Source organism: Rhinatrema bivittatum, chromosome 18 (genome assembly GCF_901001135.1).
Source record: "Rhinatrema bivittatum chromosome 18, aRhiBiv1.1, whole genome shotgun sequence".
Lineage (NCBI taxonomy): Eukaryota > Metazoa > Chordata > Amphibia > Gymnophiona > Rhinatrematidae > Rhinatrema > Rhinatrema bivittatum.
The window spans coordinates 56,416,085-56,478,509 of record NC_042632.1 but is presented as its reverse complement, the minus strand read 5'-3'; the positions used below and the strand labels follow the sequence as shown (position 1 = coordinate 56,478,509).

At 46.7% G+C, this 62,425-nt stretch overlaps 1 long non-coding RNA gene across 1 annotated transcript; it reads right to left on the bottom strand.

Annotated features, from left to right (window-relative positions):
• Nucleotides 1-19,079: 19,079 nt before the first annotated feature.
• LOC115080055 lies at nt 19,080-41,137 on the bottom strand. Its single transcript, XR_003853499.1, has 4 exons — nt 41,006-41,137; nt 38,451-38,618; nt 21,767-21,837; nt 19,080-19,130 (listed from the first exon to the last, which is right to left on the bottom strand). It is a non-coding gene; the product is annotated as an uncharacterized LOC115080055 (long non-coding RNA).
• Between the last annotated feature and the right edge of the window lie 21,288 nt (nt 41,138-62,425).

The following is a 62,425-nucleotide window of genomic DNA, read 5'->3' as shown; positions in this document are numbered from 1 at the left end:
CAAGAACCACATATCCGACAAAAGCCTGCAGACATACGGATACAAAGAAATTATACTGCATTCACTTCTGCCTAAGAAATACTGGAAGTACCAATGCGTAGGCTCATTATTTCTTATGCCAGGGTATGCATTCACAAGCACCAATACCCCATGTTGATCAGAGTCCTGCTGCAAGCGGAGCTCTATAAAGGCAGACATCACCGATTAAAACAGAGCGATTATAAAGCACTTTCTGCACTGTACAAACACACGCTGCCCTTCTCCTGTCAGGGTATTGTCAGGTTACAGGTTGTACACGACACATTTGAAATGCATATTTTATATTCATTCAGAATTCCAAAATTAATTACCAGGAATCCCAGTGTGAAATATTGGCATATATTCAAGAGGTCAGGACATGGAAATTTACCACCGCCTCCATTTGTAAATTTGACCTTAGAATGGATCTGAATGAGGGAAATTCTGACCTCCACTGCTCCACATTCAGTCAGCCCAAGCCAACCTGACTGAGGGAGGCAGGCTCGCTGATGTTTTACATTTTCTCCTTTTACTGCGCGTGACTCCTACGTTTCACAACTATTTTTCAGGTGATTAAAATATTTATGTGTAAATGTAATGGCTCTAAAATTGAAGGGACATTTTTATTTCCTGGCTAAAACCTTTAATACTATTAAAATTAGCTTCTTTTTAGTACATTAGACTTGGAGCAAAGCTATCCTAGACATTTAAAATATCAGCGAGGATGCCACTCAGTGAATTTTGAATTTATTTGTAATTCAAGCCTCTTCAGATCCATTCTCGTTCATTAGAACCATCTAGCATAATAAAGAGAGTTTCTCTATTATCTTAAATAAATTATAAAAATGTGTGACATAGGAAACCCAGCAACCGGAACAACCCGTACGAATGGAGAATAGGGTACGAAGCCCCAAAGATGTCTCATTGAAACAGATATTTCAGCTCTGACGAGTAGCAAGAACCACATCTCCGACAAAAGCCTGCAGACATACGGATACAAAGAAATTATACTGCATTCACTTCTGCCTAAGAAATACTGGAAGTACCAATGCGTAGGCTCATTATTTCTTATGCCACGGTATTCATTCACAAGCACCAATACCCCATGTTGATCAGAGTCCTGCTGCAAGCGGAGCTCTATAAAGGCAGACATCACCGATTAAAACAGAGCAATTATAAAGCACTTTCTGCTCTGTACAAACACACGCTGCCCTTCTCCTGTCAGGGTATTGTTCAGGTTACAGGTTGTACACGACACATTTGAAATGCATATTTATATTCATTCAGAATTCCCAAAATTAATTACCAGGAATCCCAGTGTGAAATATTGGCATATATTCAAGAGGTCAGACATGGAAATTTACCACCACCTCCATTTGTAAATTTGACCTTAGAATGGATCTGAATGAGGGGAAATTCTGACCTCCACTTCTCCCCATTCAGTCAGCGCAAGCCACCTGACTGAGGGAGGCAGGCTCGCTGATGTTTTTACATTATCTCCTTTTTACGTGCGTGACTCCTATGTTTCACAACTAATTTTCAGGTGATTAAAATATTTATGTGAAAATTTAATGGCTCTAAATTTGAAGAGACATTTTTATTTCCTTGCTAAAACCTTTAATACTATTAAAATTAGTTTCTTTTTAGTATATTAGACTTCGAGCAAAGCTATCCTAGACATTTAAAATGTCAGCGAGGATGCCTCTCCTCAGTGAATTTTGAATTCACTTGTAATTCAACCGTATTCAGATCCATTCTGGTTCATTATAACCAACTAGCATAATAAAGAGATTTTTCTCTATTATCTTAATAAATATATAAATGTGTACATAGGAAACCCGGCAACTGGACAACCCGTACTAATGGAGAATAGGGTACGAAGCCGCAAAGATGTCTCATTGACAGAGATGTTTCAGCTCTGATGAGTAGCAAGAACCACATATCTGACAAAAGCCTGCAGACATATGGATACAAACAAATTATACTGCATTCACTTCTGCCTAAGAAATACTGGAAGTACCAATGCGTAGGCTCATTATTTCTTATGCCAGGTATGCATTCACAAAACACCAATACCCCATGTTGATCAGAGTCCTGCTGCAAGCGGAGCTCTATAAAGGCAGACATCCACCGATTAAAAAACAAGCGATTATAAAGCACTTTCTGCACTGTACAACACACACGCTGCCCTTCTCCTGTCAGGGTATTGTCAGGTTACAGGTTGTACACGACACATTGAAATGCATATTTTATATTTCATTCAGAATTCCAAAATTAATTACCAGGAATCCCAGTTGGTGAATATTGCATATATTCAAGAGGTCAGACATGGAAATTACCACCGCCTCCATTTGTAAATTTGACCTTAGAATGGATCTGAATGAGGGAAATTCTGACCCTCCACTGCTCCACATTCAGTCAGCCCAAGCCACCTGACTGAGGAAGGCAGGCTCGCTGAGGTTTTACATTTTCTCCTTTTTTACGCGCGTGACTCCTACGTTTCACAACTCTTTTCAGGTGATTAAAAATATTTATGTGAAAATGTAATGGCTCTAAAATTGAAGGGACATTTTTATTTCCTGGCCTAAAACCTTTAATACTATTAAAATTAGCTTCTTTTAGTACATTAGACTTGGAGCAAAGCTATCCTAGACATTTAAAATATCAGCGAGGATGCCACTCAGTGAATTTTGAATTTATTTGTAATTCAAGCCTCTTCAGATCCATTCTCGTTCATTATAACCATCTAGCATAATAAGAGAGTTTTCTCTATTATCTTAAATAAATATAAAAATGTGTGCATAGGAAACCCAGCAACCGGACAACCCGTACGAATGGAGAATAGGGTACGAAGCCCAAAGATGTCTCATTGAAACAGATATTTCAGCTCTGACGAGTAGCAAGAACCCACATCTCCGACAAAAAGCCTGCAGACATACGGATACAAAGAAAATTATACTGCATTCACCTTCTGCCTAAGAAATACTGGAAGTACCAATGCGTAGGCTCATTATTTCTTTTACCAGGGTATTCATTCACAAGCCCAATACCCCATGTTGATCAGAGTCCTGCTGCAAGCGGAAGCTCTATAAAGGAAAGCAATCACCCATTAAAACAGAGCAATTATAAAGCACTTTCTGCACGTACAAAACACACGCTGCCCTTCTCCTGTCATGGTATTGTCAGGTTACAGGTTGTACACGACACATTTGAAATGCTTATTTTATAATGATTAGGAAATCCCATCATACCAGTTATTACCAGTAATCTCAGTGTGAAAAACTAGTAATCAACTTCATTGGCATATATTCCAGAGGTCAGACATGGAAATTTACCACCGCCTCCATTTGTAAATTTGACCTTAGAATGGATCTGAATGAGGGAAATTCTGACCTCCACTGCTCCCCATTCAGTCAGCCCAAGCCACCTGACTGAGGGAGGCAGGCTCGCTGATGTTTTACATTTTCTCCTTTTTACGTGCGTGACTCCTATGTTTCACAACTAATTTTCAGGTGATTAAAATATTTATGTGAAAATTTAATGGCTCTAAATTTGAAGAGACATTTTTATTTCCTTGCTAAAACCTTTAATACTATTAAAATAAGTTTCTTTTTATTATATTAGAGCTTGGAGCAAAGCTAACTAGATCCATAGACATTTAAAATATCAGCGAGGATGCCACTCCCCAGTGCACTTTGAATTCACTTGTATTCAACCCTATTCAGATCCATTCTGGTTTCATTATAATGAGATTTTTCTCTATCATCTTAAATAAATATAAAAATGTGTGCATAGGAAACCCAGCAAACCGGACACCCGTACGAATGGGGGAATAGGGTACGAAGCCCCAAAGACGTCTCAGTGAACCAGATGTTTCAGCTCTGATGAGCAGCAAGAACCACATATCCAGTAAAACCCTGCAGACATACGGATACAAGAAATTATACTGCATTCAGATCCACCTAAGAAATACTGGAAGTACAATGCGTAGGCTCATTATTTCTTTTGCCAGGGTATTCATTCACAAGCCCCAATACCCCATGTTGATCACAGTCCTGCTGCAAGCGGAGCTCTATAAAGGCAGACATCACCGATTAAAACAGAGCAATTATAAAGCACTTTCTGCACTGTACAAACACACGCTGCCCTTCTCCTGTCAGGGTATTGTCAGGTTACAGGTTGTACACGACACATTTGAAATGCATATTTTATATTCATTCAGAATTCCAAAATTAATTACCAGGAGTCCCAGTGTGAAATATTGGCATATATTCAACAGGTCAGACATGGAAATTTACCACCGCCTCCATTTGTAAATTTGACCTTAGAATGGATCTGAATGAGGGAAATTCTGACCTCCACTTCTCCCCATTCAGTCAGCCCAAGCCACCTGATTGAGGGAGGCAGGCTCGCTGATGTTTTACATTTTCTCCTTTTTACGTGCGAGTCTCCTACATTTCTCAACTAATTTTCAGGTGATTAAAATATTTATGAGAAAATGTAATGGCTCTAAAATTGAAGGGACATTTTTATTTCCTGGCTAAAACCTTTAATACTATTAAAATACGTTTTCTTTTTATTATATTAGACTTGGAGCAAAGCTAACTAGATATCATAGACATTTAAAATATCAGCGAGGATGCCACTCCTCAGTGCACTTTGAATTCACTTGTAATTCAACCCTATTCAGATCCATTCTGCTTCATTACAATGAGATTTTTCTCTATCATCTTAAATAAATATAGAAATGTGTGTATAGGAAACCCAGCAACCGGACAACCCGTACGAATGGAGAATAGGATACCAAGCCTCAAAGACATCTCAGTGACCCAGATGTTTTAGATCTGACGAGTAGCAAGAACCACATATCTGGTAAAATCCTGCAGACGTACAGATACAAAGAAAGTATACTGCATTCAGTTCTCCCTAAGAAATAGTGGACATACCAATGCATAGGCTCATTATTTCTCATGCCAGCATATGCATTCACAAATTCCATGACCCCAAGTGGAGCTCTATAAAATCAGACATCAACTATTAAAAGAGAACAATTATAAAACAGTTTCTGCACTGTACAAACACACGCTACCCTTCTCCTGTCAGGGTATTGTCAGGATACACACAACACATTTGAAATGCATATTTTATAATCATTCGAATTTCACATCAAACCAGTTATTACCAGAATCCCAGTGTGAAATATTGGCATATATTCAAGATGTCAGACATGGAAATTTACCACCCCCTCCATTTGTAAATTTGACCTTAGAATGGATCTGAATGAGGGAAATTCTGACTTCCACTACTCCCCATTCAGTCAGCTCAAGCCACCTGACTGAGGGAGGCAGGCTCGCTGATGTTTTACATTTTCTCCTTTTTACGTGCGAGTCTCCTATGTTTCACAACTATTTTTCAGGTGATTAAAATATTTATGTGAAAATTTAATGGCTCTAAAATTGAAGGGACATTTTTCATTAATACTATTAAAATAAGTTTTCTTTTTATTATATTTGACTTGGAGCAAAGCTAACTAGATATCCTAGACATTTAAAATATCAGCGAGGATGCCACTCCTCAGAGAATTTTGAATTCACTTGTAAGTCAACCCTATTCAGATCCATTCTGGTTCATTATAATTAGATTTTTCTCTATTATCTGAAATAAATATAAAAATGTGTGCATAGGAAACCCAGGAACCGGACAACCCGTACGAATGGAGAATAGGGTACGAAGCCCCAAAGATGTCTCATTGACAGAGATGTTTCAGCTCTGATGAGTAGCAAGAACCACATAACCGGCAAAAGCCTGCAGACATACGGATACAAAGAAATTCTACTGCATTCAGTTCCACCTAAGAAATAGTGGAAATACCAATGCGTACTATCATTTTTTCTCATGCCGGCGTATGCATTCACAAATGCCATGACCCCAAGCGGAGCTCTATAAAATCAGACATCAACTATTAAAAGAGAACGATTATAAAGCTGTTTCACACCATACAAAAGCACAAGCTACCCTTCTCCTGTCAGGGTATTGTCCGGTTATAGGTTGCACATGAAACATTTGAAATGCTTGTTTCATACTTATTCGGAATTCCCATCAAACCAGTTATTACCAGGAATCCCAGTGTGAAATATTGGCATATATTCAAGAGGTCAGACATGGAAATTTACCACCGCCTCCACTTGTAAATTTCACCTTAGAATGGATCTGAATGAGGGAAATTCTGACCTCCACTGCTCTCCATTCAGTCAGCCCAAGCCACCTGATTCTAGGAGGCAGTCTCACTGATATTTTACATTTTCGCAGTTTTACAGTCGTGTCTCCTATGTTTCAAAACTAATTTTCAGGTAATGATTATATTTATGTGAAAATCTAATAGCTCTAAATTTGAAAGAATATTTTTCCTTTCTGGCTAAAACCTTTAAGACTATTAAAATAACTTTTCTTCTCATTACATTAGAATCAGAGCAAAGCTAACTAGATATCCTAGACATTTAATATATCAGCGAGGATGCCACTCCCCAGTAATTTTTGAATTCACTTATAATTCAACCCTATTCAGATCCATTCTGATTCATCTTTAACATATAACATAATTAAGAGTTTTTTCTCTAATATCAAGTACATATAAAAATATATGCATAGGAAACTCAGCGACTAGACAACCCGTACCCAATGGAGAATAGGGTGCAAATCCACAAAGACGTCTCAGCTATGACGAGTGCCAAAAACCACATATCCGGTAAAATCCTACAGACATACAGATACAAATAATTATACTGCATTCAGTTCCGCCTAAGAAATAGTTAAAGTACCAATGCGTAGGCTCATTATTTCTCATGCCTGGGTATGCATTCACAAACAGACTGATCCTATGTTGGTCAGAGTTCCACTGCAAACGGAGCTCAATAAAGGCAGACTTCACCTATTAAAACAGAGTAATTATGAAGCTATTTCAACACTGCACAAAGGTAACCTTCTCCTGTCATGGTATTGTCAGGTTACAGGTTACACACCACACTTTTGAAATGTATATTTTATAGGGATGTGAATCGGGTACCTGATCTTTTTCATGACCGGGTTCGTCTGGCAGCCAGAAGATATCATGTTCCCGCGGATCAGCTTTTTTTTTTGTAAAAAAATCATTTTTCCGAATAGTGTGCACTAACAGGAGTTAGTGCACACTATCTGTGAGTTAGTGCGCACTATCAAAAATGTTACTTAACGGTTTAAAAGTAACATTTGAGGAAATGTTTTGTTAGCTAGAGGTATTGTTCTGCATCACCATTGGCTGTCTCTCCACCGTGGAGACAGCCAATGGGAAAGTAGAACCATATATTTAACAGATGTATTTCAGTACGCACTAAATCGCGGGTAGTGCACTATCCACGATTTAGTGCACACTAAGCCGCACATGCTTGGTGCTGTTCACCGTGGCCATTTTGCTATCAGATAGCACACAGCCATGCACGGACAAGACTCAGACGTGCAGTGCAAGCAAGCATTACCAAATTAACATTGCATGCTCTTTAAATTTAACCACTGTAAGTATAATAAATAAGTACTAATATTAGAAACTTTTTTGTTTAGTTTTTCTATAGTATTTTAATGTTTTGAAGCTCATGTCGCAAGTTTCTTTATTAAATGTTTTGTTTCATTAAAGCAGCATATTAAATGAAAATAAGTACTTAATTTAATTTTATGTAAAGTTTCTTTAGTTTAATACACAAAGTACTTCAGTATATTTTATGCTACTCTAGTGAAAAAAAAAAAAGTTTAACACAGGAACTGCAAACTTGAGCAAAGTTTTCTCACAAATTTTATCTGCAAGGCCCATCTGAACAGACAGCTATCCTTCAGGGACTGCCTGGTCCTTCACCTCCCCCTCCCCTCTCCCATATACCAGCCAGTGAATGGTGTGGGGGGGGGGAGGGATGTGAACGGGGAGACAGCCCCTGTATTCAGGTCTGATTTTCTGAAGAGAGCTGTCCTTCAAAGACAGGGACTGCCTGGCCCTTCACCCCCTCTCCCATATACCAGCAGTGAATGGTGTGGGAGGGGGGTGAAGGGGGGGACAGCCCCTTCATTAAGGTCTGATTTTCTGAAGAGAGCTGTCCTTCAGAGACAGGGACCACCCTTCCCCTCTCCCATATACCAGCAGTGAATGGTGTGTGTGAGTGTGTGTGGGGGGGGGGGGGGGGGGGGAGAGATGTGAACGGGGAGACAGCCCCTGCATTCAGGTCTGATTTTCCAAAGAGAGCTGTCCTTCAGAGACAGGGACTGCCCCCCTCCCATATACCAGCAGTGAATGGTGTGGGTGGGATGTGGAGGGGGAGACAGCCCCTGCATTCAGGTCTGATTTTCCAAAGAGAGCTGTCCTTCAGAGACAGGGACTGCCCCCCTCCCATATACCAGCAGTGAATGGTGTGGGTGGGATGTGGAGGGGGAGACAGCCCCTGCATTCAGGTCTGATTTTCTGGAGAGAGCTGTCCTTCAATGACAGGGACTGCCCCCCCTCCCATACACCAGCAGTGAATGGTGTGGTGGGGGGGGGGATGTGAAGGGGGAGACAGCCCCTGCATTCAGGACTGATTTTCCAAAGAGAGCTGTCCTTCAGAGACAGGGACTGCCCCCCTCCCATATACCAGCAGTGAATGGTGTGGGAGGGATGTGAAGGGGGAGACAGCCCCTGCATTCAGGTCTGATTTTCTGAAAAGAGCTGTCCTTCAGAGACAGGGACTGCCCCCCTCCCATACACCAGCAGTGAATGGTGTGGGGTGGGGGAGAGATGTGGAGGGGGAGACAGCCCCTGCATTCAGGTCTGATTTTCTGAAGAGAGTTTTCCTTCAGAGACAGGGACTGCCCCCCTCCCATATACCAGCAGTGAATTGTGTGGGGGGGATGTGAAGGGGGAGACAGACCCTGCAGTCAGGTCTGATTTTCTAAAGAGAGCTGTCCTTCAGAGACAGGGACTGCCCCCCTCCCATATACCAGCAGTGAATGGTGTGGTGGGGGGGGAGAGATGTGGAGGGGGAATCAGCCCCTGCATTCAGGACTGATTTTCTGAAGAGAGCTGTCCTTCAGAGACAGGGACTGCTTGCCCTTTCACCACCCCTCCCCTCTCCCATACACCAGCAGTGGTGTGGGTGTGGGGGGGAGGGATGTGGAGTGGGAGACAGCACCTGCATTCAGGTCTGATTTTCTGAAGAGAGCTGTCCTTCAGAGACAGGGACTGTCCACCCTCCCATATACCAGCAGTGAATGGTGTGGTGGGGGGGGGGGGATGTGAAGGGGGAGACAATCCCTGCATTCTGGACTGATTTTCTGAAGAGAGCTGTCCTTCAGAGACAGGGACTGCTTGCCCTTTCACCACCCCTCCCCTCTCCCATACACCAGCAGTAAATGGTGTGTGTGGGGGGGGGGGGGGGGGAGAGATGTGGAGGGGGAGACAGCACCTGCATTCAGGTCTGATTTTCTGAAGAGAGCTGTCCTTCAGAGACAGGGACTGCCTGGCCCTTCACCTCTCTCATATACCAGCAATAAATGTGAGGGGAGGGGGGGAGGGATGTGAAGGGTGGGTTACTTCATCCCTTTGCATTCTGAGATTCTGAACATACTTTTTTTTCATATTCTTTTTTTTTTTCACATTGTAGATGGATCATGATAGGAAGTCAGATTCCACCCAACCGTCCTCTTCCAAGATGGCAGCTGATAGGTCCAGGAATCCCCGCTTTAGTCAGGATAATGTGGACCTCCTAGCCCGGCTAATCTGCCAGGATCAGGACAATCTCTATACCCCCCCCCCCCCAGGCTGTAGACCTAATCTGCAAAGGGTCTGCAGCCTGGGTGTCCCTCCAGGAGGAATTTAGCGATCGAGCCTCTTACCCTCGTGAGATCCAAGATCTCAAGAAGAAAGGTGAGAGATAATAATGTTGGTCAATTATTATGTATATTTTCATTTGTATTTGAAAATTGAATAGAGTATGTATTTATAGTAATAGCATAGAGTGAGTTATATAAATTATAAGTAGTAAGTAAAGTACAGTACTACTAATTTAAAATACATATATTTTAGATGAACTGAAATAGTAGTAGTGTACCACCCTTACACTGCAGTAACTACTAGACTATGAAAGAAAGAAAGTTATCTGTGGTATTATTATTAATATTAATTGGTTTGAAATTGTTTTGAAATTGCCTTTGATACCGTCAACCATAATCTCCTTATCAGTTGCCTCTCAGATATCGGTATTGCAGACTCAGCCCTGAACTGGTTGTCGTCCTTCTTAGACAACCGCTTCTACAAAGTCAAAATAGTCAATCATGAATCTAACCCGGTCAAGTTATCTCATGGTGTTCCCCAAGGCTCTTCCCTCTCCCCTACACCAATTGCTTGCAGATCTTGGACTCACACACTATGTATATGCAGATGATGTCCAGATACTTCTTCCTATCACCGATTCTGTAACAAACGCCCTTAAATTATGGGATAAATGCCTATCCTCAATCAATAGCCTTCTCACCAACCTTAACCTCGCCCTTAATTCATCAAAAACTGAACTACTCTACATTTCTCCTGCCCGCCACCCTCACACTCCCCCGCTCCCAACTCACCCCTTCTCACAACATGTCAGAGACCTGGGCGTCACCTTGGATGACCACCTCAATCTCCAAAATCACATAACCAACATTACAAGAGACTGCTTTTACAAATTACACATCCTGAAAAAATTAAGACCCCTTTTACACCATAACGACTTCCGTACTGTCCTCCAAACTCCTTTATTTTCAAAAATCGACTACTGCAATACCCTACTTCTAGGATTGCCTGCGTCCACCACCAGACCTTTGCAGATGCTGCAAAATGCGGCAGCTAGAATTCTTACCAACTCCCGCAGATCAGACCATATCACACCTATCCTCAGAGACCTTCACTGGCTTCCTATCCCAGCAAGAATCCTTCATAAAAGCCTATCCATCATCCACAAAACCCTACACAATAATGAGATACACTGGCTTAATGACTCTCTCCAGTTTCATATCCCCAACAGGCCTACCAGATCAGCCTACCTAGGGGACTCTAACTGCCCCCTCACACAAATCTGCCCAGCTCACTTCCACCCGAGAACGTGCCCTCTCCATCGCAGGTCCTACACTATGGAACTCGATGCCGCCAGACCTTCGCCTGGAACACTGCCCAGACACCTTTAAAAAAGAGTTAAAAACCTGGTTATTCAACCAAGCATTCTGCACCCCTACCAGTTTCCATTACTCTATCCATTGAACCTTTATCCTCCTAACATTCCTATAGCTTTCTCTGGTAAACCCAAACATTATACATTGTCATAGCAATTTGCCGCAACCACTAGGGCTTTTGACTGTCATACACTTTTGTAAATAGATTATGTAATATAGTTGCTATCTCAACAAAGTTGTAAGTTTGCTGTATCCTTCCTGCTATTACTCTCACTTGGTCCCTTAGACCGTTCCGCATTCTCTCCCCGTTCCTTATGACCCCCTGTTAATTGTAACTTTATCCTTCCTTTCTCAGTACTGGTTTTTTGGTTTCCCAGTTGTATGTGATATTCATTTGAATGTCGGTATATAAAAGTTATAAATAAATAAATGGTGGTATTTGGGATTTTGAATGCCACATTGAAATATTATCTAAGTAATGGTTTATTACTGACATTTCTATGTTGCATAAAAAAATAAATTAGTAGTTCAAGGCAAAACTTGGACATGTTGTTTGTAATTAAATTAATCAATGTTATTCTTTTTCCTTTCTCTCTCTCTAATTCTCTGGTCGTCACCTACGACTTCACGAGGGTGAGTGGCTCAGGGAGATCCGCAGAACCCTGTCCCGTCCCTTGCCTGGTAGGTTGTTTTCAGAATACTACACAAATATTATTCAATTCATTGTAATGGAATTTGTGTTTAATGTTTGTTTATTATAAATTATTATTATAACAGTGAATGAATGCTTGTGTCTGATCCCATTCCTGTTTTTTAAATTGTAACTGTTCTCTGAAATCTGAACTGTATTCTACAGAACCACACAGAAGCAGGGACGAGGTGGGGCTTCCTGAGCCCAGCAGCAGCTGTCATCAGCAGAGGAGGACGGAGCCAACAGCCCAGCCAGTGGGCCAGGTAATATTAGATAATTGAGACCTGACCAACGTGCTGCAAATGTGAATGGGGGGAGGTTAGAGTGAGGGAAGGGGGTATCAGTCAGTGAGAGGGGAGGGAGGCAGTAGGAGAAAGAGGCTGAGTGAGGAAGAAGAAGTGTAGAAGAGTGCCGTGTCCAAAAACGAACTGAAAAAAATATATATTTTTTTAATGTAGCCCATTTTCACAGGCTTAATGGCTTGTATTATGGGCCACAGGGCCAGTAAGTAAGTAGTAGTGTATCTGTCTGAGGCTGAAAAACAAAATTATTGTTTGTGATTAGTCAGTTATAGAGAGTGGGATAGCTGTATGTTATGTTATATATTTATATAATATTATCGAATTATCTAGAATGATATCCCTCCACTCTCCATCACTGATGTTGTAGAATATAGACTCATTTTTCATTTTGCAATTTAGTAAACTACGGGGTCGATTTTATTTTAATATTATAAACTTGATGGTGCACGTACATTTGCTTATTTATTTCACATATATGTATTGTTCTATATCTTATGTTGCATTTTTTCACATTTCTTTACAGGGCAAGAAGAGGCAGCCACAGCCACCAGTGCCACAGCCGGAGGAAGAATGGAGGCAGCCACAGCCAGGCCCAGCACCGGCACCACTGCTGCTTTACTCCCTGCAGGATCTCCTCCAAGCTGTGTATGCACTGCACATGCACAGTTTGGCATGCTGAAGGAGATCTTGCAGGGAATAAGCCTCAGGGCTAATTTTGATGCTCATTGCAAGGATGTGGAGAGGAGGCTGTCAGCCATGGAGGAGGCCATTCAGGAGCCGAGGATACAGGTATCTCCTCCTCACGAGATGCCTCGTGAGGAGGAGATGCCAGTGCCCTCTGCTCCAGAGCAGGATCCTCCTCCCGGGTTGCCATCCTCCACTCCACATCCTTGCAATGAGCATCAAAATTAGGCCTGAGGGGGGTGTTAAACCCCATGTTTTTTTTTTATTTTAATGTTTTGTCATTTTTAAAAGTTATTTTTATAAACATTACAATGTGGAGATTACTCACCTGATAATCTCGTTTTCCTTAGTGTAGACAGATGGACTCAGAACAAGTGGGTATAGTTTGCTCGTGCTAGCAGTTGGAGACGGATCTGACGTCAGCACGGGTACATATACCCCCACAGGAAGTGAAGCTCTTCAGTAATCTTCCTTGCAAAAGCTGTTATGGATATATGTGTACTGACGATCAAAGAAAAATAGTGAAAACAGGATTCCCCTGACCGATTGATAGTAGCTGGAGACCGCCAGCATTCCCAACCGGAAGGCGTCGACACCTGGCAGAGTGGACGCACTCATGTAAGAAGTGATAAGGCTTACCTTGAATCGGTGAAACCAATGACTACAGGCAGCTGGGCGGGATGCTGAGTCCATCTGTCTACACTAAGGAAAACGAGATTATCAGGTAAGTAATCTCCACATTTCCTGTCGTGTAGCCAGATGGCCTCAGAACAAGTGGGATGTACAAAAGCTTTACTCCCAGACTGGGCGGGAGGCTGCCTGAGGACCGCGTAGGACTGCCCTCGCAAATGCTGTGTCCTCCCTGGCCTGGACATCCAGACGGTAGAACCTGGAGAAGGTATGGAGGGAGGACCATGTCGCCGCTTTACATATTTCTGCAGGCGACAGCATCCTTGATTCCGCCCAATGCTGCTTGGGCTCTGGTAGAATGAGCCTTAACTTGTAGAGGCGGTGACTTCCCGGCCTCTACGTAGGCCGCTCTGATGACTTCTTTAATCCAGCGGGCGATGGTGGGCCGAGAGGCCGCTTCTCCTTGTTTCTTCCCACTGTGAAGGACGAACAGATGGTCAGTCTTTCGTACTGCTTCTGTCATTTCCAGGTATCTGGGCAGCAATCTGCCGATGTCGAGATGGCGTAGCAAACGCCCTTCTTCTGTTTTCTTCAGACCTGCTGTAGTTGGCAAGGATATGGTCTGGTTGAGGTGAAATTGTGAGACTACCTTAGGCAAGAAGGATGGAACTGTACGAAGATGGATAGCCTCAGGAGTGATTCTGAGAAAAGGATCACGGCAAGACAATGCTTGTAGTCCTGAAAATAGAAAGTAGATTGGAAACACGCTCAGCGAGCATGCAAGCTCTCCAAACTGCTTTGGAGACGGAAATGACTGAAGAGCTTCACTTCCTGTGGGGGTATATGTACCCGTGCTGACGTCAGATCCGTCTCCAACTGCTAGCACGAGCACACTATACCCACTTGTTCTGAGTCCATCTGGCTACACGACAGGAAATACTATTTATTTTAGCTATATTTTTTAGTCAATAAAATATTTTTCATTGGAGAAATATTAGTGGACTCAATTATTCTAATGTGACAACTGTCCTGTGCTTGATTACGTTCATAGATGTCTTTCTGAATTTATATTATTTTATTACTGTACTATATATTATTTAAAGAATTTATTCTTCATTATTATTATTACTAAATGAAGTAGTATGGTACTAAATTTATAGAAAACAGATTTGTATGTAATCGTATTATATATAATCAAAAAAATTTCAGTGTTTTTTAATTTAGTATGGCACTCAGTCATACACATTCAGAAATAAAAATTCTGTCTGGTTGAATTAGTACAAGTTGTATACTTGTGAGCAGTAGCGCCAACGTCAAGGCTTCAACCATGGCTACTGACCATTCACACATCTTTCAAACAGACCAATGCAATATTCATTGTACAGTGCACTGTGTGCAGCACTGCAGTGCACTCAATCTATTGGAACAAGTGCAAAGCATGACCAAGGCAGTCATTTTAGGCAGCAAATGTAATGTTTGTGTGATACTAAAGTAGGATAAGAGAAAGCAGAATCTAAAAAAAAAACCCCAACCTTCAGAAATACACAACTGCTGGAGGCTCAGTTTTTCTTTTTCTTCTAATATTACTTTTGCATTATTTCTGAAAGTCTTTGCACTTACTTTTATCGCATTGGCCTTGAAAATATTTCATAATTCATTCACACAATTATTTTGTTTTGAAAAATACTATGAGACTCTGGTGGAAAGGAGGTGGACGCTGGGGGAGGCAGAGGAAAGAACCCGGCTGGGTCCGGCCTCGGAGGTGGACACTGGGGGAAAGGAGGCAGAGGAAGGAACCCGGCTGGGTCCGGCATCGGAGGTGGACTCTGGGGGACGCAGAGGAAGGAACCTGGCTGGGTCTGGCCTCAGAGGCTGGGGGAGGCAGAGGAAGGAACCCGGCTGGGTTCGGCCTTCGAGGGGAAGGTAAAGGAAGGAACCCGGCTGGGTCCGGCATCGGAGGTGGACTCTGGGGGACGCAGAGGAAGGAACCCGGCTGGGTCTGGCCTCAGAGGCTGGGGGAGGCAGAGGAAGGAACCCGGCTGGGTTCGGCCTTCGAGGGGAAGGTAAAGGAAGGAACCCGGCTGGGTCTGGCATCGGAGGTGGATGCTGGTGGAAAGGAGGCAGAGGAAGGAACCCAGCTGGGTCCGGCCTCGGAGGTGGGCAAGAGAAGCGTGTCCATGCGTGTCCTGTCTGTCTGTGGGTGAGAGAGAAAGTGTGGGAGTGAGAAGCCTGTGTGCACAGACTAGAGCAAGGCCTCACTTCCATCCCTCGACCTTGCATCTGGGGGCCTGGACAGGAGGCAGGAGCAGGGCTGACTGGCTGGCAGCCTGTGGTGCGGGGACGCAGCAGGACAGGCTTTTTCTCACCCCATGGCTTGCTTGTGGCTCCCGCACTGGCTTCTGCTGAGGGCCACAAGAGGCAGTGGCAGCACCGTGGTGTGTCACCTGGACAGGAGGCAGGAGCAGGGCTGACTGGCTGACTTGTGCAAAAAAGCCAGTACGAGACACATGATGCTGAACGCTCCATCATGCTGCATCCCCAAACTACCTTGCATCCCCGTCCTAGACAAGAGGCTCACTCCTCCTCCCAGTCACAGGGAACGTTCAGATTCTCAAGCAGCGGAAGGATCATTTTGATGAAAACCAATTCCTCTACTAAGTCTGGACTCAAACATGCACGGTGTGGACTCACAATGTTCCCTGTCTATGAAAATACTCTTTCACTTTGCACACTGGTTGGTGGGCAGGAAAGAAAGTGTTGTGCTACTATGGTAAGATCAGGCCACATTGAAGCTTTTTCTGCCCAATATCTCAGGGGTTCTGACTCCATGCTCTGAACTGGCTCAGAGAGAAAGACAGACAAGATGGCCTCTGTTCCTGCACTGAGCTGGAACATATCTGGGCAAGGCTGCCATGCCTGACTGAACCTACCAGGCTCATCCTCAGACCACCCTCCCTCCCGGGGAGGCAACCAGAGCACAGACCATTCACAGGAAATTCATGCGTGCGTCTCCACACATGCAGCAGACTGCACCACATAGCATCAACGGCTGGCAAACTACCAAAGAACCGGTGAGGCTTTGGTGAGAAAAAAAGCCACAGATGACAGCAACACAGCATTGGAGGGAACAGAGAACAGGCCCGGACAGCTAGCAAAAATAAGTCTTTTACTTTTTTCCAAACCTGGTTCCATCCAAGCACTGGGGTCCTGTTCCCCTAAGGGTGAGTTAACTGGGCTCCTCGGTATCACCCCAAACGCTGTCAGCAGGGTAGGTCAGCAGGGTCCCTGACACCAGCTCCACACATCCTCAAATACCAGGGGGAAGGTCCCACATGGACCTGTAAACCCCCTGGGAGGCTCAGGGATCTCTTCTGCCTTGCGTCTGTATAACTAAAGGTTTCATTCTTTTAAAATGTATTCCTTTTTTTTTTTTTTTTTTTACTATCAGACTGTAGGATTTTGCACCTCCACCATCTGCTGGAGACAGAGAAATACTGATAACCTGTAGGTAGCACCTGAAAGTATAGGGCAGGGTCAGTCAAAAACTTCTGTCTCCATCTGCTGGAAAGGAGGCAAAGCCTAGGAGTCTGGACTGATCCAGGTTTGTACAGGGAACTTATAATTTAAAAATGTTGCCATGCTATATTCAGATAACTTCATGACTGCCAGCCATCACCATGAACCTGCTAGACGTGAAGTGACATAGGAGGCCTGTTTTAACTACAGCACACTGACACTTTATGTGGCTTTATCTTGCATCTGAATTTTGCTATTTATAGCTATATTGTATCGTTTGGTAGTAAGTTTGTATTACTATCTATATTATGTAAAGCTTACGCTATGCTTATAGCCAGGGACACAAGAACACTTAGACTCAGTAAAAGTATAATGTATTTTTATTAATCAATATAAGTGTTCTCAGGAGATGCTGGGTACTGAGTGCCCTTAGTCTTACAAACTGACCAGCATCTCCTTGGATACAGGAAGTGACCCTTGTTTTATAGATAACATTCAAATACAGGAAAAGGATAGAAGATTCTAGAGACTTGCATGACTACCCAAAGGATCATTTTCATAAGTTGTAATGTCAACTGCATGATTAAATCATTGCTAACTACCCTGATTGGCTTCCCAGGATGTGTAGCCCATTTCCCATGGCTCTCTTTGTTCTGTTAAACTCTTACTGGTAAAGGCAATCAACACATCGGTAACTGGGTGGAACTCCTGAGAATGGTGCCTGAAGCTCCCCTGTGGGTTCTTCTTTTGTGACTCTATGAATAGACATCACCTGTCTGGTGCCAGCTTGCCTGCCTCCACAGATATCCAGGGACATTCTGTAAGTCATGCTCAGAAAGTCACTCCAGAGTCCATTCAGCCCAGGCAGGCCAAAGACACGCAGAAGCTTCTGGGGATTTCCTTCTCCATGTTGGTTTTCTGTTCAGGCATACTTCTCAATTACAATGTTTATTGCTAAGCCTGAGAAATGCAAGCAAGCTCAACTATGGACCAAATTCAAAACGTTTAAAGCTTCACAATGATAATTAACTAATTTACAATGCATAACCAAAAAAGTCTGACATGGAATCTGCCCAGTTGTAAGCATTAAAGGTAAGTGTATATGATGTGGAATGTGCTAACCTGTAAGCATTCAAGGAAGTTAATGAAAAGGCCTGAAATCAAGAAGACATTTTGGAAAGAAATACATCATAATGCATTGAGAAGCAGAGAGATGAGAGAAAATGTCTCCATGGAGCTCCATGGAGCAGGGATGTCGCTTGCATGTGTCTGTACTAGGGATGTGAATCGTTTTTCTAACGATACAAAATATCAGAAGATATTTTCAAACTCATCAGAATTTGGGGGGCCTGGCCGACCATTACTCCTACCATGTGACAGGGGCTGGCCAATGGCACGGATACCCTGTCACATGCTAAGGGCCATCGGCGCCATTTTGTTTACTGGCAGCCGACGGCCCAAGAGCGGGAGATCGCTCCCGTCACTCCCGCTGGACCACCAGGTACTTTAAAAAAGTTTTTTTTTTTGGGGGGGGGGGGGGGGTCGGGAGGGTGGGAAATTAGAAAGAATTAAATTTAAACGGTCAAGGTGGTTTTTTTTGTCAGCACAACACATCCGATTTAAACAAGTAAAAGCCACAGGAACGAAGATTTCACGCAGTTTTTACCCAAACCGCACTCTCTCAGAATTAGTGCACAGTACGACGAATGAGTGTGCACTAGCTATGTGAATGTGCATTAAGTTCCGTTAGTGTGCACGAACTAAAACTAATCAGAGAAAGTTCTTTTTTACTCGACGCACAATTAAACTCTGGAATTTGTTGCCAGAGGATGTGGTTAGTGCAGTTAGTGTAGCTGTGTTTAAAAAAGGATTGGATAAGTTCTTGGAGGAGAAGTCCATTACCTGCTATTAAGTTCACTTAGAGAATAGTCACTGCCATTAGCAATGGTTACATGGAATAGACTTAGTTTTTGGGTACTTGCCAGGTTCTTGTGGCCTGGATTGGCCACTGTTGGAAACAGGATGCTGGGCTTGATGGACCCTTGGTCTGACCCAGTATGGCTTTTTCTTATGTTCTTACAGTATGTAGCCTAAAATTAGAATACAGGAGAATAAAGAAATATAGTTACAAAGGTTAATAGATTTATTATAGAAATAGAAGAGCAACATCAGTGAGCCCTTGCTGACAGACATGAGCTGGTGCTGGGGAGGAAGAATGGTGGTCGTGGGTTGGTGAGAGGCTCACTAGTCTTTCTTGCTTTCTCACCAGCCCTTCCTCATCAGTCTGCCCTCTTAGACAGTCTCTCTCTCGTTCTCTCCATCCTACTACCATTATGCCTCACTCCCAAGCCCATCCCCACCACCCTTTCTCCCCCATCACCAGACTCTTGCTGGCTCATATGATTGCTATTGCTGCTGCCCCTGCTTTTCTCTCTCTCTGGGTAGTGATGGTGCAGATTCCCTCAGAGTGGGACCTGACCAGCCCTGCTTTCACTCAGACTCCTTGGCAGTGCAGTGCAAGCTCCCAGAGCTGCGATCAGCCTGGCTTTTGATTAGGGCTTCAGATACTAAGAATCTGGGCAGTGTGATCAGCAGCTCGCTCGTGGACATGCTGTACCAGGGCTTCCCAAATGTTTAGCCAATGTGACCCCCATTTTAGATCTTGAAAATTCACATGACCCCAGAGGTTCACTAAAATAAAATTAGCTTCACTTCACTCTGACTCTAACCTTGCCACTCAATCTTTTCTATCAAACTATCCCCTGCAGAGGGTCTCCTCTCAACCTCTGCCCCTCTAATTGAGTAGTAGTGCACTGTAACTAATGTTAGTGCGCACTAACAAAAAGTGCTACTTAAAAATTAAAACGCATCAATTCATGAGGAGTTAGTTAGCTAGAGGTACGGTTCTGGGTTCCCATTGGTTCTCTCCACCTTGAAGACAGCCAATGGGAATGTAGAGCCATCACTACCTCCATCCAGAGTTAGTGCGCACTAATCCGAGCATGCTTGGTGGTGTCCCCAGGGGCCATTTTGCTTCTTCAATGTGCGGTGCGCAGTAACTTTTACAGAACTTAGCACAGAGAGACAGCATCATCAGCACCTCACCAGGACAGCAAAAGATACTCTCCAGAGCACTAGCTCAAGTTGTACCACTGTAAGTATATAAGGTTTTGTCTTTGTTTTTCTATAGTATGTAGTTAGTTACTAGTTAGTTATATAATTAATGCACTATTTTCCCCTAAAGTAGCATAAAATATAAAAATAATATTAAATGAAGTACATTTTAAGTTAAGTTACATTACAGGAAATAAAAAAAGTTTAAGAAAGTACTTTTTTATTTTATGCTGGTCTAGTAAAAGAACAAAAACAACAGAGACTGACAACCTGTCCACAGTTTTCTCACCAATTTTGTCAGCTGTCCTTCAGAGATGGGGTGGGGTGGGAAATTGCCTGGCCCATCACATCCTCCCCGCCCCCATGTCCCAGCCAGTGAATGGTGTGTGGGTGAGGGGGGGGGGAGGATGTGATGGGTGAGAGCTCCCTCCCTGCATTAAGGTGTGAGCTTCTGAACAGAGGGCTGTCCTTCAGAGATGGGGAACTGCCTGGCCCATCACATCCTCCCCTCCCCCATGTCCCAGCCAGTGAATGGTGTGTGGGTGAGGGGGGGGGGGGAGGATGTGATGGGTGAGAGCTCCCTCCCTGCATTAAGGTGTGAGCTTCTGAACAGAGGGCTGTCCTTCAGAGACAGGGAACTGCCTGGCCCATCACATCCTCCCCTCCCCCATGTCCCAGCCAGTGAATGGTGCGTGAGTGAGGGGGGGGGAGGATTGTGATGGGTGAGAGCTCCCTCCCTGCATTAAGGTGTGAGCTTCTGAACAGAGGGCTGTCCTTCAGAGACAGGGAACTGCCTGGCCCATCACATCCTCCCCGCCCCCATGTCCCAGCCAGTGAATGGTGCGTGAGTGAGGGGGGGGGAGGATTGTGATGGGTGAGAGCTCCCTCCCTGCATTAAGGTGTGAGCTTCTGAACAGATATCTGTCCTAAAGCACTTTTTTTTTTTCATCTTTTTTATTTTCCTATGGTAGAAGAGAACGTGACAGGGAGTCCGACAGGGACAGGGAGTCCAACTCCTCCCCCACCATCTTCCTCCAAGGTGACATCTGCTAAAGTCAGGAAGGCAACTGCAAGGTCCAGGAAGCCCCTGCTTTACACAGGCCGATGTGGACCTCCTGGCCCAGCTCATCCTCCTGGATGAGAGGAACCTCTACACCTCCCCAGGCTGCAGGCAGAACCTGGAAAGGGAGTCTGCAGCCTGGGCCTCTCTCCAGGAGGAGTTCTGCTGGTGAGCCTCTTACCCTCCTGAGATTGAAGATCTCAAAAAGATAAAGTGAGAGATAATAACGCTGTGCATATTATTAATTATTTATATTTTGTATTTAGAAACTGAAGAGAGTACGAGTAGTAGTAGTAGCAGCATACAGTGAGTTCTATAAAGTTATAAGTACAGTAATTTAAAATATATTTTAGAAGAACAGAAGTAGTAGTAGTGTGTCACCTTGACCCTATACTATTATACTATACTACCAACTATACTTCCAAAGAAACAAAGTTATCACAAATTCCATTACAATTATATTCCATTACAATTAAAATTTGTTACAGCAGCAACACACTTATTGAATGAATAATATTTGTGTACTTGTGTAGTATTCTGAAAACAAATTACCAGGCAAGGGACAGGAAGAGTTCTGCAGTTCTCCTCGAGCCACCTACCCATGTGAAGTCTCAAATGGTGACCTGAGAATTAGAGGGATAAAGGAAAAAGAATAACGATGATTAATAATTACAAACATGCCCAAGTTTTGCCTTGACCTACTAGGTTATTTTTTAAGCAACATAGAAAAGTTAGTAATAAAAAGATACTATTTTATTCTTAGTTATCTTTCAATGTGGCATTCAAAATCACAAATACCATCATTTCAAAATGATAAATATAAATATTAATACCACATAAGAACATAAGAAATTGCCATGCTGGGTCAGACCAAGAGTCCATCAAGCCCAGCATCCTGTTTCCAACAGAGGCCAAAACCAGGCCTCTGTTGGATGTATGTATATTTATTTATTTATTTAGCATTTTTCTATACCGACCTTCAAGGTTAAATACCATATCAGATCAGTTTACATCGAACTGGGATAGAAAAACTAACAGAAAAACAACTTTTTTTTAATAATCAGAAAGAATCAAAAGTTACATTTAACAAGGACAGTAAACTTGGAAGCTTAAGCAGCTAGAAGGAAAGGCCTAAGAGGGCAATAAATTAAGAACATAAAATCATCACGGAATCCAGGCTAGTGCTTATTAAGTTATTGGAAGAGGTACTAGTGCTTCTGAAGTACTTAGAGGAGGAACAGGGTTAATCATCTAATGTGTATCCCAGGGATCCGGGAAGGCTTGGCGAACAGCCAAGTCTTAAGTTTTTTCTTAAATGTTAGGAGGCAAGGTTCCAGCCTGAGGTCTGAAGGGATGTTGTTCCAAATGGCTGGGCCTCCTGTGGAGAAAGCTCGGTCTTTGGTCGAGGTGAGGCACGTGGCTTTGCTTGGAGGGGCTTGTAGAGCTCCTTTGTAGACTTCTCTAATCGGTCTGCTGGAAGTATGGAGTTTGAAAGGAATTTCGAGGTCGAGTTGAAGGTGATTATGGATGGATTTGTGTTATATATTATTATATATTATATTATATATTATATATTATAATTAGGGATCTGAATCCTGTGATCGATCGTCTTAACGATAGATTTTGGCTGGGGGGGGAATCTGATCGTCTTAGATTTTTAGCTTAAAAATTCGTTTTATCAGGGAGGTGGGAGGGCAGGAAAACCGGCACACCAAAACAACCCTAAAACCCACCCCGACCCTTTAAAATAAATCCTCCACCCTCCCGAACCCCCCCAAAATGTTTTAAATTACCTGGGGTCCAGTGGGGGGGGGGGGGGGGTCCCGGCACGATCTCCCACTCTCTGGCCACGGCTGCATTTAAGAGAAATGGCGCCGGTGCCCCTTTGCCCTTATCACATGACAGGGCAAAGGTAGCGCCGGCGCCATTTTGAATATTGGCAAATCGGCCCGAGTGCAGAAGGTCGCTCCCGGACTCCCGCTGGACTTTTGGCAAGTCTTGTGGGGGTCAGGAGGCCCCCCCAAGCTGGACAAAAGTCCCTGGGGGTCCAGCAGGGGTCCGGGAGCGATCTCCTGCACTCGTGACGTCAGGTCACAGGAACCAAAACGGTGCCGGCGCTACCTTTGCCCTGTCATATGATAAGGGCAAAGGGGCACCGGTGCCATTTCTCTTAAATGCAGCTGTGGCCATAGAGTGGGAGATCGTGCCAGGGAGACCCCCCCCCCACTGGACCCCAGGTAATTTAAAACATTTTGGGGGGGTTCGGGAGGGTGGAGGATTTATTTTAAAGGGTCGGGGTAGGTTTTAGGGTTGTTTTGGTGTGCCGGTTTTCCCGCCCTCCACCCCTCCCCCCATTTACGATTTTTGACAATAAATCGGGGGAAATGTTAATGTATCACGGCTCTAACTATTTTTGACGATTTAAAATATATCTGACAATTGTTTTAAATAGTCAAAAAATGATTCACATCCCTAATTATAATGACACTGAGTGACTACGAGAGTAAACTAAGGAATGGAAGGAGAAAGAAGAAAAGCAAGTTTGCTTACCATAAACTGTGTTTCCGTAGATAGCAGGATGAATTAGCCATGCTGTATGGGAACTGTCAATCAGGGCCAAGGAGGCGGAGCTTCTTAGCAGAGTCAAGATCTTTTTGATCCTCTGCGGCTGCGCGTGGGTTCCCGCGCAGCAGTAACGGTTCTCCTCAGTCTGTAATTAAGCTTGAGCGTAGCGGGAAAAAACCACGACTGACAGGGAGGCGGGTGGGTCAGCATGGCTAATTCATCCTGCTATCTACGGAAACACCGTTTACGGTAAGCAAACTTGCTTTTTCCCGTCGATAGCAGGGCTGAATTAGCCATGCTGTATGGGAGTCCAAAGCTCCCGTATACATTGTATAATGTTTGTTAGCGTGTGTAATAGCGTGGCAGTCGTGGCTATTACCCAGAAATGGTGTGTAGAACTGATTGCCCCAGTGTAGCATCTCCCGCAGATTGTTTATCTATGCAATAGTGGGACGTGAAGGTATGCAGCGAAGACCAAGTGGCTGCTTTACAGATATCCATGGGCTGAACGTTCTGTAGATGAGCTAACGATGTGGCCATCGCTCTTAATTGATGGGCGTTTGGCATTGAAGAAAGCTGTGTTCCCTTCTTAGAATAGCAGTACCAGATGCCTTGTGCTATCCAGCTGGAGATTGTACGCTTCGCTACTGGTACGCCAGGAGCGTTTGGGTTGAAGGATAGGAACAATTGAGAAGACCTATTGAGGGAATGTGTTCTTCTCTTATAGTATGCTAATGCCCTCTTGCAGTCTAGGGTATGCCATAAGCGTTCTCTATCATTTGAATGAGGTTTTGGGAAAAATATTGGTAAATCAATGGTTTGATTGAGATGAAAGGAAGAAACTACCTTTGGAAGGAATGAAAGATGAGTTCGTAGGACAACCTTATCATGATGAAATTGTAGATATGGTTCGTAATGAACTAGAGCTTGTAGTTCACTAACCCTGCGGGCAGACGTTATCGCAACTAGAAACACTGTCTTCCAAGTGAGATATTTCATGTGTGCGGATTCCATGGGTTCGAATGGATATAGCATAAGTTGTTCAAGAAGTAAGTTGAGATTCCACGGTATCGGTGGTTTAGCCACCGGAAGGCGTAAATGCAGGAGACCTTTGAAGAATCTAGATAGAAGCGGATGTTCTGCCACCGAATGATTATCTAGTGGCCTATGATAAGCTGCAATCGCACTAAGATGCACTCGGATAGAGGAGGTGGCCAATCCCGATTCATACATAGAGTGCAAATAATCTAACAAGGATGTTGGGGAACAGTCTATGGGTGAAATATTGTTTTCCCCACACCAGGCAGAGTAGCGTTTCCATTTGAAGGAGTAACTTCTTCTGGTGGATGGTTTCCTAGATTCGAGAAGAATAGTTTGCACCGTGTGGGAAACCCCTTGTTCGGTTAATAACGCCCGTTCAATCTCCATGCAGTCAGATGGAGTGATGAGAGAAGCGGGTGAATGAGAAGGCCGTTGTCTTGAAGGAGAAGGTCCGGACGGTCCGGGAAGCGGATCGGCTCTTCTACTGATAGGTGTAGGAGGTAGCTGTACCATGGTTGTCGAGGCCAAGCCGGTGCAATGAGAATGAGTTGGCTGCAGTCTGTGATGCATTTTTGTATCGTTTTCGTGATCAATGGAATCGGCGGAAAAGCGTATAGAAGAGTTGGGGCCCAAGGAATCAGGAAGGCATCCTGAGACAACCTGTGCTGACTGGGCCTGATGGAACAAAACTGAGGAAGTTGAGTGTTTGTTTCCGTGGCAAACAGATCTATTGTTGGTGTACCCCAACTGTTGAAGATTTCCTGCAGTACTTCGGGATTTATTCTCCACTCGTGCGGATGAAATATACGACTCAGTCTGTCCGCAATTACCGGTAAGTAAGAGGCTTGTAGGTGAATGGAGTGTCTGTGAGCGTGAGCGAAAATCTGTAGAGTCTCTCTGCAGAGGGAACATGAACCGGACCCGCCTTGTTTGTTTATATAGAACATGGCAACTTGGTTGTCCGTGTAAATCATGACCCTCCGACCACGTAGGTAGTCCTGAAAGGTGAGCAGGGCGTTCCGAATCGCTCTGAGCTCCAAGAGATTGATTTGTAATTGCTGTTCGTTTGGCAACCATAGGTCTTGTGTCTCTAGGAGATCCAGATGAGCTCCCCAGCCCTTCCGCGAGGCGTCTGTTGTGAGGACCGCATTGTGTGGCTGAGGGTTGAATGGAGCTCCTTTGCTCATCGTTGGTATCTTGAGCCACCAAGTGATGTCTTGGTTCATTTGGTTGGTTACACACACTCTTTTGTTCAATGGTTGAGTGTGTTGTGTCCATTGACGTTTCAGACCCCACCGTAGGCATCGCATATGAAGTCTTGTGTTTGGGACTGTGAAGTTCGCAGCCGCCAAATGGCCCAGAAGTCGTAGTACCATCCGAGCCGTAGTCGTTCGCATGCTCTGTAGGGCTAAGAGCAATGAACAGATTACCAGCTTCCTTTCCTTCGGTAGGAATGCTCTGGTTTGACACGTGTCTAGACGCGCCCCTATGAATTGTAGAATTTGTGAGGGTTGTAACTTGGACTTTGGGTAATTGATAATTAATCCTAGTCGTTGTAGACAGGTTATTGCAATGCTGAGATGCGATTCCAAAAGGATCGGGTCCAACGCTACTAGTAGCCAGTCGTGTAGGTAAGGGAATATTGTTAGTCCCTGTAAATGAAGATGAGCCACCACTACCACCATGCACTTGGTGAATACCCTGGGTGCTGCCGACAGTCCAAAGGGTAGAACCCTGTATTGGTAATGTTGGTTGTGATACTGGAAACATAGGTATTGCCAACATGATTTGTGGATCGGAATGTGGGTATACGCATCCTTGAGGTCTATCGAACACATCCAATCCCTGTGTTGAAGGGTAGGATGGATTTTAGGGATACCATCTTGAATTTCTCTTGGACTAGGTGCTTGTTGAGTTCCCTGAGGTCCAGGATGGGCCGAGTGCCCCCAGACTTCTTTGGAATGAGGAAATATGGGGAGTAAAACCCCTGGCCCTTTTCTTCCCGAGGGATAGGATGAATTGCCCTTTGATGAATCAGCGTGGTCAATTCCTGGGCCAGTTGGGGCTGACAAGGTTTTCCCTTTTTCAGGGGAAAATGAGGAATGATGGGTTTGGATAGGAAATGTAAGTGATATCCGTCTTGAATTATATCTAGAACCCACTGATCTGTCGTGATGGATTTCCATGCAGCGTAACAAGCAGTTATCCTGCCCGGGGGATGTTCCGGTAAGGATGGTGGCAGTGGAGTCAAAAAGACTGAACAGTTTTAGCTGGGACTGTTGTCTTCTGTTGTTGCTGTGGTTGCCGTTGTGCTCGTGGTTTTCCCCTTCTCTGCTGTTGTTGAGGAGGGTTATTGTGTGTTTGCCTATGGTAAGGGGTAAATGATTGTGCTCTGAAGTTCTGGTAAGACCTATACGGTCTTCTGGTGTAAGGTTGTCTGCGTGATGGAAAATATCGTTTCGCAGACGGTGGAGCTGCTAGCGATTGGACTGCCAGAGCCTGATCCTTGAGTTTACTCACAGTATCGTGTAGACGGTCTCCGAAGAGGTTATCACCTGAGCATGGTAAATTTGCCAATTTTTCATGTAGATCTTCTCTGATGGCACTAGCTTTGAGCCATGCTAGGTGTCTGGCAGCTATCGCTATAGCTGAAGCCCTTGATGAATTCTCAAATCCTTCATATACTGCTCTCAGCATATGACACGTGCATTCCTCCATATCTGATATCGGGGACGGAATGCTTTCCCCTGCTGCCGTGAACATGCCTTTGGTGGCTTGTAGACATTCGTATAAATACTGTACCATATAGAAATGGTGGTGATTAATCAGAGACGTAAGCATTGCGTTTTGATAAATTCTTTTCGCAAAATCGTCTAGACATTTATTATCCTTTCCCGGCGGAGCCGAAGTATGCATCTTTGTTTTCCGGTACTTTTGTAGTGCCGACTCTACCACTATAGATTCGTGTGGTAACTGGGGGATGGAATACATGGATGGCTTTTGTAGCTTAAATTTTAAGTCCGTCTTCCTCGATACTGCTGATAGAGTATAGGGGGTGTCCCACGACTTCTGTAGAACTCCATGTAACACTGCGTGTGGCGGCAGGGCTGATGGCTCCCCAGGGGCATCAAAAATTTTTAATAATCCAAAATGTTTCCGCCCTTGGTTCTGGCAATTTTTGAATATCTAGTTTCAAGATATTACCCATTTTGTCCACAAATTTAGGATACGTGAGATCCTCTGGGGGGGGGGGGGGGGGGAAGTATGGTTCCGCTGGTTGTTCCGGCGGGTCGGAAGGATAACCCGTAGATGAAGCAGGCAAGGAACATGCTGATATGGAATCTGTGTGTTGGGACGGGGAGATGGGATATATTGGTGGAGAGTGAGCTAAAGAGGCAGGTATATCCAGTGGAGTTTGCGGTGGAGTGTGTGCTGACTCCTCCGGAATAGCCGATTCTGGAGGAAGGGTGTACGTTGATTGCAGGGATTCGAAGAATCCTGCTAAAGATTGTGTAAGGTCCCAAAACGCCTTAGAAGTGTGTTGTGGTATTGATGGACGTTGAACATCTTTAGGTGACTGTAACGGAAGAGGATTGGTATTCTTATTCCGATCTGAGTGATCACTCCAATTAGATTCACTGTGACTCCTGGAATGCACAGAGTCTAAAGTGTTGGGGGACTGCGACGAGGAAATAGGAATCACTCTGTGAGAGGACGAGGCAGAACGATTGGAACTACTCCTATAGTGAGAGGATGAAGAGGAGGAAGATTTCCTACTCTGGAGATGTGTTCCGTGATGCTTCCTCGCTTCGCCATGGTGTCTCTTCGGGGAGGGCGATGAAGTCGAATGATGATGGCGTCTCTTTCTTGAAGAGGAAGTTTTGCTGTCTTTCGACCCTTTGTCTGAACTTGGTCTTCGGATTGAGTGTTTCCCTACTTCCAGAGATTCTTCTCTTCCTGAGTGGGCATATGCCAACTCCTGGAGAGGGTTTGTCGTCGCGATAGGCTGTGGGTCTGGAGTGGATTGCTGATTCCCAGTAGTTGCCTCCGGATCCCCAGAATCGCTTATCTTACGTCGTTTATGGTCCGTGGATTTAGTAGATATTGTCTCCGGACCGTGTGTTTTTGAGGTTTCCTGTTTAGAAGAAAACTTTGATTTACTCTTTTCCGAGTCCTTTGATGGCGGCGCCGAATGTGTCTTCGGTGCCAAATGCGCCTTTGACTTCGGGTCTTTATCCCGCTCCCATTGCTTCGGCGCCGGTTGCCTAGTTGGCTGTGGGTGTTTCGGTGCAGGTCTCGGCTCCGGGTACTTCGGCGCCCGTTTCAGCTCCGGGTACTTTGGCGCCAGTCTCGGCTCCGGGCGCTTCGGCGCTGGGTATTTCGGCCCCGATCTCGGCTCCGGATGCTTCGGCGCCGTGAGATCTTTCGGCTCCGGCTGAGTTGGCGCCGTATAAGTGTCCGGCTCCGGATGCTTCCTGGGCACAGAGAGTGTTTTCGGCGCCGATTTCGACGTACTGGGCGGTGATGCCTTTCTCTGCGCCGACAATGTTTCCCCTTCCGGTTGCGATCTTTTCGGCGCCGATGACGGCCTCGGACCCGCGGCCTTGGAAAGTAACAAGGCTCTTACCAGATTTTCTCCCCGAGGTCTTTGGGAACAGGGCTCGGTCAGCTTGAATGGCTCCTGCTTCCCGTCTTCCCTTCCTATGGAGTGAAGACCGGGTCCCTGGCCTTCATTGTCCTTGGGCCTACTTTTAGTCTCCCTTACCTTCGGGGACTGAGGGTCCCAGGACGATGCTCTCTTAGTGGAAGATGAAGATTTAGATTTCGGTCCCGGTGAAGAATGTGTGGTGGAAGCCTTTTCCTCTACTTCCAGCCATCGGTAGCTTCGATGACGACGAGCTCTGGGCGACATTCTTTCGCAGTGCTCACAGTCGGATTGTGGATGCTCGCGCCCGAGACATCGATAGCAACGATCATGCCCAGACGTGACGGACATGATCTTGCCGCAAGGGCATGGCTTGAAGCCTGACTGTTTTTTGGACATTTTTTTTTTTTTTTGTTCTTCTGAGGAGAAGGGCTCCGCGTGCGCTCCCGCGCGCGGAAAAAAACAGACTGAGGAGAACAGTTACTGCTGCGCGGTAACCCACGCGCAGCCGCAGAGGATCAAAAAGATCTTGACTCTGCTAAGAAGCTCCGCCTCCTGGGCCCTGATTGATAGTTCCCATACAGCATGGCTAAATCAGCCCTGCTATCGACGGGAAAGAGATTTATACTTTAGTGTAGCATCATATTCGGACTCCTTTATTTCTCCTTCCAATCCTTCTAATCATGTACTCTCTCTAATCTATCTAGATTGATATCCCTCCGCTCTCCTCCTCCCTCACTCTTTCCAGTTATGGACTGTCATTTTCCTAAAACCCTCTAGGTTAGTAAACTAAGGGGTCGATTTTATAAACTTGCTCGCGCACGTTCAGTATTTGCTTATTTATTTGCCATATGTGCATTGTTCTATGTTTCATGTTGATTTTGTTTTTTTACATTTTACAGGGCAAGAAGAGGCAGCGACAGCAGCAGCAGTAACAATAGCAGCAGCACCACTACTACCATACTTCCTGCAGGATCTCCTCCTAGCTGTGCATGCCCTGCAGAGTTTGCCAAGCTGGAGGAGATCCTGCAGGAAGTACGGCAGTTCAAGGCGAAATATGATGCGGACTTCATGATGTTGCTGCTGCAGGATCTCAGAAATCTATACAGGAGATTGTCAGCCCTGGAGAAGGCCTCACAGGAGCAGAGGGCAATGGCATCTCATGAGGAGGAGATGCCAGTGCCCTCTGATCCAGAGCAGGATCCTCCCGGGTCGACACCCTCCTCTACATATGACCCTGCAACATCATAAATCTGCATCATATTTTGCCCTGGCCTGGGCAACTCCACTCTGTTTTTTTTATACAATAAAATATATATTTGTTTTTATTTTTGTATAAGATGTTAAATTAAAATTAATTTGTTTTGTAAATGAGTCTGAGACTCATGCCTCGGAGGTGGGCGCTGGGGAAAAGGAGATAGAGGCCTGGGCGAGAGGAGCCTGTGTGTGCGTGTTGTGCCCGTGGGCGAGAGGAGCCTGTGGGTGCGTGCGTGTTGTGCCCGTGGGCGAGAGGAGCCTGTGCGTGCGTGCGTGTTGTGCCCGTGGGCGAGAGGAGCCTGTGCGTGCGTGCGTGTTGTGTCCGTGGGCGAGAGGAGCCTGTGCGTGTTGTGCCCGTGGGCGAGAGGAGCCTGTGCGTGCGTGCGTGTTGTGCCCGTGGGCGAGAGGAGCCTGTGCGTGCGTGTTGTGTCCGTGGGAGAGAGAAGCCTGTGCGTGCGTGTTGTGCCCGTGGGAGAGAGCAGCCTGTGCGTGCGTGCCTGTGGGAGAGAGAAGCCTGTGCGTGCGTGCTGTGCCCGTGGGAGAGAGCAGCCTGTGCGTGCGTGCCTGTGGGAGAGAGAAGCCTGTGCGTGCGTGCCTGTTGTGCCTGTGGGAGAGAGAAGCCTGTGCGTGCGTGCCTGTGGGAGAGAGAGCCTGGGAGTGAGAAGCCTGTGCGTGCGTGTTGTGCCTGTGGGAGAGAGAGCCTGGGAGTGAGAAGCCTGTGCGTGCGTGTTGTGCCTGTGGGAGAGAGAGCCTGGGAGTGAGAAGCCTGTGCGTGCGTGTTGTGTCTGTGGGAGAGAGAGCCTGGGAGTGAGAAGCCTGTGCGTGCGTGTTGTGCCTGTGGGAGAGAGAGCCTGGGAGTGAGAAGCCTGTGCGTGCGTGTTGTGCCTGTGGGAGAGAGAGCCTGGGAGTGAGAAGCCTGTGCGTGCGTGTTGTGCCTGTGGGAGAGAGAGCCCGGGAGTGAGAAGCCTGTGTGTGCGTGTTGTGCCTGTGGGAGAGAGAGCCTGGGAGTGAGAAGCCTGTGTGTGCGTGTTGTGCATGTGGGAGAGAGAGCCTGGGAGTGAGAAGCCTGTGTGTGCGTGTTGTGCCTGTGGGAGAGAGAGCCTGGGAGTGAGAAGCCTGTGTGTGCGTGTTGTGCCTGTGGGAGAGAGCGCCTGGGAGTGAGAAGCCTGTGTGTGCGTGTTGTGCCTGTGGGAGAGAGAGCCTGGGAGTGAGAAGCCTGTGTGTGCATGTTGTGCCTGTGGGAGAGAGAGCCTGGGAGTGAGAAGCCTGTGTGTGCGTGTTGTGTCTGTGGGAGAGAGAGCCTGGGAGTGAGAAGCCTGTGCATGGAAGGAGGCAGGAACAGTATGACACCCAGTGATACAATTTCATAAAAAACTCAGTCTGGTTGAATTAGCACAAGTTGTATACTTGTGAGCAGTAGCGCCAACGTCAAGGCTTCAACCATGGCTACTGACCATTCACACATCTTTCAACCTGGCCAGTGCAATATTGTGCACTCAGGCTACTGCAACGAGTCGAGTATACACTTCGATGCCAAAAATCGTTGCATGACCAAGACAGCCATTTGAAGCGGCAAATGTAATGCTTGTGATACTGAAGTAGGAGTTAGGAAGCAGAATCATGAAAAATAAATCCTTCAGAAATGTGCAACTGCTGGGCGCTCACTTTATCTTTTTTTATGATTATTTCTGAAGGTCTTTTGTTTATTTTGCATGATTCTGCTTTCTTAGTCTACTTAGTTACTACTTTACTACAAGTAGTGGAATGAACAACAAGACTGGGACTGGCAGAATTAGAAGCATTAATACATTCTCTGCTTTAAATGGGCTCCCAGGACACAAGGCAATTTTTGGTATTGACGTGTATCTGCATACACATGAACAGTACACACACTCCAGTGTGTGTGTATTTTTATTTTAATCAATGTAAGGGCACTTTATTACTTCATTCACACAATTATTTTGTTTTGTAAATGAGTTTGAGACTCAGGATTCGGAGGGGGACACTGGGGGAAAGGAGGCAGAGGAACCCAGCGGGGTCCTGCCTGCATCAGAGGTGGGCAACTGGGGGAAAGGAGGCAGAGGAACCCAGCGGGGACCTGCCTGCCTCGGAGGGAGACGCTGGGGGAAAGGAGGCAGAGGAACCCAGCGGGGACCTGCCTGCCTCAGAGGGAGACGCTGGGGGAAAGGAGGCAGAGGAACCCAGCGGGGTCCTGCCTGCCTCGGAGGAGGACGCTGGGGGAAAGGAGGCAGAGGAACCCAGCGGGGACCTGCCTGCCTCGGAGGAGGACGCTGCGGGAAAGGAGGCAGAGGAACCCAGCGGGGACCTGCCTGCCTCGGAGGAGGACGCTGGGGGAAAGGAGGCAGAGGAACCCAGCGGGGACCTGCCTGCCTCGGAGGGGGACGCTGGGGGAAAGGAGGCAGAGGAACCCAGCGGGGACCTGCCTGCCTCGGAGGTGGAAGCTGGGGGAAAGGAGGCAGAGGAACCCAGCGGGGACCTGCCTGCCTCGGAGGTGGAAGCTGGGGGAAAGGAGGCAGAGGAACCCAGCGGGGTCTTGCCTCGGAGGTGGAAGCTGGGGGAAAGGAGGCAGAGGAACCCAGCGGGGACCTGCCTGCCTCGGAGGTGGAAGCTGGGGGAAAGGAGGCAGAGGAACCCAGCGGGGACCTGCCTGCCTCGGAGGTGGAAGCTGGGGGAAAGGAGGCAGAGGAACCCAGCGGGGACCTGCCTGCCTCGGAGGTGGAAGCTGGGGGAAAGGAGGCAGAGGAACCCAGCGGGGTCCTGCCTGCCTCGGAGGGGGACGCTGGGGGAAAGGAGGCAGAGGAACCCAGCGGGGTCCTGCCTGCCTCGGAGGGGGACGCTGGGGGAAAGGAGGCAGAGGAACCCAGCGGGGACCTGCCTGCCTCGGAGGAGGACGCTGGGGGAAAGGAGGCAGAGGAACCCAGCGGGGACCTGCCTGCCTCGGAGGTGGAAGCCGGGGGAAAGGAGGCAGAGGAACCCAGCGGGGACCTGCCTGCATCAGAGGTGGGCAACTGGGGAAAGGAGGCAGAGGAACCCAGCGGGGACCTGCCTGCCTCGGAGGGGGACGCTGGGGGAAAGGAGGCAGAGGAACCCAGCGGGGACCTGCCTGCATCAGAGGTGGGCAACTGGGGAAAGGAGGCAGAGGAACCCGGCGGGGACCTGCCTGCCTCGGAGGGGGACGCTGGGGGAAAGGAGGCAGAGGAACCCAGCGGGGACCTGCCTGCCTCGGAGGGGGACGCTGGGGGAAAGGAGGCAGAGGAACCCAGCGGGGACCTGCCTGCATCAGAGGTGGGCAACTGGGGAAAGGAGGCAGAGGAACCCGGCGGGGACCTGCCTGCCTCGGAGGGGGAAGCTGGGGGAAAGGAGGCAGAGGAACCCAGCGGGGACCTGCCTGCCTCGGAGGGGGAAGCTGGGGGAAAGGAGGCAGAGGAACCCAGCGGGGTCCTGCCTGCCTTGGAGGGGGACACAGGGGGAAAGGAGGCAGAGGAACCCAGCGGGGACCTGCCTGCCTCGGAGGTGGAAGCTGGGGGAAAGGAAGCAGAGGAACCCAGCGGGGACCTGCCTGCCTCGGAGGTGGAAGCTGGGGGAAAGGAAGCAGAGGAACCCAGCAGGGACCTGCCTGCCTCGGAGGGGGACACAGGGGGAAAGGAGGCAGAGGAACCCAGCAGGGACCTGCCTGCCTCTGAGGTGGGTGCTGGGGGAAAGGAGTCAGAGGCCTGGGAGTGAGCGAGAAGCATGTGTGTGCTAGTTGTGTCTGTGGGAGAGACAGCCTGAGAGTGAGAAGGCTGTGTGTGTACCATGTCTGTGGGAGAGAGAGCCTCAACCTTGCTTCTCGAGCTGTAGTGCGCCCCAACAGGCTGTGTTGGGGATGCAGCAGGTCGAAGCATTTATGTCTTGTGACTCCTGGACTGACTTATTCTAGGGACCACAAGAGGCAGCAGCAGCAGTAGTGTGGTGGTAGAAGCACTGCCGGGTGCCCCAGCGAGAGGTGCGGGTTAGCACAGCTGCTCTTCCAGCCCTCGACCTTGCATCTATGGCCTGGACAGGAGGCAGGCAAGGGCAGTGCTGACTGCTGGCAGGCTGTAGTGCACCCCAACGGGTGGTGTCGGGGACGCAGCAGGACGGAGCTTCATGAAGCAGCCAGTCCGGGAGTCACAAGACTTGAATGCTCCCATCCTGCTGGGCCCGACCTTGTATCCTGGGCCTAGTCAAGAGGCTCATTCCTCCCCCCAGTCACCGGAAAAGTCCGGATACCCAAGCAGTGGAAAGTTCATTTTGACAGGGATAGTCATGTGCTTGGTGACCGCTGTGACAGATGCATCCACCTTCAGGAACCTCAGGAGGTCCAAGATATCCTTCGGCAGGGGATACAGTTTGTCCATCGCCCTCACCTTGAGGCCTGTCTCCGGAGTAACCCACTCCTGGAGCATCATCTGTCAAAGCATGGCATGCAGAAGTCATAAAAGACCCACACAAGCCCACAAGAACAGGATCCACCTTATCTGGGCCTGGCAATTCCACAATTCCGTGCTCTGCCAGGACATGCAGAATGAGGGGTGCCAACTCGACACGCTGAAATAATCATCCCCCTCCACTGAGGGCAAATGATCAGATGCGGTCTCAAGGTCCAGTATATCAGGGGTGGAATGGGGACTACCAGCTCTCCCCCAGGTCCAAATCATCTGGACAAGCAGCCCTTGTGGACCCCATACCACAGGGTCCTGCACTTTGTGGATCCTGGTCACTGTAGGCATATCATCCACCCTGGGAATCTTGGATGGCGGACCTATGGACCCCAGGGGGCTTGGGAGACCTCTTAGGGGCACCACTGGCCAAAAAGGCCTGGTGCATTAAAAGAAAAAAATTCTGGTGAGAAAACTGCAGGACCCCCTGAATTCCCCTCCGGGGAAAAAGGGTCCTCCTCATGAAGCCCCCCTATGGCTCCTCAGGCCTCCACAGCGCTGGTACTAGCCAGAGAGAGTGCTGGGGGGGGGGGGGGGAGATCCCCACCCCCCCTCAGCTCTGTCCTCCATGGCACAAAAAGCATCCAAAATAGCCACTGTTCCTGTGCTTAGAGGGAATAGGTTGGCAGTGATCTGCTGAGCAGGGAGCAATATCCCGGTAGTCACCTGCTGTCCCATTGCACCCAAAGAGCCCTCCCCGCCGGGGAGGCACAGGTCACAGCAACCAGAGGAGACACAGCCCAACAGCCGTTCTCCACAGTGCGAGCACTGGCTCATGCGTTACATATCAGGTGCTGGAGGGGGGGGGGGGGGGAAGAAATCCCCAACCTCGCCATCCCCACAAACCAGGATCCCCTGGAAAACGCTGCACAGCCGATCAGCCCTGCTATCCGTTTCTCCTCAGCTAAAAAAGTTGAGTCTTTTTTTTTCCTTAAAGAGAAAGGAAAGGAAAGAAATTAAAGGGATACTTCCCTGAAGAGCTGGCAGAGGCTACAAACGGCTGAAGAGGAAGGAGAACTCCCAGCTATCACCCCACCGGCCACAAGATAGGAGCCAAATTTAGGGTTCCCAACCCCTGCTCCTCCACTGCCTACTACCAGGGAGAACAGTCCCACCAGGACCTAACAACTCCCTGGGATGCTCCAAAGATTGAAATCCCTTGTCTTTTGCTTTTTTTTTTTTTTTACTGAAATACACACTTGAGATCAGAACCACAGGTTTTGTACCACCTCCATCTGCTGAAGACAAATACTGAGGAGCAACAGGTGGCACACACCAGGTTATGAGATGGTGCTCAAAGTTTTTCTCTGTCTCCATCTGCTGGAACGGAGGCAAAACCCAGCTGTCTGGACTGATCTGGGTACATACAGGGAATAAAAGGTTTCCTTTTTTTTTTTTTTTTTAAACTATCAGTCTAGGATTATGCTCCTCCACCATCTGCTGGAGACAGAGAAATACTGACGGAGTGTAGGTGGCACCTCAAGGTATAGGGCAGGGTCAGTCAAAAACGTCTGTCTCCATCTGCTGGCGAGGAGGCAAAGCCCAGGAGTCTGGACTGATCAGGGTATGTACAGGGAACTTCTAATTTGAAAATGTTGCCATGTTATATTCAGATAACTTCATGACTGCCAGCTGTCACCATGAACCTGCTAGACCTGCAGTGACATAGGAGGCCTGTGTTAACTACTACAGCAGACTGACACTATGTGTCTATCTTGTATCAGAATTTTACTGTTTAAAGCTATATTGTACAATTTGGTAGTAAGTTTGTATTACTATCTATGTTACAATGTTTATTGCTAAGCCTGAGGAATGCATGCAAGCTCAACTATGTACTGAATGCAAAAAGGTTCACAATGATAATTAACTAATTTACAATGCATAACCAAAAAAATATGACATGGAATCTGCCTGGTTGTAAGCATTAAAGGTAAGTGTATATGATGTGGAATGTGCTGAACTGTAAGCATTCAAGGAAGTTAATGAAAAGGCCTGAAATCAAGATGACATTTTGGAAAAATACAACATAATGCATAGAGAGGCAGAGAGATGAGAGACAATGTCTATGTATCCACTACTAGATTGTAAGATCCATGGAGCAGGGATGTCTCTTGTGTCTGTACAGTGCTCTGTACATCTTGTAGCACTATATTAATGTTTAATAATAATAGTAGTAGGTGGGAGAGCAGCTGAGAGAGGAGGAAAGGGGCAAGAGGGAAAAGAGAAGAGCAGAGAGGAGGAAAGGACAATGGATTTTACTGCCACTGGACCCCTTCAGATTTGGAGCCCACTGCAGCTTACAGTGACATAAAGTGAGTCTGCATTGCACTCTGAAAGTTAAAATGAGGTCTCATGTGGGAATGGACTGCTAGCACCCCTAACAGCTCTGTTTCAACTGCTGAGGGGTGGGGAAAGGGGCATAGGGAGTGGCAGGCCAGTCATGTTTGTTACATCTTTGAGGTATTTTAAATTTCTCTATCATAATCCCCCTCTCCTCTGGAATATATGTATAGAGGAACCTTTTAAACTCTGGGCAGTCCGCAGGCCTTGCAAGCTAAATATCAAAGAGAAAGTATTTGCAGACTGTGCACCTGCTTTCCTGCAGGTGAGAACAAGAAACAAATTACAAGCAATCATTTCAGATTCAGGTCCCCATGTGTGTGTGTTGCCTTCCCTGCCCTATCTCATGCATGCATACGTTAGCCACTGAGCGGAAGGACATTTTCAGCCCTGGGAAGTGAAGGCATCAGTTACTCAGCCAAATTCCTTTGAAAACTGTCCTCATACTGCCACCATTTGGTCTATTATCATTTTAGAGGCACCAAAGAAAGCTAAATATCATTCAGTGTTGCTGTTTTTCATTTGCAGAGTAATACATCACTTAATCTTTCCAGATTTATACCTCAGACACCACCTGAAAATTCTCACCTTTGGGCCTTCCTTCTCACTTGCTGGTGAGGTAAATCTCACTTTCACATGAGTCACCCTTACCATCTCTGTAACCTGCTTGTTCACTACTGGTAGTATGGGGAGCAAATGTGCCTACCCAGAATCTGGTGACCTTAATTTTAAAGCCTTTCAGTGATATCAGTTCTAAAGTAGATCATAGTATGAAAAAAAATATGTTCTCTTAAATATTTTTGCAGTGTGCTTTGAAGAGCAGCTGGGATAGCTGCACAAGAAAAAAAAACCCAAAAAAACTTTTGTTAAAGCTCTGATTCAGTGAAGAGATTAGAATTTGTTTTACCTGAAGGGAAACATGCATAGAAATCTCTCTCCTGTTTTCCCTTTGAGTAGATTCATGCTGGAGATGTCCCTTTGCCAGGACAGATGCTGAGAACAATGAATAAGAGCTCCAGCCCTGTGGTGGTAGAACGTTCCTGATTGGCTTCTAAAGGTTCTGATCTTTCCAGCCCTGCAAAGAGAAAAAGGAAGATAAAATTAAAGAACCCCTCTAAAATAAAAATAGGAAACTAACTTAAAAGCAGCTGTTTGAAAAAGTAAAGAGAGATGAGGGTGTAACTTGTACTGAGCAGACGTTACTGCTGTAATTTACTGTGTTACTATGTAATTATTTATTTATTTTGAACTTTTATATACAGACATTCATGTGCAAACAGTACATATATCGGTTTACAGCGAAATGAGGGGAGCATAAAATGAGAGCCTTACATCAAACAGGGTTACAGGAACTGGGATCAAAAATAAATATTTGTACAGTTTAAAAATTAGTTTCCCTTACCCCTCCACTTCCCCTCCCTTAATATCTCCCCTGTTTCTATGTAAAACCTCTTCCCTCCACCCCGTCTCCCCCTTGTTTGCCCCCTCCCCCCTAGTTCTAGTTCTTTTATCAGTTACACTGTGAAGCCCTGTTGGCCAGTTTGTTGTTCTATGGAAACCGATGTGATGTTTTCTTAACGATTGTCGGTATATAAAAATCTTTAAATAAATAAATATAATAATAAATAAATAACATATGGATAGTATGGGCTTCCTGTTATAAATCAGCCTTACATTAAACCAGGATATAGGACCTGCAATCAGGTCTAAACATATAAAAACTGATAATAAGACACTTGATTGAAAGAACTTGCATGAAAAAACATGATGGAAGAACGAGACTGAAAAACTTGACAGAAGCAAGACCTGTCTACAAGGTAGAGTCTGGTTGGAAGTTCAGGAGGCTTGACTGAGCAGGTAATTCCAGTTGTACTAGGAAAGGCAGAGGGAACCTAAGAATTTATTGAAAGGCTCATTTATGGTAAAAATATTAAATACTCTTATTAAAGTTGCAAAACATTCTCATATTTAGTCACTTATTATGGATCAGAGCTGATCATCTTCAAAATCCCAAGCCTAATCACACCCAAAAACTGAAAGCAGTGAGATATCATAAAGAACTAAAGGCTGGATTCAATGACAAAAGATAATTATTTTAAATAAGCAGCAATGTTATAAACACAGGCACATTATTTAGACATCTATTTTCACATATATAAAGAAGCCCAGCGAAAAAGCAAAAATGAAGGAAGAGGAAGCGAAAGTGAAAGTTTTTAGAATCTGGCTAGGACTGGTATTTTACAAGTCCATAAAATAAGATCAAATATGAGCGATAAATACAATTACAAAGGAAAAATTTGGGCAGACCAGGAACTCAGGGGCACTCCTGTGCACTATCCTGAAGAGAAAGGTGGGTTCCATTCCTGGTTTGGGTCTTCTGTTCCCTGGAGTAGATGAGGCTGGGGATACTACTGGAGATCAGCCCCTGGCAGCAATAATAATCAGTGATAACATCTGGTGCCTGAACCCCAGCCTGTTACTGCAATCACTGGATTCAATTAGGTTGGGAGCAATTCGGAACAGGGGAGAAATTCCCTGACTGGTTTCATAGGAAAGCTCCTAGCATAAGATCTCTGACTGCGCTGTAAACCCAGAAGAAATAGCTGGGCCAATAAAAGGAAGAATTATGCATTTTATGCAAATAAGTTAAGCCAGGGAGACTGAATGGCGATTTTAGGTCTCTTGAGCCCTGCCCTCAGTATTCAATCCATTCCCTTCCCCTCTCACTCAGCCCTACACTTTACCTTCTTTTATTGTTCCCTCTCCAGCTTTTCCATCCTCCTCAGTCCTCCCTTCAAGTATCCACTCTGCCTCCCCCAGCCCTGAGAAAAGCATTCCCAAGCCTCAGCTCCGCTTGCCCCGCTAGCGGTGCGCCCAGAGCTGCTGCAGCGCCTCCCCTTCCAGTCCCCGCTGGGGCCGGGATTCTGCCCCATTCTGTCTCTATAGTTAAAAGTTTAATAAATGAAAGCGGAGCAGCTCAGCCGCCTTTTACCCGCGCTGCAGCTCTTCAGTTCCCCCCTCTGCCGCGAGACGCAGCAGCGGCCGGAGATCGCGCCAACCCCAGGGCCACAAGGCTGCGCCCTCCTCGGCCATTTTAAGAACCTGAAACATCGCGACCCGCAGAAACCCTGTCCCTGGAAAGTTCCTCACTGGCCCCCCACATCCCCCTGAGACCCCGCACTTCTCCCCGTCTCTTCCTCTCCCGGCAATATCCCCTCATCAGCACATGGATTCAACACCCAGGCGGACCCTCCCCCAACTTTCATCACTCGCCTCCCCCAAAGTGTGACCCCCGGCAACATCCCCACTCCTCTCACACCGCTCCCGCATGCACAAACCCCCAGTACTCCCACCCCACGCAGCAAAATCCCCTCACCCTGCACCGAAATGCAATACCCAGGCGGACCCTCCCCCAACTTTCATCACTCGCCTCCCCAGTACCACGTTTCAGCGCTGGCCTACCTCTTACTCTTCTTGCACCGCAGACCCAGAGAGGCCGCGAGATCCTCAGGCATCAGCGCGTGCTCAGCCCCGCTCCTCGCCGTCATAGCACGGGCGCGCGCGGAGGTGAGGAGACTTCTGTAAGCGGTAGAGACTCCGCCTCCCACTGGCTGACACGCCCACAGCAACTAACTGAGCAAGCCGATTGGTTCTCTGTCCTGTGCCAGCTGGGAGCTGCACGGGACCCTGAGCTCTCCCGCCCCCGCTCGCGCTGCACCTGCAGAAAATGAGAGGCAGCAACGCTGTGCAACGAGGTAGAAGAGGGGGAAAGGAAAGAAGGGAAATGGCGGATTATAGGATGGAGAGGTGCGAAATGGATGAGCAGCAGAGGGGACCATAAAAGGGGCAATAATGAATCTTAAAATGGGAAGGAATAGGTGAAATCAATCCAGAGAGAGGAAAGAAATATAAAAAGATCCCAGAGAGACAAATGGGAGGGAAGAAGATGGGGAGAGATGTAAAAGCAGATGGAATTACCAGGGAAAGCGCTTATGAAAATTACTGTAGAATAAACTTATGAAAATTATATCAAATTATAGGATTCTTAAAAAACGAAAGGGAGCAATTTTCAAACCCTTCATGCAGTAGTGATTAAAAGCTAAAACCCCCCACTGTTACTCAATTTAGGCTATTGTATTCAATGTGACATTGGTCTCGCTGCTGACAGTTAATTTGCTCCTGCGAATACATGGTTATTTATATTTTATTGTTTGATATTTAATGATGTATGCATATTATCTTTAAAACCCTTGTTTCTGTAAAGCCTGTTGCTGTTAAATGTTTTACTGTTTTTTTTTAAACTGTTACATGTAAAGCCTGTTGCTAATTTGTTTCACTGTAAACCGAGGTGATGTATGTCTATACGTACCACGGTATAAAAGAATCTATAAATAAATAACTAAAAAAGTTACCAGCTTGTGGCCAGTGGCAGATAATGACTCCCAACTGCCCTGGTCATGATTTAGTCTGGGGACACCACCTCCAAACTAAGCAGCAAAACTGTGCCTTTGACCCCAAAGACTTCAGAACACACAAGTTTCAAAATTAATTTCAGTACTGAGTTTCAGTTTCAGAGAATATGTGCTGCTGTGGGGAGAGTTTGGAGAAGGCAGAGACTTTGGAATGAGCTGGAAGGAGAGAAATAGTCTGATGGACATGAGCAGGTGATGGGAAGGGAGAGAGAGGATCACTAGTCTCTCTTGCTCTTTCACCAGCCCATCCTCACTAGTCTGTCCTCTTAGACACAGTCCCTCTCTCCTTCTCTTCATCCTCCCACCATTATGTCTCTCCTAAATCCATCCCCATCACCAGATTCTTGCTGGTTCATATGATTTGCTATTGCTGCAGTTAGTGCCCCTGCTTTTCTCTTTCACTGGGTAGTGGTGGTGCAGATTGTTACGATTCCTCTTGGAGCTGTGCCACAGAAGGCCTCTCAACTTTTCTCTGGAGGCTGCTCTGAAGACGGGGCCTTTCCTGGACAGTCTATCCCAGTTTTGCTCCATGGCCTGAGACACACACACACCTGGACACACACACACATGGCACACAAGAACACATCAGGACACACACACCTGGACACACACACTTCTGGACACAAAAACACACGCACGCACCTGTCCACAGACCCACACACACGCACCTGTACACACACACACACACACACAGACACATCTGGACACAAACACACGCATCTGGACAGACACACATCTGACACACAACTCTGGAGACACACATCTGGAAACACCCATACCTGGACACACAAACATCTGGACACACACAGACAGGCACAGACACACAAACACATCTGGACACACACATCTGGAAACACACACGGCACACAAGAACACATTTTAACACACATACACCTCTGGACACAGATCTGAACACACACACACATTTGGACACACACCTGAACACACGCAAACACATGAACACACATCTGGACTCACAAACATATCTGGAAACAGACACACAAACACATCTGGACACATATCTGAACACACACCTGGAAACACACATGGCACACAAGAACACATCTGGACACAGACATACACATCTGGACATGGACACACACACACCTGTACACACACACACACATGGACACAGACACAAATCTGGACACACACATCTGGAAACACATCTGAACATGCACACACATCTGGACACAGACACACATCTGGATGGACACATCTGGACACAAGCACACCTGAACACAGAAACACACATCTGAGTGCACACACACACACACACCTCAGGACGGACACACACATCTAGACACACACACATCTGGAGGCACACACATATGGCACACACACACACATCTGGACAAACACATGCATCTGGATACACAAACACATCTGGACACATGCATGCACATCTGGACACACATCGGGACACAGACACACGAACACATCTGGACACACATACCTGGACACACATCTGGAGACACACATATGGCACATATACATGCACATCTGGAAATACACACCTGGATGCACACATCTGGACACATCCCTGGACAAACATCTGGAGACACACACATCTGGACACCCACACACAAACACACCTGGACACATACAGAGACACATCTGGACACAGACATACACACACATACCTGGACACCCACACATCGGGACATACACATCTGGACACACAAACACATCTGACACACACACATGAACATACACCCCCCCCTCAGGACACACATCTGGACACACACATGAACATACACCCCCCCTCAGGACACACACATCTGGACACACACACACACACAAACATACACCCCCCCCCTTCAGGACACACACACACCTGAACACACACACACACACACACATCTGGAAACACATACCTGGATGGACACACATCTGGACACACACAACTGGCACACACACATCTGGACACACACAACTGGCACACACACATCTGGACGCACACCCCTGAACACACACATCTGGACACAGACACTCATCTGGACACTCACTCACACACACACAAAGCTGGACAACACACACAGTCACAGACAGACAGACAGACACACACACACACACACCTGGACACACACCCCAGGAGGCAGAGGAAGAAACCCAGCTGGGTCCGGCCTCGGAGGTGGACGCTGGGGGAGGTAGAGGAAGGGAAGCTGGCTGGGTCTGGCCTCAGAGGTGGATGCTGGTGGAAAGGAGGCAGAGGAAGGAACCCAGCTGGGTCCGGCCTCGGAGATGGATGCTGGAGGAGGCAGAGGAAGGAACCTGGCTGGGTCCAGCCTCAGAGGTGGGCAAGAGCAGCCTGTGTGCGTGTTGTGTCGGTTTGTGGGTGAGAGAGAGAGCGTGGGAGTGAGAAGCCTGTGTGCACAGACTAGAGCAAGGCCTCACTTCCAGCCCTCGACCTTGCATCTGGGGGCCTGGACAGGAGGAGGGCTGACTGGCTGGCAGCCTGTGGTACAGGGACGCAGCAGGACGGGGCCTTCTCACCCCATGGCTTGCTTGTGGCTCCCGGACTTGTTTCTGCAGGGGGCCACAAGAGGCAGTGGCGGCACCATGCTGCGTCACCTGGACAGGAGGCAGGAGCAGGGCTGACTTCTGCAAAAAAGCCAGTATAAGACACATGATGCTGAATGCTCCATCCTGCTGCGTCCCCAAACGACCTTGCATCCCCATCCTAGTCAAGAGGCTCACTCCTCCCAGTCACAGGGAACGTTCAGATTCTCAAGCAGCGGAAGGGTCATTTTGATGAAATCCTCTACTAAGTCTGGACTCAAACGTGCACGGTGTGGACTCACAATGTTCCCTGTCAATGAAAATACTCTTTCACTTTGCACACTGTTGTGCTACTATGGTAAGATTAGGCCACATTGAAGCTTTTTCTGCCCAATATCTCAGGGTATCTGACTCCATGCTCTGAACTAGCTCAGAGAGAAAATTCTTCACATGAGTTTCTGAAACCTTCTCTTGCAGGTATTGCTGCAGGTTAGCAGCACCACCAGTCACAAATCTGCCAAATCTTGCTCTTGCTTTTGAAATAGCACCAATTTGATGAAATTTGGGAGGAGAAAGGGGTGTCATCATGAGAGAGGAGCAGCTGGTGGAACTGGAAGCAGTTGAGCAGGATGGAGTGGGAGGAGTTGAAATCTTTTCAACCATTTTAATCAACTTATGTTTCCAGTATGCAAGAGTATTGCACTTGAGAGCAAAATTGCCTTTCACACATGGGTCACACATAGCAGCTAACATATAGCTATCCCTTTCCATTAGAGGTTTCAACCTTTTCTGTACTTGCTCTTTTAAGCATTTTTTTTTTTGTATATAAAATTTTATTGATCACATTAAACAGACACCAAACCAAGATAATATAATGAGATCAATACAGTTTTCATCAAACAGTCCCAAACCCCACTGTCCCCTCCCTCCTCTTCCCAACCCCATCCCTTCTCCATAACAGACCAATAAAATCCAAATGGATCCCATATTATAAAACCAAAGAAAACATGAACCAGAACTTGAGCGGTCCGAAATAGCCAGTCCATGATAAGAATGTATGAGGTAGAATCCCCGGGCGAATCTGGGTCATATGGGATAGTCCACCCAAACTCCACTCCAGGTGTACCCTAATTAGATGGGCTGTGAAGCCATTTAAGAAAAGGGTCCCATATCCGTTGAAATTTGGTGACCTTATCCCTGCGCAACGCAGTGAGGTGTTCCATGCGATGACACATATGCAGTCTATGAATCACCACCGACAGAGAGGGTAAGTCCGGTTTTTTCCAAGCTTTGGCAATTTCACAGCGGGCTGCAATAAACACTTGAGTGATAAAGACTTGTCGGAATTTATCCATGTCCTCGCAAGGCAAGTTCAGCAAGACCCGTGAAGGCCCAGGGAATAGATCCGTGGCCAGCACAGCCCGCAACCAGTCAAACACTATATTCCAAAAGACAGTCACGATGGGGCAGGACCACCAAATGTGGATGAAAGAGCCCACCTGACCACACTGTCTCCAACACTGGTCAGAGCGTTGAGGGAACATAACATGGAGCCGAGCAGGGGTCAAATGCCATCTATACAGAAGTTTGTAACAATGCTCTTGAATTGCTGCAGAGATGGAGCTTTTAGCTGTGTTGTGAAAGACAACGTCCCAGTCCTCCTCAGATAAAGGAATACCCAGCTCATGCTCCCAGGCTTTGATGTGAGGAAAAGCAAAGGGGGACTGCGCATTTAGTAAACCATACAATTTAGAGATGACACCTCTGAGTTTGTCAGCATTATCACAGAAATTCTCAAACAGTGATTTGGTGGCACGAACTAGATGCTTATCTCTAATCATTTGTAGAAAGTGCCGAACCTGCGCAACACACAAAAAATCTCCCCTGCCCCCCTGAAATCTATGCAGAATATCTTGTGTAGGTAAGATGTCGCCATCCCTCCAGAAAAGGCTGATGGTTACCACACCCTGCTGTTGCCAAGCATGAAAAACTGGGGAGCTAAATCCCATTGGAAAATCATTGTTATGGAACAAATGAGACAACTGATAATAGATATGGTTTCCAACAAGCTGATTACGCCATTGGGACCATACTGTAAGAGTGGTCCGTAACGCCCCAGGCAAATAGTCAATAGGCCTGAATGTATGTTTAGGCTGCCAAAACAGGGCGTGAATAGGCATGCCCGCTATCATGGCCTGTTCGATTCGGACCCACTGCTTAACATCCCGCTGTTGATACATGGCAACAACATGGCGCAGATGAGCTGCCCCGTGATACCATGCCAAGTTAGGGACTCCCCTCCCCCCACTTTTACGGTGCAAATAGAGGACAGCCCGCGACACCCTGGGCGGTCGCTTCTTCCAGATATATCCGAAAAGCTTCCTTTGCCAGTTGGCAAGAACCTTTTTGGGCACTAGTATGGGAAGAGTAGAGAACAGATATAATAAACGTGGAAGCACGTTCATTTTCAGAATGGCAATACGTCCCATCCAAGAAAAGGCCTCCCTACTCCAACGGTGGAGGTCCCCTTCAATCTTCTGCCAAAGTTTGGTATAATTATGACTAAATAAATCATTGGTACGCGCTCCAATATGAACCCCCAAATATTTAATAAAATGTGTGGCCCACCGGAAAGGAAACGCCGCCTTTATACGCTCAATCTTCCGAGGGGCTCATAGTGAGGTTCAATAACTCTGATTTATCATGGTTGACCCGGAACCCCGCTATTCTCTGAAAAGCTTCAAGTTCACCCTTCACCGCTGTGAGAGAATGGAAGGGGTTCGTCAGCGTAAAAAGAACATCGTCCGCAAAAAGCGACATTTTACAATGAATACCTGGAAGCTCAATCCCCACCACCTGAGAGGAACCACGGATCTTCGAGGCAAGGGGCTCCAAGAAGAGAGCGAAGAGCATAGGGGACAGGGGACATCCCTGCCGGGTACCCCGCTGAATAGGGAAACAAGGGCCATATCCCCCATTCGCCTTAACCCTGGCCTGTGGGGAGTCATAGAGGGCCCGCGCACCCAACCCTGAAAATAAGGGCCAAAACCCATTTTTTGCAGAACCTTAAATAAGAAGGGCCAATGTACCAGATCAAAAGCTTTTTCAGCATCGATGGCCAGGAGTACTGCTGGTATTTGTTTGACCTGAACCCAATCAATCAGATCAATAACTTTACGAATATTATCACTGGCCATGCGATCTGGTACAAAGCCTACCTGGTCATTATGAATTAAGTCAGGAAGAATATTCTTCAACCGTTCCGCCAACACCCGGGCCAGAATCTTAAGGTCAAGGTTTATCAGAGAAATCGGGCGAATAGGAGCTACATAACTCCGAGTCCCTCCCTGGCTTAGCAAGAACCGTGATACCCGCTACATTGGAATGGGGGGCGAGCCTCGAGTCCCCCCTCAAAGAGTTGAACATGTCCGTGAGGGGTGGAGCCAAGATATGCGACAGCTTTTTATAATAACCCCCCGAGAGACCATCAAGGCCAGGTGCCTTACCCGCCTTCATCAGTTTAATAGCATATAGAACCTCGCCGGTAGTAATGGGCCCCTCAAGTCTCTCTTGTTGGTCAGAGGTCAAAGTCGCCAGAGCAACTGGAGTTAAATAGTTATCAATATCTAGGACTGTAATAGCGGGATCCGCAGCATACAAAGCCGCATAAAACTCAGTAAAGCAGTGACGAATATCGTCAGAGGTCGTAACAACCTCACCCTGATTATTTTTAATTTTAGCAATATTATTTTGGGCCAGGACCACCCTAAGACGTCTTGCCAGAAGTCGACCAGCCTTATCCCCTTCCCCATAAAACTGCTGTTTGGTAATATTTAAAGCCAAATTAGTCGTATCAAGATCTAACGTTTGAAGTTCAGATCTAGCTTTCTCCAGTTGACTAAAAATTTTGGCGCTTCTGTCGTACCTGATGTTGCCGAGAAAGCTGGGCAATAGAGGCATGTAGGAGGGCTCTTCGTTCCCCCTTCACCTTTTTGCAATAGGTCGCCTGCGAGATTAGCAAGCCTCGAGCAACCGCTTTAGAACATTCCCATAACATAGGGGGCTTACACTCTGGGGTATCATTAGTCTGAAATAGGAGAGTAGGTCTTGCCCTAATTTGAGCAGAAAACTCTTATCCGCCAATAACGTTTCATTTAACCTCCAGAATCTTTGTCCTGAATGGGCCTAGTTAGGGTAAGGGCCAAAGTGACTGGCCATGGTCCTGTCCAGGTGATAGGGTCAATGTCCCCCCTCACTACCCTGATTTTGTACCAGAGAGTCCACAAGAAAAAAGTCAATCCGAGAATAGGATTGATGGGTATGCGAATAGAACGTGTAAGCTCTTGAGGATGGGAACCGCTGACGCCAGACATCTTGAAGATCCCACCTGGCCATTAATGATTTTAGGGTGGACCGCGCACCCCGAGCAGGAGTCGAGGATTGCCCAGAGTTATCCAGGGCGGGGTTTAGGGTAACGTTAAAGTCCCCACCAAGTTCCAAGGAGCCTTCCGCATGCAAAAGCAATAGATTATCAAGGGTGCGGAAGAAGGTGCCCTGTCCCATATTTGGGGCATAAACAGTGAGCAGCGTCAGAACTTCATCTCCGATACGGAGCTTCAATAACACATACCGACCGTGAGGATCAGGTACAAATTCAACAACCTCATGCATGAGATCCCTGGCTAATAAGATTCCCACTCCCGCAAACTTAGAGTCTTTAGTGCTGGCCGCCAAGTATTTATGAGGGAATTGCCTATATCTCAGTAAGTGTTCATAGCGCTTGCGTATATGGGTCTCCTGTATAAACCCAACCGTAGTATTTTGGGTCAACAACTCCCTCTCTAGAAGAGCACGTTTATGGTGGTGGTAAGACCCTTAACATTGATAGAGACAAACCTCAACATCCCGCCATAACCTATACAGTGTAAAGTAGCCCCTGGCAAGCTATAGACTCCCATAGCCATAGCCCATGTTCCGTGCAGAAAACAATATATGGCATCCTAAATACATGGAGAAAAAATGCTCCCCAAACCCCCCCAACCCACCCTCCTCCCCCCCCAACCATCCATCACAAGAGATGGTATGTACCATGACCGGAGGGCCTCCAACCCCGGGCGTTAACAACCGCCATTCAGTACCTCCCCCCAGACATACCCAAAACATTCAGAAAAAAGCAAAAACTGCTAACATTGCAAATACTAACCACACAATGTTTTCTCACAAGAGAAACTCAGGAGTCGTTAAGTCATAAAGAGATACATGCCAACCTATTGGCAACCAGAAAAGATTAAACCATAAAGGTGACTAACCAGGTAAATAGAGGCAAGGAGAAAACCTGAGGCACCAACAACTCAGCCTTGATCAGATAAGGCTGCTCTTGATTCCTCTGAGTGCCTGCGGAGGCGTTTGCCCCCTTTACCGACTCTGTGCCACCGGGGTTGATCAACCAGCTTGCGGGAGCCCACCGAGGGCCGAGGAGTAGTGATGGGAAGGCGAAAACCAGCTTTCTCCAAGGCTTCCACAGCGGCGTGCAGGGTTTTAACCCTGTATGTTGTCCCTTTCACATCAAATTGGAGGCCAAACGGAAAAGTCCATTTATATCTAATGTTTTCCTGCCGCATAAAAGTGGTGACGTCTCTCATCTCAAACCGCCGCCGCAACGTGGTGGAGGCTAAATCCTGGAAAATGGAGATAGGATGACCTTCCCACATCCAGTTATTCTGTTTCCGCGCCGCCTCCATAATCGCAGTTTTCTGGGCAAAGCTATGAAAGCACAATACCAGGTCCCTAGGTTTGGCATCAGACCTGGGTCCCAGGGCTCTGTGGGCCCTTTCCAGTTTAATAGCCGGCTGGTCGAAGCCGCAGGACTAGGGATGTTGCCCTCAGTGAGAAGGAATCTGCAATATCGCCCCGCGGATCTCAGTGGCATTAGTATAGGCTGGCAATTCAGGGACCCCTCGTATCCGCAAGGTTGCAACGTCTAGAGCGGTTTTCAAGGTCCTCTAGCTTATCCTGAAGGGAAGACAGCTCACCACTCAGGGCCCCCTGTTGCTCATTTAGTGTGTTGATAGCAGCCGCGTGTCCCTCCGTCCGTACATCAACCTCGTCTACACGCTGTCCCAACGCAGCGAAATCTTCACGGAGGTCTGAGATAGAAGCCAAAAGATCCTTCTTATGGTTTTTGAGATCCGCCCGAAATTCGATGAACCAGCCGCGTATCTCATCCCGCAGCTGAGTGAGGCTCGCCGGGGGCTCGAGTTCCGCGACCGCCGCACTCCCCGGATCTGCTTCAAAATTGACCATCCAGCGCGGCCTGCTCCGGCCTGCCCTCGTGCGCCTCCGACAGTTCCGGCGGTAATTTAGAAAATGAAAACTGCTTCAAATCCGTGGTTTTCCGTTTTCCTGCCATAATAGCAATCACCCGTACCAGGTAAGCTATCGCTCCAGGGGTTTTCCGCGAGGTTCAATGCCAGTTTAAGTGCACATTTAGTATCTGGGAGGGAGAGCTCAATTTTAAGCGGCCATCACCGTCGCCGGCAGAACAGCGCCCCCCTCTTTTAAGCATTTCACAAGCTACAACACTTCCTTCGAGAAATCTGGCTGATGCAGAAATTCCTCTAATACCTGCTCCAGATCATATATTACAGGGATGATATCACCTAAACTGGCCATAGCTGTACTCAGTTCATCAGTATATTCTTTGAAAGGCTTGAGGACATGCACCATCTGTGCAATGTTTGTCCAGTCCTGTCATCCCAGAGGACTTTCCAATCCAATTTCTGATTCCATTGCCAAATCATGCAGAGGTGTCTGTTGTTCAGACACCCTCTCCAACATAAGATAAGTGGAATTCCATCTAGTAGGCACATTTTGAACAAGGTTCTGCTATTGGGCCCTAACAGCTATTTGTTTCTCTCTGAGTTCCTTCCCACTTTTCACACTGCGATTGAAATGCCCAGCTATTTTGCGACACATTTCAATCAACCGCTTCAGGACTTGACTAGTACCAGCACCTTGCACTTCCTTGCCACTTAGCCCCAAAGCATCCCTCACTACCAGGTGCAATGTATGTGCAAAGAATCCACCATCACCCAGAGCCTTAATCATATTGGCAGCATTGTCAGTAATGAAATATCCATTTAAACATTCCAAATCACTGCTTCTAAGGAGCCCATTCCATCATCCCCTGAATTGCCTGTAAGATATTTTCTGAAGTATGTCTCTTGTCTAGCACTTGAGCATGCAGTAAAGCCCACCGGTATCCTGGAGAAAGCTTTTTGGAGCTGCTGGTGCTATTGCCACTGCTTCTTGTGCTGTCAGTTAATGGCTCATCCAGCTGCCACCAATGTGCTGTTAGAGACAAATATGCGTGCATTGCATTCATACTAGTCCAAACATCAGTGGTGAGATGTATGCTCCTTCCCTTTGCCCTTGCCATCACAATCTGCATTTCAGCACGACATTGTGAGTACAGGGAAGGAATCACCTGACGGGTAAATGTTGTTCTTGAAGGAATTTTGTAGTCAGGGGCTAAAAGATGGATCAGCTGCTTAAATCCACCATGCTCTACAATCTGCAGTGGCTGATCATCCTCAGCAATCATTACAGCAATTTGTCTTGTCACCACTTTGAATATTACTTGCTTCCTAGTCTGTGAAATTGAAGGACACCACCCCATCTGCTCATTAGTAGCTTGCCGCTGCTGCCGGGGTAGAGGAGAAGGAGACTGCTTCTGCTTCACATACACACAATCTTCTGAACTACTTTCCCCTCTGTGGCTTCCCTGTAACTTCTTCTGCAAGCAACAGTGCTCTACGTTCTCTTACCTGTTATTAATTAAGTTGACTTAGAAAATAGTCACTACTATTACTAGCAACAGTAACATGGGATAGACTTAGTGTTTGGGTACTTGCCAGGTATTTATGGTCTGGAATGGCCACTGTTGGAAACAGGATGCTGGGCTTGATGGACCCTTGGTCTGACCCAGTATGGCATGTTCTTATGCTCTTATGGATAGCCAATGTAGGTGGATTAACGTGGATGTAATATGATCTGAACATCTTTTTTTCAGACAGAAGTCGTACAGCTGAGTGGGGTTTAGGGTAGAAAACGGAAGACCAATGTAAACAGCATTGCAATAATCCATGACAGGAAAAAAAGAAGCCTGGAACACTGTACAAAATTCTGAAGGAAAGAAGTTTTTTGAGACCAGCCAGCAGACTAAATCTGAAAAAGCCTTAAGACATGTTGGATTTTCAGGTTTAAATGAGAGAGTACTGTCTAGAACACCAAAACATTTGATCTGATTACTAATAGTCAAAGAAGAGGTAATACAAATGTTGGATTGCGGTACTGGAGAGTGCAAGAAATTAGATTTTTGACATATTTAATTTTAAATTTATTATGTTCCAGCCATAATTTAATTAAAGAAAAACAGATGTTAATGTGACTCCCTCATTAGGAGGTAGGGATCAGGCTTACACAAACATCAAGTATGGTTGATGACTAACAGGCCAGGAACAAATATATTGGCCATATGTAATTTCACCAAGTGCTGGAGGTAGTCTGAACCCAACTTTCTCCCAACAGAATTGTGTGACAGGGTGAGGGACATGCTGTGGTAGCCTCTGTCTGTATCTGTATCTTGGGGGTACTGTTGGCCTCGCTGCTCCCTCACATATCACACCTATGCCTACCCCAGAGCAGGCACTGTGTGTGCTTCCCTTTTGCACACACTGGTTTGCGACACAGGTGATCCTGTGCTTCCACTACTGACAAAATGGTGCCTCAGAAATAATATTGTATGGGGTGGGGAGAAAAAGGCATCATGCATAGTATTGCAACCTTCCACCTAGGCCTCTCACTGTTTTTTCCTTGTGTTTATTTGGGGGGGGGGGGGCGTAAAATTGGTTTCTCTGGTTCTCAGTCCACTGCTGAAACCAGTGCCCCATTCTACCCTGCAGAAAATTCTTGGTTTGATGCCTGAGTCAGGTCTTGCCATCTTTAAAAATGGCTCCTACCTGTCACATGGTAGGAGTAATGGACGGCCGGCACCATCTTTTAAAATTGTGTGGGCCATCCAGTGCTTCTACCATGTGACAGGGGCCGGCCAATGGCACGGATACCCTGTCACATGGTAAGGGCAAAGGGCCATCGGCGCCATTTTTATTAGTGGCAGCTGATGGCCCAAGAGTGGGAGATCACTCCCGGGACCCCCACTAGGCCACCAGGTAATTTCAAAAGGTTTTGGGGGGGGGGGGGGGGGAGATCAGGAGGATGGGGGAAGCTAAGGGAGCTGTTTTAAAGGGTTGGGGTGGGTTTAGGGGTTGTTTTTGTGTGCCGTTTTTCCTGCCTTCCCCCAAAACAATACGAGAACCCCATGAACAATTTCATGGGGTTTTCCTATTGGTTTCAGGGAGCCCCCGATTTCTGATGACTTTGAAAATACCGTACAATATTTTCAATCGTCAGAAATACGATTCACATCCCTATTGATTACCTCACTTGTCGTATTTCTTTCCAGATCATTTATAAATATATTGAAAAGTAAGGGTCCCAATACAGATCCCTGAGGCACTCCACTGCCCACTACAGAGAAGGGCAACCAAAATGATAAAGGGGATGGAACAGCTCCCCTATAAGGAAAGGCTGAAGAGGTTAGGGCTGTTCAGCTTGGAGAAGAGACAGCTGAGGGGGGATATGATAGAGATCTTTAAGATCATGAGAGGTCTTGAACGAGTAGATGTGACTCAGTTATTTACACTTTCGAATAATAGAAGGACTAGGGGGCATTCCATGAAGTTAGCAAGTAACACATTTAAGACTAATCGGAGAACATTCTTTTTCACTCAACGCACAATAAAACTCTGGAATTTGTTGCCAGAGGATGTGGTTAGTGCAGTTAGTGTAGCTGGGTTCAAAAAAGGTTTGGATAAGTTCTTGGAGAAGTCCATTAATGACTATTAATCAATTTTACTTAGGGAATAGCCATTACTATTAATTGGATCAGTAGCATGGGATCTTCTTAGTGTTTGGTTCTTGTGGCCTGGTTTTGGCCTCTGTTGGAAACAGGATGTTGGGCTTGATGGACCCTTGGTCTGACCCAGCATGGCAATTTCTTATGTTCTTATGTTCTTGCTAGCCTTTGAGTTAGCAAGGGTAATCCTATGGGAATCCTACGGATGGGATTTTTTCTCTGTACCCAGCTACTCTACCTCTCCAATTTTCCATTGGACTCTCTAACGCTAACGGGGTATCCACTCCTCGGGGGCCTCACTTGCTTTCCAGGTTGCTATCAGGAAACCGGTACTTGCTCCTCGAGGGCCCATGTTCCCTGACACGCTGCCTACTCCTTCTTTCTCTTCTGCCTGGAAGGATTCGCTAATCTTCAACATCAATGAGTACTACCATCTTCACCTCAGAGCTGTTCCCTGAAACCAGGTACTCACTCCTCGAGGGCCTGCCTCCGTTCCAGCCCTAGTGCCATCTCCTACGTGGAACCGCTGTGTGAGTACATTACCTTCAAGCCTCTCAGCTCTCAGGGATCAGGTACTCACTCCTCGAGGGCCTGCTCTTCTTATCCTGGGGTTCTCTATACTGGGGTCTTGTATATTCTCCACTGTACTCATTCTCTCAGTTCTTTCCACTACAGCACTGCTACTGGAGGAGTCGCTGTTCCAGCGCCTGAGGGATACCAGCCCTGCCGGGCTATTCCAGCTGCTCACTACTGCCACCTCTGGTGGCTTCACCACATTGTCTAATAAAAGATCAATCTCTGTGTTTGTGAGTCCTGAGCTAAGCCTGACCTGTGGCCCCTCATGGAACTTCCCCCCGTGGGCATGGTCAGCTGCCAGTGTCCAAGGGTCCACCCAAACCTCACAGTTTACAACATTATACTGCATGCCTACTCTACTCTGGAATCAGTCATTATCCTTTTTTTGTACTAAGATCTCCCAGCTGTATGAGTTTCACTGTGTAAAGAAGCCCACGCCTTACCTTTTTTCTTGTTAGCTAGAAAATGAACGTATGTCATCCTACAACCTGCCATCTCCCCCAAATTATAGCAGAGAGCGCGCCCCCCCCCCCCCCCCGCCCAAGAGTTCAGCCATCCCTTCCATGCTGACTGACCCTGCCACTTCTCCCTGGGAGCTCCACAGTGGCACTGCTGCTCTGTGCAAACTACCTTTGTCTTCTGTACCATCCTACTTAAATAAATCGGTTTCCTTGTCTTCTCCACCATCCAGGCCCACTCCACCTCTCCCACTCCTCAGCTCTTCCCATCATTCTTTGTATCGGGCCCAAGTAAGCTTGAATTATGTCAAACAGAATGTGAAAGCAGATAAAGAGCCTTAGGCCCATCTAGGCTACCCAGTATATTTCCTTGTGCAATGTCATCACCTCAGTCAATCTCTGGTTTTTCCCTCACTTCACAGCTATAGATTCTCTGCTTATTCCAGGATCACTTGTGTCCCTCACTCCACTGAAAGCCTCTTCCATTCATCCACCACTCTTCCCATAAAGAGAGACGTCAACCCCTCCGTCCACCACTCTTCCCATAAAGAGACATCAACTCCTCCGTCCACCACTCTTCCCATAAAGAGACATCAACTCCTCCGTCCACCACTCTTCCCATAAAGAGACATCAACTCCTCCGTCCACCACTCTTCCCATAAAGAGACATCAACCCCTCCGTCCACCACTCTTCCCATAAAGAGACATCAACTCCTCCGTCCACCACTCTTCCCATAAAGAGACATCAACTCCTCCGTCCACCACTCTTCCCATAAAGAGACATCAACTCCTTCATCCACCACTCTTCCCATGAAGAGACATCAACCCCTTCCCCCCTTATATATACAATATATCCACTCAACCACCTCTGGTATATACAGTATACTCTATACACTGAGAATCCCTTCTATCATATACAAATATGAGAAGATGGAGCTTGATGGGCCTTTGATGTTCTTTCAATCTAACAAATGAGTATAGTATATAGTGTATAAAATCAAGCATTAAAAATAGTGCCCTGGAGATCTGTACTTGGATTTGTACTATTTAACATTCAGAAATAATCTGGATAAAGGAGTAATGAGAGATGATACAATTTGCAGATGGCACAAAATTATTCTAAGTTGTTAAAACACAAGTGAAAAGTGAGGAATTGCAGGAGAATCTTACGAGACTGGGAAACTGGGCATCTAACGGGCAGGCAAAATTGAATGTGAAAGTGATTCACATAGAGACAAATAATGCAAACTATGGGTACACAATATTAAGTTTCATATTAGGAGTCACCATCCAGGAAAAGCATCTTGGAGTCCTTGAAAACAATATATGTTGAAATCCTAAGCTCAGTGTGTGGCGGCAGTCAAAAATGCTAATAGAACTCTAGGAATTATTAGTAAAGAAATGGAGAATAAGAGAGAATATCATAATACCTCTATCTCTCCATGGTGCGACCACATCTTGAGTACTGTGCACAGCTCCAATCACCCTATCTCAAAAAAGATATAGCAGAACAGGAAAAGGTGCAAAGTATGTTCCCTGCGAGGAAAGGCTAAACAGGCTAGGGCTCTTAGCTGTGCAGAAGGGCTATGATAGAAGTGGGACTGGGAAACGAAGGATGCTTATTTGCCCTTTACAATAGTGCAAAGACTAGGGGTCAGCCCATGAATCTTATGGGTAGCAGATTTAAAAGAAATCTGAGAAAGTGTTTTTTCACTCAATGCACAAATCAAGCTGTGCCATGTGTTGCAGGAGGGATGAGGTCCAGGCATAGCACAGCAGCATTTAGAAGGGAAAGCCATCGCCTAGGAATGAGCAACAAGGACTGGGATGTGCCGTGTGCTTGTGACCCAAACTGGCCACTATTGGCAAGAGGATGCTGGGCCCTGTACATTTCATGATCTCTGTCATCTGTAATGTAATCCCTCTGTCATATATACTACACGCAGAGAACCACCGATCCCAAGACTCACAAACCTGTCCTGGGGCCACCACAGAATGAATATGCAAGAGATACAATTGTATGCATTGGAGACTCAGTATATGCAGATTTCTCTTAGTCATCTCTATCATATCCCCCCTCAGCGTCTCTTCTCCAAGCTGAAAAGTCCAAACCTCTTTAGTCTTTCCTCATAGGGGAGCTGTTCCATTCCCCTTATCATTTTGGTAGCCCTTCTCTGTACCTTTCTCCATCGCATTTATAACTTTTTTTAGATGCGACGACCAGAATTGTACACAGTATTCAAGATGCGGTCTCACCATGGAGCGATAGAGGCATTATGACATTTTCCGTTTTATTCACCATTCCCTTTCTAATAATTCCCAACATTCTGTTTGCTTTTTTGACTGCCGCAGCACACTGAGCCGACGATTTCAATGTGTTATCCACTATGACACCTAGATCTCTTTCTTAGGTTGTACCATCTAATATGGAACCCAACATTGTGTAATTATAGCATGGGTTATTTTTCCCTATATGTATCACCTTGCACTTATCCACATTAAATTTCATCTGCCATTTGGATGCCCAATTTTCCAGTCTCACAAGGTCTTCCTGCAACTGTAACTGTCACACAAAGCACAAAGCCCACGTGTGTCTCTGTGCAGTAGGGTGGGGACAGGAGGAGGAAGGAGGAGGAGCCAATATAGGATAAAGATACATCACATATGTCCCACAACATCAAAATCACAGAACATATAGAAAGACATGGTTTAATGGAACAAAGTCAGCATGGCTTTACCCAGGGCAAGTCTTGCCTCACAAATCTGCTTCACTTTTTTGAAGGGGTTAATAAACATGTGGATAAAGGTGAACCGGTAGATGTAGTATACTTGGATTTTCAGAAGGCGTTTGACAAAGTTCCTCATGAGAGGCTTCTAGAAAAAGTAAAAAGTCATGGGATAGGTGGCGATGTCCTTTCGTGGATTGCAAACTGGCTAAAAGACAGGAAACAGAGAGTAGGATTAAATGGGCAATTTTCTCAGTGGAAGGGAGTGGACAGTGGAGTGCCTCAGGGATCTGTATTGGGACCCTTACTTTTCAATATATTTATAAATGATCTGGAAAGAAATACGATGAGTGAGATAATCAAATTTGCGGATGACACAAAATTGTTCAGAGTAGTTAAATCACAAGCAGATTGTGATAAATTGCAGGAAGATCTTGTGAGACTGGCAAATTGGGCATCCAAATGGCAGATGAAATTTAATGTGGATAAGTGCAAGGTGATGCATATAGGGAAAAATAACCCATGCTATAATTACACAATGCTGGGTTCCATATTAGGTGCTACAACCCAAGAAAGAGATCTAGGTGTCATAGTGGATAACACATTGAAATCGTCGGTTCAGTGTGCTGCGGCAGTCAAAAAAGCAAACAGAATGTTGGGAATTATTAGAAAGGGAATGGTGAATAAAACGGAAAATGTCATAATGCCTCTGTATCTCTCCATGGTGAGACCGCACCTTGAATACTGTGTACAATTCTGGTCGCCGCATCTCAAAAAAGATATAATTGCGATGGAGAAGGTACAGAGAAGGGCTACCAAAATGATAAGGGGAATGGAACAACTTACCTATGAGGAAAGACTAAAGAGGTTAGGACTTTTCAGCTTGGAGAAGAGACGGCTGAGGGGGGACATGATAGAGGTGTTTAAAATCATGAGAGGTCTAGAATGGGTAGATGTGAATCGGTTATTTACTCTTTCAGATAGTAGAAAGACTAGGGGACACTCCATGAAGTTAGCATGGGGCACATTTAAAACTAATCGGAGAAAGTTCTTTTTTACTCAACGCACACTCAAACTCTGGAATTTGTTGCCAGAGGATGTAGTTAGTGCAGTTAGTATAGCTGTGTTTAAAAAAGGATTGGATAAGTTCTTGGAGAAGTCCATTACCTGCTATTAAGTTCACTTAGAGAATAGCCACTGCCATTAGCAATGGTAACATGGAATAGACTTAGTTTTTGGGTACTTGCCAGGTTCTTATGGCCTGGACTGGCCACTGTTGTATGTGTGATGTGTGTATGTGTGATGGAGGGTAGCTGGATGGGGGTCTCTCTTTAGATGGGGTGGGGTATTTCAGGGTGTGTGTGTGTGTGTATGTGTGATGGAGGGTAGCTGGATGGGGGTCTCTCTTTAGATGGGGTGGGGTATTTCAGGGTGTGTGTATGTGTGATGGAGGGTAGTTGGATGGGGTCTCTCTTTAGATGGGATGGGGTATTTCAGGGTGTGTGTGTGTATGTGTGATGGAGGGTAGTTGGATGGGGTCTCTCTTTAGATGGGATGGGGTATTTCAGGGTGTGTGTATGTGTGATGGAGGGTAGCTGGATGTGGTCTCTCTTTAGATGGGATGGGGTATTTCAGGGTGGGTGTGTGTATGTGTGATGGAGGGTAGTTGGATGGGGTCTCTCTTTAGATGGGGTGGGGTATTTCAGGGTGTGTGTGTGTATGTGTGATGGAGGGTAGCTGGATGGGGGTCTCTCTTTAGATGGGATGGGGTATTTCAGGGTGTGTGTGTGTATGTGTGATGGAGGGTAGCTGGATGGGGTCTCTCTTTAGATGGGATGGGGTATTTCAGGGTGGGTGTGTGTATGTGTGATGGAGGGTAGCTGGATGGGAGTCTCTCTTTAGATGGGGTGGGGTATTTCAGGGTGTGTGTGTGTATGTGTGATGGAGGGTAGCTGGATGGGGGTCTCTCTTTAGATGGGGTGGGGTATTTCAGGGTGGGTGTGTGTATGTGTGATGGAGGGTAGCTGGATGGGGTCTCTCTTTAGATGGGATGGGGTATTTCAGGGTGTGTGTGTGTATGTGTGATGGAGGGTAGCTGGATGGGGGTCTCTCTTTAGATGGGGTGGGGTATTTCAGGGTGTGTGTGTGTATGTGTGATGGAGGGTAGCTGGATGGGGGTCTCTCTTTAGATGGGGGTGGGGTATTTCAGGGTGGGTGTGTGTATGTGTGATGGAGGGTAGCTGGATGGGGTCTCTCTTTAGATGGGATGGGGTATTTCAGGGTGTGTGTGTGTATGTGTGATGGAGGGTAGCTGGATGGGAGTCTCTCTTTAGATGGGGTGGGGTATTTCAGGGTGTGTGTGTGTATGTGTGATGGAGGGTAGCTGGATGGGGGTCTCTCTTTAGATGGGGTGGGGTATTTCAGGGTGTGTGTGTGTATGTGTGATGGAGGGTAGCTGGATGGGGGTCTCTCTTTAGATGGGGTGGGGTATTTCAGGGTGTGTGTGTGTATGTGTGATGGAGGGTAGTTGGATGGGGTCTCTCTTTAGATGGGATGGGGTATTTCAGGGTGGGTGTGTGTATGTGTGATGGAGGGTAGTTGGATGGGGTCTCTCTTTAGATGGGATGGGGTATTTCAGGGTGTGTGTATGTGTGATGGAGGGTAGTTGGATGTGGTCTCTCTTTAGATGGGATGGGGTATTTCAGGGTGGGTGTGTGTATGTGTGATGGAGGGTAGCTGGATGGGGGTCTCTCTTTAGATGGGGTGGGGTATTTCAGGGTGTGTGTATGTGTGATGGAGGGTAGTTGGATGGGGTCTCTCTTTAGATGGGATGGGGTATTTCAGGGTGTGTGTATGTGTGATGGAGGGTAGCTGGATGGGAGTCTCTCTTTAGATGGGGTGGGGTATTTCAGGGTGTGTGTGTGTATGTGTGATGGAGGGTAGCTGGATGGGAGTCTCTCTTTAGATGGGGTGGGGTATTTCAGGGTGTGTGTGTGTATGTGTGATGGAGGGTAGCTGGATGGGGGTCTCTCTTTAGATGGGGTGGGGGTATTTCAGGGTGGGTGTGTGTATGTGTGATGGAGGGTAGTTGGATGGGGTCTCTCTTTAGATGGGATGGGGTATTTCAGGGTGGGTGTGTGTATGTGTGATGGAGGGTAGCTCGATGGGGGTCTCTCTTTAGATGGGGTGGGGTATTTCAGGGTGTGTGTGTGTATGTGTGATGGAGGGTAGCTGGATGGGGTCTCTCTTTAGATGGGGTGGGGTATTTCAGGGTGTGTGTGTGTATGTGTGATGGAGGGTAGTTGGATGGGAGTCTCTCTTTAGATGGGGTGGGGTATTTCAGGGTGTGTGTGTGTATGTGTGATGGAGGGTAGCTGGATGGGGGTCTCTCTTTAGATGGGGTGGGGTATTTCAGGGTGGGTGTGTGTATGTGTGATGGAGGGTAGTTGGATGGGGTCTCTCTTTAGATGGGATGGGGTATTTCAGGGTGGGTGTGTGTATGTGTGATGGAGGGTAGTTGGATGGGGTCTCTCTTTAGATGGGATGGGGTATTTCAGGGTGGGTGTGTGTATGTGTGATGGAGGGTAGTTGGATGGGGTCTCTCTTTAGATGGGATGGGGTATTTCAGGGTGGGTGTGTGTATGTGTGATGGAGGGTAGCTCGATGGGGGTCTCTCTTTAGATGGGGGTGGGGTATTTCAGGGTGGGTGTGTGTATGTGTGATGGAGGGTAGTTGGATGGGGGTCTCTCTTTAGATGGGGTGGGGTATTTCAGGGTGGGTGTGTGTATGTGTGATGGAGGGTAGTTGGATGGGGTCTCTCTTTAGATGGGATGGGGTATTTCAGGGTGGGTGTGTGTATGTGTGATGGAGGGTAGCTCGATGGGGGTCTCTCTTTAGATGGGGTGGGGTATTTCAGGGTGGGTGTGTGTATGTGTGATGGAGGGTAGCTGGATGGGGGTCTCTCTTTAGGTGGGGTATTTCAGGGTGGGTGTGTGTATGTGTGATGGAGGGTAGCTCGATGGGGGTCTCTCTTTAGGTGGGGTATTTCAGGGTGGGTGTGTGTATGTGTGATGGAGGGTAGCTCGATGGGGGTCTCTCTTTAGGTGGGGTATTTCAGGGTGGGTGTGTGTATGTGTGATGGAGGGTAGCTGGATGGGGGTCTCTCTTAGATG